This window comes from Garra rufa, chromosome 5, assembly GCF_049309525.1.
Source record: "Garra rufa chromosome 5, GarRuf1.0, whole genome shotgun sequence".
Classification (NCBI taxonomy): domain Eukaryota; kingdom Metazoa; phylum Chordata; class Actinopteri; order Cypriniformes; family Cyprinidae; genus Garra; species Garra rufa.
In genome coordinates, this window is record NC_133365.1 from 34,331,862 (window position 1) to 34,392,867 (window position 61,006).

Genomic DNA, 61,006 nt, shown 5'->3' on the forward strand with positions numbered 1-61,006 from the left:
CTTTTTTCCGCCAAACAGCTTATACTATTACAGCCATTAAAATAGACCAGATTTGTATTTAATAGAAAGTTGATGTTTTTTTCGTTTCGTTTTTTTATCAGAATAATTTAGAGAAATGTTATGAGTATTTTTGTTTGTTTTTTAAATGTAAGTTTTAGTTTTTTAAGTGACATCAATATCCAAGTGGTATGTGGTCCACAGAGTTTACTCAATTTAACCCATATATCAAATCAACACTTGACTAATCTACAATACAATCCACAGATATAAAACAAACATCAATATTTCACAATGTTAGATTTAAAGTTTATTATCACCATCTCAGAACAAAGGCATTTCGCACAAAAATAGAGTGCAGGGCAGGCACAAAACCGCTATTCATGCAAAGACGCCATGGTAAAGTAAACGAATAATGAACAAATATATAAAGAATAAATAATAATATAGAAAACTTCAAAAACACAACTTTAGCACTGAAAATGGCTTTCACCATTTTAAGTTCGCCATTGGCAATTTTTCTCTTTATGTTCTCCATTGCACGTGGCTGGAAATCTCTATGCACGAGTTACGCCGGTTTCACACTGGAAGCGCAAGCAGAGCAGAGGCAGAAGCAGCGCTTATGCAGAGCGGGAACAGCGCGCGCCCATTGTGCTTTCACACTGGCAGCGTTTGTCACGCGCAGCTGAACCGCGGATTGTGTACTTCAATTACATACGAGTATCGTTCATTCAGTTGCGAATTTCAGGTGTTCTCCAACAATTATCGGTCATGTGCTTTTATTTATGATATGGGCAGCATGCTGTGATGCGGACGTGTTCCCCTCTGTCCCACATACACAAGCTAACATGCTGTATAGTTTACAAGATATATCTTTTTATGTTGTAGATTTAAGTAACAAATGAGAAACGCTAAGTTATTTAATAAATTTTCAGACAAAGGTCGTCCTAATGATTCCCAGTTTGGTTTAAGATAATTAAAGCAACCGTTTTTCAATAACGAAAAGAATATGTAAAAGTATGGTATTTGGGGTAAAAGTCGCCCCTGCTGTTGGGGCTAAAGACACAATAATTTACAAGATAATTAATAGATGACTGACTTTTCAATTAGTTGACATGACATAGTTTGATTCAGATAGTAAATATCATATTTTATTATGGTGGTTGTCCACCAAAGATAATCATCAGGTTTATAATGAAACTATTATATTTAAAAACATAAGACATATCATATACAAATATAATTTGTTGTTACTACTGTAAATCTATATTAAATTATTATAGGATATCCTTCAGTACTTTCAGAAATTTCACTTTTAAAAATGATTGTCTTTCTATATTTTAAATTACGTTTTATATTAACATTTTAATGACAGTAGCCTATATTTATTTATTTTTTGATTCTTGTATTTATCAAAATAAGCAGAAAATAGTACAAACCTTGCTAACGTGATTGTTTTGAACAATATAACTACGACATTATTTATAAAACCCCACAAAAACATTATTTTGTGCTGGTGAGTCTTTTAAGCCGTGATTGTGGTGCATATGATTCACGATTTTATGGTGAAATTGTTGTTTTTAAGTTAATCAGGTCAATTCTGGTGAAGAACAATGCACTGTGGCTTTAATCCTGCGTAAGCGGCACAGCAAAAATAGACTCGGTGCCGCGATCGTTTCGGCGCTGACGCTTCTGCTCTGCTCCTGCTACGTGCTGCCGTGCCGCCTCTGTGTGCGGTGTGAATGCCCTAATCTGTTAACATGGGCGCCGAAAAAAACACTGCTTACGTCCTGCTTACGCGTGCTGAGTGAAACCGGCGTTAGATCAATAAACTTTTTTTTTCTAAAGCAGGCCCGAAGCCCGATATGCGTGCGAGCTATGACGTGAAAATTGGCCTGAAGCCCGGCCCTAGGGGTATAAAAAAGTCGGCCCCAACGAGCTCGGGCTCAAATGCAGGGCTCTACACTCCATACACCATAATAATGACAAAGCAAAAATCAGATTTGCAAATTTTACAAATTTATTAAAAATAAAACACTGAAATACGTACATTGCATAAGTATTCATACCCTTAAATCAGTACATAGTTGAAGCACCTTTACAGCCTCAAGTCTTTTTGGGTATGATGTGACAAGCTTTGCACATCTGCATTTGGCAATTATCTGCCATTCTTTGCCTCATCTTTTCACCTCTCAAGCTCTGTCAGCTTGGATGGGGGCTGGCAGACATTTTCTAGAGTCCTAGTTGTTCCAATCGTTTTCCATTGTGGATAATGGAGGCTACATGCTTCTGTGAACCTTCAATGCAGCAGATGTTTTTCTGAATTCTTCCCTAGATCATTGCCTTAACGCAAGTCTGTCACTGAGCTCTACAGGCAGTTATCTTGACCTCAGGACTTGGTTTTGCTCTGATATGCATTTTCAGCTGTTAGACCTTTTCTGAGAGATGTGTGCAGGGCTCGAAATTAACTTTTTTACTTGGTAGCACTGGTGCTCCCAACTTCAAAAAGTTAGGAGCACCTAAATTTTTAGTGATGCGCCGATCTTGATTCTTCGCAATTTGGCTGATTCTGAAAGACTTGTTAAGGAAGGGACAAGAATTAATGAAAATATGAGTACATGAACAAGATGTTTATTTTCAATACTGCCATTTAAATTAGAAGCAACCACTGCATTTTTAAACAATCTACAGTATAAATAATAAAAAATAAACGAGTCGTGTAAATATTAGTCGTGTAGACAATAAATGCAGTCAAAGGCTACTCTTTCAATATTCAAAGTGCAAATAGAGACCGATTTTTTTTTCAAGCATGATACAGAGACAACTACACAACTTATAATAGCCCACATACTAATAACAGCCTAGATATTTTATGTAGCCTAATTTGCGCGCATTAGGGATTCGCACTCTAAACTTTGGGTATTAAAATTGGCGATCCCGCGAACTCTCTGCAGCGCTTAGCGTGCATTCTACAATACAAGAGATTACTTTAACAAAACCATTTGAAAGTGGGTGAACACAAACAAGATTTTGAAAAGTGTGTCCCCAGTGGAAATTACGCCCCTGCGTGAGTGGAACTCTGCAAGTTATCATTTGATGTGAATGTATGGAACGTTGTACAGTATGTTGAGATGGAGGCGCCAGAATTGTATCTGACAGAATATGCGGTTTAGCACGAAATATAGTATATTTCTTCAAAAGCAGATTGTGGAGACATTTTATTGTCCACAATCAAAAATCGTAATATCACACACCCCAACTGCAATGCATAATTGTGCAAATTCGGAACAGAGGTTGGTTGAGAGAAAAAAACAAACGGCCGGTTCCTAGTTCAGCGGAGCGCAGTGTCAGTGACAGGGAGTGATTGACAGCTAATATATCAAATCTGCATAAAAGGTAATAATGTAAAGATGGAGTTTAAATGGTTATGTAATGTTGGAAAGAATGGCGAACGTGTCGCTGTATCAGCTCACAGCAGTCTGTACAGTAGTTAGGCCAGCGAAAGTTTTGTTAAGAAATGACACCAAGTCCCACCACAACAATTTCTCGCACTCGCACTAATGCTTCCAAATATAATTTGTGGTCGCGCAGATTAAATTTTGGGAGCATATGTGACCAAAACGGTCGCAATTTCGAGCCCTGGTGTGCCTTTCTAAATCATACTCATTCAAATGAATTTGCCATAGTTTAACTCCACTCGAAGTGTAGTAACATCTAGAAGCAATATGAATGCTCCTGAGCTAAATTACGAGTGTCCCAGAAAAGGGTATGAATACTTATGCAACGGGATCTTTTCCATTTTTCATAAATTTGCAAAGTTGTTACAAACCTTTTTTTGTGCTTTGTCATTATGGTGTATGAGATGTAGATTGATGTGGAAAAAAAGTAATTTAAAGCAGTTTAACATAATGCTGCAACAAAACAAAATGTGAAAAAAAATGAAGGGGTATGAATACTTTTGCAAGGCACTGTAAGTGTTAATGTCGCAAAATTAATTATTTCCGATACAGCTGTAGCTTTTAAGCAACTGTAGTGTCGATGGTTACAATCATTTCATTCAGCTCAGCTTAGTTCGGTGTTGATTCAATTCCGTTTTTTCCAGCTATCTCCAATTTTACAACTAGTTCAAGTGACCCCATAAACACCATAACACTAAAAATGTTTGAAACTGAACAGTTCAATATGGTTGACCTTGTATATTTTTCTTTTTAAGGAAAAGGAAAGACTGTCTGCCCTGGAGAAGAGATACCAGAGCCTAACTGGTGGAAGGACTTTCTCCAAGCCTGCCAGCCAAAAGGAGGTAAGAGCATTCAACAGCCTTGGGCAACTGACCTGTTTTTGGTTGGCAAACTTAAACTACTTTTTAACTCTAAGCTGGTAAACAGACTATATACAGAAGCCCTGTGATCTAAACTCATTGAATCATTATAATTCATGAGATATCTGTGCTGTTTCTGAGTATTTAGTACATTGGTTTATTCCAAACGTATCGTTGTGTACGTCCTGATGGTGGTGGTGTCCGTGGGGATACACTTGACTCCCGTTTAGCAGTGTTGAGCACATTTTTTTCTGGGTTATCGCCATCGGCTATAAGCTTCATGTCGATGCCTCTTTGATCAGCCATAAAATATGTAGAGGGAATCTAAAGTAGTTTGATGAGACAAATAATTGTATAAAAATGTTCTTTGGCACAGTTTGTGCAACACTGTCTGTGTAGTGATGTCTCACTTCACTGTTTATATTCAAATTAGGAGGTGCTTTACATCAATGAACCTGACCTTTTAGATGAACTCTCTACCCAGAATTCTCTGCTCCCCTCATCTTGTTGTCAAAGATCCACCCCTCAGATATATTCTAACAGGCCACAGGAGGTAAAAGCATGACCCCAGGACAGCTGTGAGGGATTTACAAACTAACAAAACCATTATGTCGTTCACACTGACACGCTTGTGCAGTTCAGTCATTTCACCCTTCATAAGGAACATGTGTCTGTGTGGCTCATGAGTAGAGATGGGAATTGTGAAGAATTTAATGATTACGGTTTCTTAATGGTCCCACTAACGATTTTGTTCGTACTAAAAGAAATGCAGTTTCATTAACACATAATAGGATGGTTTCCACTCACATGCATGTGTAAGAACCATTAGTGGAACCTTATGACCTCATTTTTTTTTTTATATCTAACCCACTAAATAAGAATCATTTCTTGGTTCCCAACTCTACTGATGTGTATAAACACGATAACCTGCATTATCTTATATTACTTATATTACCAAAAGTTTGGGGTTGGTAAAAGTATTTGAACTTTTTGACCAACGTGTGATTGCGCTAGTCAATACTACTAAAGACAATTGTCAAACAACAGCACAGATGGCGTAGATAGTAAAGTGTGTGCTGTAGTCTTTTTTTTTTTTTTTTTTGATGCAATCAACCCAAGTTCAAATCTGCCTTTTGCTGATTTTTTTCCCCCTTTTCAAATCTCGTCACATCAGAAAGGTTTTATTTTCAATGAAAATGAAGGAAATAATCGAAAAGTTGAAAATAAAGTATTGGGTACAGTTAGGGGTAGGTGTAGGAAGGGCTTTATTGTCCCAATAAGGCGGCATACATTTAATAATTTGAGTTAAAATGATAATGTACCCGCAATACATTATTATTGCTTACTGTTTTATAATGTACTACAATCCTGATGTGCAGATAATTGCCACTATTTGCAATCAGTAGTATAAATATCAGAAAATCCTGCTATTTTAACATAGTGTAAATAGAATCTATATCTATTTGTACTTAGTGTAAATAGTATATCGCTAAGAAAATACTAGGGCTGCCCTCGACTAAAGATTTTTCTGGTCGACTAGTAGTCGTTTATTTTAAGCCTTAGTCGACTATTAATCACATGTTTATTAATAAACCATATAATTCATAATAATTAGCGTTTAATTACCTACTTAGCCCGATAAGCGCTCAAGTGCATGCAAAAAAAGGCTTGCCACAGCGCGCCGACAGATATAATAATTATCAAGAAGACTGCATTAACGTTTTAATAAATCAATTGATAAACTAGTGTTTTTTTGGTTTTCAGCTAAAGAGATGAAGCCGGCGACATTGACTCGTCATCTCTGTGTTTTATACGGATTACAAAATCTGAGAATATTTGTTTTCTATTTGAATTGGTTCAATTAAAAATAGATGTTTCACTCTATAAATATATTTTTTTCATGTCTGTGAGGCAAGTATACAGAATTTCAAAGTTTCACGCTCAAGTTGTCTTTTTTTTTTTTTTTTTTTTTTTTCTGCGACTGATAAAATTTTGGTCAACCAAGCCTCTTTTCATCATCTGACGGTTAGTTGACTATTAGGGGGCAGCCCCAGAAAAGTATTCTATTTTTGCTTAGTGTAAATAGTGCTATCACTTGGAAAAGTATGCTATTTTCACTCAGTGTAAATAGCCTCTATCATTATTGAACTAGCCGCTGCCATATTTGAATGTTTTTGAGTCACCAAGTTGCAGCATTCATTTTAAAAAAATACAGTAAAACAGTGATATTGTGAAATAGTATAATTCAAAATAACCAATATTTCTCCAGTCTTTTGCATCACATGATCTTTCAGAAATTTTTCTAACATGCTAATTTGGTTCTCAAGAAAGATTTCTTATTGACAAAACAACAGCATTTATTTTATGGTAATGTAAATGTATTGACTGCCACTTTGGATAAATTTAAGGCATTTCTTGATTAAATGTTCTTTTTCTTACTTAATTTTGTTCCGTTCAAAATCTTACTGACCCCAATCTTTTCAATGTTAGTGTAAATAGACAAATGGATGGTGTAGTATCAGACCTGGAATGTTTGCAGATGTTATTTGAGTTGTTGGGTACTTGCAATGTTTGTATTTTGAGCATTCATTATTTGCACTGGCCACAGTTGCAGTGTTACAAACAGTGTTTCATTTCGTGTGAGACTTCAGTATGCACATATTGTGAGTGTTGTTTGCCTCTAGCATGACGTCTGTTGTGTTCAGGCCATATATCATAGTACTGGCATATGGTGGACATTGACATTCTGTATCACACATGCTGCATGTGTGTACTTTGGAGATTTTGTGCGTGGCACGTTTGATGTGTTGGGCATGAAGATTTCAGGTGCAGTTGTTCACGTGTCGTTTTGAGATATGAACTGATATCTTTGGTGGATGTGTTTGCGGATGGATGAATGTGTGTGCTCAGGAGTACCTCAAACTCTCTGATGTATATAAGATGTATGGGAACGGATGTGTCCCCGCCCAGACTGCCTTCCCTAACGCTCTTTGTCTACCGCTGGCTGTAACATCAGACGCACCTCGTGAGGTATGACTCCTCCACTCACTCTTTCATCCATGACAGAATCTTTTTCCTTGCCTCACCACCTCCTGTTTCCCGTTCCAATGCCATTTATTCCTAGTTTGTGGCTTTTCTTTTTATGATGCTGTCAGAGTAACCCACTAGCTGTCTACTCTTGTTTTTCATTTCTTCCCATCTCTTTCTCTTTCCAGCTGTCTTAGTTGTTGTTGTATCCTCTGCCTTTGCTATGCCAGCTTTATGCTTTCGTATACCTAAAATGCCCTCATTACATTTTGTGTTTGTGTGTGATGGTGTGATTGTGTAAAGGAGTATGTGACAGTCAGTCAGTTAAACCAGCTGTTCGGGATGCCCAAAGTTGAACCCTCCCCCACATCTTCAGTCCAATCATTCCAAGCTATTGTCGCTGACCCTGTCCACTCCAGCCACACATCCCAGTGTGGCTTCTCCCAGTCACTTCCTGTTGAGGTGTGTGTTATTTACTGGTGTTGATGTGTTTAGAATTGTATTTACCATAGCTTGTGTCAATCTGGCTTGTTCTTGTTGAATAAGGTGGGATTTCAAGCTTTTATGAGACATACTTTTAATTTTCTAATCTAAATACCACTCCATACTTTCAATGCATGTATCTCTTCTTTCCTTGCTGTACCAATTTCCCATCCATCCTCCCTTTATCTGGACTGCTCTTCAGACCCAGCCTGCATGGAGTAGGCCTTCAATCCCCAGGCTAGATTCAGAACGCTGGTACCAGGAAATTATGGCAGCTGGGGAGCCCAGTCATGCATGTCCTCCCCCTCTGCCAGCTAAGTGTATCTCCTCACGCAAACCTATGCAGGTAAACTCTCTACATTTGTCTGTCTTCTCTTCTGCTTGAATCCTTTCTCCTTTATCTATCCTAAAATTCCCTGTCCTAGTTTTGAATCTCACCAAAAATACCTCCTGCACACTATTTTTTTTTTTAAATATAAAATTACATAATGCATTACACGTAAAGTGCTTACGGTTCGTTCTTCATTGCCGGGTGTGGTGGCTTTGGTGTGGTCTTCTTCCTTGCTGTGGTTGCAAGCTGCCATAGTTGTCATGTTGGATGGATAAGGTGATTTAAATGAGGGATGAATAACACTTGAGATGTTTTGTTGTCAGATCTATAAGCAGGACGGAGAACTGGGACAGACCAACGGCACCTTTACACCCCCGCCTTCCAGCACAACCACATCAGGCAGAAACACACCCACCAAAGTAAGACTGTCAAAACTCTTTTTTTGTTATTTTGTTAGGAGTTTTGTTAAAGAGGCCTCAATATGCAGTCTGCAATTTAAGTATAACATGCAAAGATGCATGTCCTTTTTCAACAGCCTTGTTTCCAAAATGATTACACCTCCATATGTTTCGCTTTCCAGACATAACGAGCTTGCATACAAGTGGACTTAGGATGTAGAATCCTTGGGTACGAATCCCGTGAAAACCATGACTCACAATGAAAGCGCTGAAAAATGAGAGATCGTAAAATCAAGCTAATACGGCATGCTTGTGATTTGCGTTTTTGTCACATTCGCTTTTGTTCATACTATGGTATGGTAGGTATGAGGTTATTTTACAACATCACAGAGCATTATAGAGTTACAGTGATATTTAACGGATATTTCAAGTCAGAACTGCGGTGACTCATACAAAACCAATGTCACATAAAACACAGTGGACATTTGACATTGAATATGTCATGAAATGTACATAGCGGTACATTTTTTGTCTTGCGAAAAAGTTCCCACGGATACGTTTTCGTCATGAGATCAGGTTGTAATTTACACCCTTACAGAGCTTAATTTGAGGCCAAAAACTATTTGGACAAAATCAAAGGTTCAACACTGCAATTAACAGATTTCATGAGGGCAAATAACTACAGTCCCATGATAGATACAGTTTTCAGATTTACACGTCCTGAAAGTAGACAAAGAAAACCCAATCAAACAAATGAGGCAAAATATTTCTTGTTGCTTATTTATTGAGAAACATGATCTGGTGTTACATATCTGTGAGTGGCAAAAGTATATGAACCCCCAGTATCAGGTGTAACCCCCTTGTTTCTTTTTACTGCTGATCAGTCCTGCACAATGACTTGTAGGAATTTTACCCATTCCTCAGTACAGAACCACTTAGTCTCTGTAATGTTGGTGGCTTTCCTCCATTGAATTGTTTGCTTCAGGTCCTTCCACAACATTTCAATTGGATTAAGGTACAGACTTTGACTCAGCCATTCCAAAACATTAACTTTGTTCTTCTTTAACCATTTTTTGGTAGAACGACTTGTGTGCTTGGGGTCATTGTCTTGCTGCTCGACCCATTTTCTCTTGTGATTCAATTCACAAGACAGATATCCTGACATTTTCCTTTAGTATGTGCAAGTATAGTTCAGAATTCATTGTTCCATCACTTATGGCACACTGTCCTGAACCAGATGCAGTAAAACAAGCCCAAACCATGATACTACAACCACCATGTTTCACAGATGAGATAAGTTTTTTATGCTGAAATGCAATGTGTTCTTTTCTCCAAACATAATGCTGCTTATTTAAACCAACATATTCTATTGTGGTCTTATCTGTCAACAACAAAAAATTCTCCAATAGTCCTCTGGCTGCAGACAGGCTAATCCTAGAGATTCACATACTTTTGCCATTTACTTTCGCCACTTTTCTCAATGAATAAATGACAAAAAATATATTTTTGTCTCATTTGTTTGATTGAGTTCTCTTTGTCTACTTTCAGGACAAAGAGTCTCTTTTCTAAAGAGTCCCAAAAACTTTCAAGTAGCACGATAGATAGATAGATCAGATATACAGTAGGTCTGTCTTTATAGGTTTGCAAGTTACCTTTAAAAGTCAATTATTTCATGGGGAAAATGAATGGGATTTTTAATTCCAGACCTTGTCTGTTGCACTGTTCTTACTTATTAATGGTATTAGTATTTTATGCTTACTATTAGATCATTAGGTTTCCATTCAATTTAAAAGTCTGATTTCTGTTGAACTACCACAATAATTCATATCACTTCAAAGGCAAAGCTGATGTGTAATGTGTGTTTAATCCTTCAAATATTAGTTTGCGCAATGCGTCTTGTACTTGGCCAGACAAAAGCCCCACTGTTGTTCCATTATAAGTGTAAATGTTTTCAAATGTGTCACTTTTTATCTTCAGAGTCTCCCAGATCTGTCTCCTGCTTATTTGGACTTGGACTCCAAGAGACAGTTGGATCTACAGGGCAGAGGTAGCCTGTCACTCACTATTATTAGTTTGTAAACGGTGTGTGTTGAATAATTCAAGCTGCAGCACCATGTAACCTAAAGGTGGATATAGACATACTGTACAGTTCAGTGTTTTATTGATCTGCTCTGGATGTCTTTTTCCAGGGCTCTACACCTGTGATGATTCCAGAATCAGGCCTACGGATCCTAAACTGAGCCACTGGGGGGCACCACAGGGCTCTCACTCCCCTTTCCCACCTTCAGGTGCTCCCATGGTACACCACTCCATTCTGCACCACCAAGCACCCCCAGCTGGAGAGTCAACGTATGACACTCTGAGTTTGGAGAGCTCTGATAGCGTGGAGACCAGCGTATCTACCGGCAACAACTCCGCCTGTTCACCTGAAAGGTGAGACACAGTTGTCAAGGGAACCCTTCGTTCTGCCTCCAATCCCCTGACAACGGGTCACGCTGCCCAATTTCCCCATAAGTGTTTTTTTCATCCTTTTCCCAGAATAGTTCCTGGGTTGTTTCCATGACAACACATACATCCACACAAAGAGACACGCTATTCTTCTCGTCTTCAAAGTTCGGTCTTGTCCCGAGGCAGAACGAGCACAGAATGTCATTTTAAAGTATGTGCTCCTTGGAGCCAGGGAGGCTTCAGGTGTTTCGTCAGATGTTGAAGTCATGAAAAGGCATTCTCTTGATCTTGCCCTACTTTTTAGCATCGATAGTCTGGACAAGCATCTTTGACCACGCGTTCGTACATTTCGGTTAGATGTTTCAGCAGTTTTAAACTCCTGCAGCCCTCCTCACCCTCGATCAACCTTTTCCTTTGAGCTGGTAAAGGAGGCCCATCAAAAAAGCATGTAGGTCCTCACTTAAAAGTGAAATGGAAAAAAAAAATCACATACTCCTGACCCAGCAGGAAGGAGCATGATGCACATGATTTTTTATTTTATTTTATTTTTCTACCAGTGGCAAAAACTTGCCTAGGGCTTAGCAAAGACAAGACGTCACTGGGAGTGGAAAGAAAAGTAAAAACAAAGCATTTTTAACATTGTGCTATTTTGTAGGTGTAGTTTTTTTTTTTTTTTTTTTACCAAATGCAATTTATACAAACTGTGCTACATTATTAAAAATACACTGCTGTTCAAAAATGACAGTAAACACTTTTAAATAGTTTTAAATAATCTAAAAAATGCTGTTCTTCTGTACTTCATCATAAAAAAATGTAGCACAATTTCTACAAAAATATTAGGAATCACTGTTTTATACATTTATAATAATAACATATCTTACATCAAATCACCAAATCAGCATATTGGAAAAGAGGATCATGGGACACTGAATACTGGAGTAATGACTTAACTTCACAAGAATAAATTACATTTGAAAATATCCTACCCCTCTATTGTATTGTTTGTAGTGTATTTAAAATATACATTACCAGTCAAAAGTTTTTGAACAGTAAGATTTTTAATAAGTCTCTTCTGTTCACCAAGCCTGCATTGATTTGATCCAAAGTACAGCAAAGACAGTCACATTTTGAAATATTTTTACTATTTAAAATAACTGTTCTCTATTTGAATATATTTGTAATTTATTCCTATGATTTCAAAGCTAGTTTTTTAGCATCATTATTCCAGTCATATGATCCTTAGGAAATCATTCTAATATTCAGATTTGCTGCTCAAAAAACATTTATTATAATTATGTTGAGAAGATTTTTTTCAGGTTTCTTAGAATAGAAAGTTTAGAAAAAAACTTTTGTAACATTATAAATGTCTTTATCATCACTTTTGATAAATTTAAAGCATCCTAATCATTTCTATAGTTTATTTTTTTTCTCAGAAAAAAAAAATACTGACTTCAAGCTTTTGAATGGTATAGTGTATAATGTTACAAAGCTTTTTATTTCAGATAAATGCTCATCTTTGGATCTTTCTATTCATCAAAGAATACTAAAATGTACTCAACTGTTTTAAATATCGATAATAATCATAATAAAAATGTTTCTTGAACAGAAAATCAGCATATTAGACTGATTTCTGAATGTGACACTGAAGACTGGAGTAATGATGCTGAAAATTTAGCTTTGATCACAGGAAATTATAAATTAAAAATATTTTACAATATTCCTGTTTTTGCTGTATTTTGGATCCAATAATTGCAGGCTTGGTGAGCAGATGAGAATTCTTTAAAAAAAACATTAAAAATCTTACTGTTCAAAAACTTTTGACTGGTAAATAGGAAATGTAAATAGGACACAAATATTTTATATCATTATGCTGTTACACAAATACTGTTTTACTGTATTTTTAATCAAATAAATGCAGCCTTGGTGAGCATAAGAGAGTTTTATAAGAATAAAAAGTACCAACCCCAAAAGTTTAAATGGTATAATACTTAACAATTATATATTAAAAATAGTATAATAGTATAACCATTTAATAATAATATTTTCACAGTGTATGTGTTAGATAATTGAAATAATATTCATTATATTATTATTGACTTTTTATGACAACTCTGTGAGTAGAATTTCAATGAAGGCAGCCATAATCTGTCTAGAGTGAGCACTCAGGTCCAATGTCGTCTTCTGCCACTGGAAGCAGCACAGCAACAGTAACTGTGTGTTTCTCCCTTGGCAGCAATGGGCTGGCAGGACTGAGGCTGGAGGAGATGGAGAAGATGTTGAAGGAGGCCCAGCAGGAGAAAGCCAGACTGGTGGAGAGTCGAGTGAGTACCATTAATCTTTAATTGTCTGTGAAATATAATCTATCCCACTCCCTGTCTCTCATATAAAAGAGATCTTTTTCATGAATTTAAAAAGGAAGCCCTCGGTCCCTTTGGCATAACTGCATTAAAGATTGTTTCTTACCTACAAAGAGTGATAGACATGAAAGGCTGGATCTTAACAAGCTCTCCGACAGTAATACTCACTCAGACAATCTCTTGCTGAATTATTTTTTCATGCATCCCCAGTCACCCCGCACTGTGTATTTTATGTATTTGTATGTATTTTTTTCCCTATTGCCTATTAAATCTTCTCACAGTAGATTTGAAGCCCCTCTGTGTCTTAATCTGTCTGTCTGTTTTTTCGCCAGGAGAGGGAAGTCCAGGCACGAAAGCAGCTGCTGGAGGCTGAGAGGAGGCGGCGAGAGGAGGTGGAGAGGAGGCTGCAGGATGAGACTGCGCACAGGCAGAGACTTGTGGAGGAAGAGGTCAAGCTGAGAGAGAAACAGTGTTCCCAGGTCAGTACCTCTGCTGAACCTCAATGATCTGGTAGTCACCCAGTCTTTTATCAGGCGGACATAAAATTCTCACATTACCCAGTGAGATAAAAGGGGACAGTACATAAGGCTAGCATTAATAAGTAACTAATAAATATTAATATTTATAATCATAATGCTTTATAGATCAATAGTTCATGTACATTCATATGTATATATGAATGAATGTATATTTGAGTCAGTGATGTGGCACTAAGGCTATTCAATATTCAATACATCAAAAATATAATTAAAACTAATTACTTCAATGCACCTATTGTGATTTTTTTTAATTAATATTTAATTTACGTTGTTATTTAATATAATCTTTAAAAAATGAGTCTATGTGTAGCATTTGTAAAAAAAAAAAAAAAAAAAAAAAATAGGATCATTAAAAGGCTTCTTGAAAAGAAAATCTTTATAATCATAAAAAATAAGCAATGAAGCAGTTTAGAATTTTGATATAGTAGTATTTATAGGGCAGTATGAAATCCATTTTATTTTTTCCCAAATTCTGTTTTTTTCCATTTTAATTTTTGCAGATTGTTTTTTTATTTATTTATTTATTTATTTTTTTGTGTAATTTTTCTAGATTGTTTGAATGATTAAATTACAAAATATCAATAAAAAAGCATGTCTAATTAATTAAAGTAATGAAACTTACACAATTTAATAGCAATTTATTAAAAATTTATTTAACAAACACTACATTATATGGCCCTATGAAATACATTTTATTTTTTTACCAAATTCTGTGTTTCCCATTCATTTTCTGGATTCCATTTTAATGGTTTCATTAAACTTTAATAATCAAAAGCATCTCTAATTCGTTGATTTGATTTAAAAAGTTAATTTATTATTATTTTACTTCTGTTTTGTCTGTTATGTATTTACATTTTTCTTGAAAAATTTAATGTAAAGTCAGTAACACCAATGCTGTTTCATTTTTTTTTTTCTGTTCCATTTAAATTTTTGCGGATTCTGTTTTTTTATGTAATTTTTCTAGATTGTTTGAATGATTAAATTACAAAATATCAGTAAAAAAGCATGTCTAATTAATTAAAGTAATGGAACTTACACAGTTGAACAGCAATTTATTAAAAATATAACAAACACTACATGGCCCTATGAAATACACTTAATTTTTTTTACCAAATTCTGTGTTTCCCATTTATTTTCTGGATTCCATTTTAATGGTTTCATTAAACTTTAATAATCAAAAGTATCTCTAATTAGTTGATTTTATAAAAAAAATAATTTATTATTATTTTACTTCTTTTTTGTGTGTTATGTATTTACATTTTTCTACAAAAATTAAATGTAAAGTCAGTAACACCAATGCTAACACCAAAAAACTTTCGCATAGCAATCACTTTACATTTAATTTTTGAGATTTACACCCATTTGAGATTGTTGTGCATGCTTTTGTTTGCATTCTTTAATTTTTTTTCTGGTAAATAAATTCTAGTAAATATTTTTTCTTAAAAATAATGTTGGAATATTATTAGTAGTAGTAGTAGTTGTAGCTACCGTTACATTAAGTAATATATTTCTGTCACAGTTTCTTCAAGTTAAACCAAACTTTTATTTTGACGGGTTGCTGTGAAGACCTTTACGTTTTTGTTTGTATATGATATGACAATAGTTTTTCTCAAATGAAATGGTAAAATGCTCATGAAGTGACTCTCAGAACAGTTCTAGAGATTGTTAATGTGTTCCAGTATTTATATATTGAGGCGGCAAAAACTGAAAACACAGCGAGCCTCATGCGTGCTTCAGTATGTGTGTAGTAAACGAAACCGCATGTCTGCGCCATTCATTCACACACATATATACAGAATATGCAGGATTCATATTTAAATGGTATTTTTGCAGCTTAATATTCACAGACAGTAGTTCAGACTTTTGATTTATTCATCCAACAATTGCCAAATTTCACTACATACCGCATTATACAGTAAATTCCATTTATATGACTGGATTCAATGAATTCATTCATGTTTTACATATCATGGAAATTATAATATAATTATTATATTATAGGGCTCTATGTTTAAAGAACTTCCTGTCAAATCAAAATCGGTGTGGCATAAACTTGTTGAATAAGCATTAACTAAAATGTTTAGCATAATATAATGTGCATATAAAATGTAACACAGTGTTAGTGTTAAAAATAGCAGTGTTGAAACACACAGCAGAGTAGCGCCTACACAGACTCGAACAGGCAGTCACACTGTCTGCGTACAACTCTGAACACAGCAGTGCGCTTCGCTGGTGCCGCTCTGAGGTCAGTGAATGTTTTGAGTTGCTCTTTAAAAGTCTTTATGAGGTCACTGGCTCAGCTTGACTGGGCCAGACGGGAGGCATGAATGCACAGAGAGCAGCTCCGCACAGCAGGTGGATGAGTGGAGACACGCAGACAGATGGTGAGAGGGAGACAGCAGAAAGAAGATAAGATGGGAGGAAGAGGAGGGGTGTAAGACAGAGGCAAGGAAGGGCAGGGCAGTTGGACACCCATGTTTTAAACACCGTTAAGTGACATAAGCAAAACAATGAAATCAGCCTGTGATTTTCACTACTGTACTGTATTTCTCTTCTTAGATGTAGTGATCACAACATTAAATGATGTTACATTTCCATGAGATATACTGTTATTATGTGTACCTGAACAAGGAAATATTTGAGACAGTAGCTAATCTAAGCTCTGCCCTCCTCAGGCTCGGCCAATGACGCGCTACCTGCCTATTCGGAAAGAGGAGTTTGACCTGCGTTCTCATGTGGAGTCGTCAGGCCACTGCGTGGACACATGTGCATATGTCATTGTTACAGAGAAAATGTGCAAGGGCCATCTTGTGAAGATGGGCGGCAAGATCAAATCCTGGAAAAAACGCTGGTTTGTCTTTGATCGACTTAAAAGGACCTTCTCTTATTACGTAGGTAAGATAATTGTTGTATTTATTCCTCATTAAATTGTCAGCAGTATTGGGAAGGTATTTTTTAGAAATAACTGATTACATTTGATTACTCTTTGATTACTTTAAAAAATTTCTAATGAGTGTTTTCAATTGTTAATCATTTTAAAACATTTAAAGCAGGCAGGGTTAACCTTACATAGTACTCAACACTGATTACTAGGGATGTAACAATATCAAAATCTCATGATACGATAATTTCGCGATACAATATGATATTTATTGTGATATTTAAAAAAAATGGAATTGGAACATTTTTGTACATTTTAAAGTTAAATTCTTCTATCTATTGCACTTTGAGAGTTCAAAATTAAGAGCTTCAACCCTTGTTCTTAAAGGTTGTATCAGCGATTTCAAGCCTGAAACATAAAGTGTCAAATTCAGCTGACCTTTCTTCACGATCTGCTCGCTGCCTGCCAACATAAATCGACTGTAAAAAAAAAAAAAAAAAGGCGTCTCTCTGGTCAGCCTAGGGTCCGAGATATGCCAAAAAAACAATCGGTGCTACCAACCTTTCCACAGAAAAACAAACAGTGTTCCATCTAGGGCTGGACAATATATCGAACAATATTGTGAGGCGCGTTTAGTCAATGAAGCCGGTGCTTTGATTAGTAGTAGATCTCCATCACGTGCGTTCCGCTCAGGTTCCGCTGGAGCGGCAATTAATACACAGAGACGTAAATCTCTGACAAGCTACGCCATATCGAGCTTAATAGCGAATGCGATATTGAGCTCGATATGGCGTAGCTTGTCATTGACTAAGACTAAATGAAGCACCGGCTTCATTGACTAAACGCACCTCACAATATCGTTCGATATATTGTCCAGCCCTAGTTCCAACCAATCTGCGTCAGGGGGTTGGTGTTATGGACTTTCCTACTGGTGCAGGGTTGTGAGGGAGGCGGAGCGAAAGTCCACAACACCAAACCCCTGACGGTGATTGGTTGGAACACTGTTTGTTTTTCTGTGGAATAGTTGATAGCACCGATTGTTTTTTTTGGCATATCTCGGACCCTAGGCTGACCAGAGAGACGCGTTTTTTTTACAGTCGATTTATGGGGCAGGCAGCGAGCGGATCATGAAGAAAGGTCAGCTGAATTTGACACTTTATGTTTCAGGCTTGAAATCGCTGATACAACCTTTAACTAAGAAAACTTAAAGGTGCAATGTGTAATATTTAAGATGATCTCTAGACAGAAATGCAATATAGTATACATAACTATGTTTTCAGGGGTGTATAAAGACCTTACTTAATGAACCATTGTTTTTATTACCTTAGAATTATCAGTTTATATCTACATACACCGCGGGTCCCCTCACATGGAAGTCGCCGTATTGTTTCTACAGTAGCCCTAAACGGACAAACTGCTCTACAGATCGCGTTTCATCACTGTTGTTCTAGCGGAAAAACACTGACACAATGATGAACATGTAACTGTAATATTCACAATAACACTGTTTTATTGAATTATTAAGTAAATATAATTCCTTAATTTACATTTTAAAAGAAACCTAATTACTCTTTGCTGTCTAAAATGACGACATCTTAATCCCGTGTGGGCCACCACAGAGCCATATAAAAAGAGAGTTGCGACACTCCCATAGGCTTCCATAGGAACTGAGGAATGCAGAAGTAAAGCGTGTCATGGAGTGGTCAATAGTTCCAAACAACCAATAGCTCCTCCATTGAAGCCCATTCATTTCAGCGCTTCTCAAGCACAGTCGCAAGTATATTGAAGAAATTACTGCATTTCTTTACATTTTAACGCATCAGTTGACCTCTCGGAAAACTGGCCAATAGTGGTGTTTTATGAAGCGTGTTATAGTTAATGTTTATCGTTAAAAAATAAACAGTTAAACTGTAAATGCAGCTGGATAACGTGAGAAACACCGTAATAGCGACCATAACCAGATACTAGTTGTCATATTTTTATGTTTTTAGTCTTTCTGCAATCTTTCTCTCACTGTAGGAGGTTGAATGAGTTTCAGTAAAGACTGCATTCAAGAAACACGATAAAAATGTATGCTGAATGCAATTCGTTGCCTTGTGTTTTTTAAACATTATTTTCATCTTTTCTATTATGTTAAATGCCATTTTTGCTTGCCTTTTATAATATTCACTTATGTTGTATATTTGAATATCATAAAACAAGAGTAAATTACTTTTTTTTTATTTAACATTAAATCGTTAAATCGAAACATACTGTATAAAAAAAAGTGTTTGATCATGTCCAAATACACATGCAGATGTATTTAACCTTAAATATTACACTAACTGTAATCTAAATACTATATTAGAAAATGTTATCTTTTAAATGGTCAGGATCATTATTGCACATATTAAGTACAAAAAAAAACCCTCCTCAAAATATTTACTAAATAGAACTTAACTATATATATTACAGTTATTTAATTGAATAAAAGTTACACTTAAGGTGTTTGGTCACATTTGACTGCCAAAGAGTATGAGAACATATTAATTATGTCTCTTTGTCACTCCCCAGAATAAAATGCGATTGTAAAGCGTATTCAGAGAAGTTATCAATACACAATCAATGCACATTATGTGTTAATAATTACTCGAAATTGCTGCAAATATAGTAAAACTGCTGTCTATCCTATTTAACTCCATTCAAACACATTGACAGCGCGGAGCTGTTTGGAACTATTGAGAGCTCCATGAACCACGTGACCGTGCGGCGGCGAGATCAAAGCGTGTCGCAACTCTCTTTTAAGGGGCCGTTCACATGTCGCGCCTAAAAACGCGTGGAAAACGCTAGGCGCGCCGCTTTCTTCCTTATCAACAAAGCGCTCGGGCGCTTGCGCTCCGGAAGCGTCTGCCGTTTCTAAGCAACCATCAGCTGCGCTCTAGCTCCAAGCCTATGCGTCTCCATGCATTGTTTCTTCTATTAGCGTCAAAATAATGGGGGCTTGACAAATCATAAAGTTCAGGAAATCCCTGGACCACATTGATGAGCTGCTCCTCCATGTTTCTGCTGAGGTTTCAATGTAACGGAAAAACGTGAGGAAGCTGATTGGTTAGTTCATGTCACATGACCTGCGGTGCGCTTGCGACATTCTGAAAAGTTGAGATATTTTTAAATCGATGCGGCGCGGACGCGCCTGGAAAAAACGAGCGCGTCGCACCGCGTGCGCGTCGCGACCGCGTCGCTTCCAATATGCGCGCGCAAGCCGCGCGTCTCCATTTGAAATAACGAACTTGCGCGCGCAAAAGACGCTTCATGTGAACGGCCCCTTATATGGCTCTGGGCCACCATAGCTTCTGTAAAGGGAGGGGTGAGCGGTGGATGGGAGCCGTTGGTTGGAATTCACAACCTCACCACTAGATGCCGCAAAAATCTACACACTGCACCTTTAAGTCAGAAAAAGTCAGTAAACTGACTTGTACCTGAATTGTAAAGGGGAATTGACCATTGTTTTTATTTGTGTTAAACTGTCTCAGTCTACATTACATGCATACTGGTGTTTTTGGAAGCCAAACAAATTAGAATGTAATAATAATAACAATTTTATATTATTGTTATTCCTATGTCAGTAATAGCCATATATTGTAAATCAATAGCATGTAAATACTGTAAATGAAAATGATTATTTCATAGGCATATTATTTTTGCTTTACACTACAATAGGGAAATTACAACAATTATTTCCTAATTTCTACACTTGGAAGAGATGTATTAAATTTGGACTGCAGTAACGTTACCCATTTTAACCGTTAGCTGTCAGCAATTCATACTGCACTTTTAAGCTTTATTTAAACGTAAACAGCAGTAGAGCTTTTATTTTGAAGGAAAATCTCCAGCTTCAGTGAAACCAGGCTTACAAAAATGCGTCTCGCTACAAATCTAGTGAAATGCTGTAATCATCTGCCGCGAAAATAAGTCATAATAGGTGGCCGTTGCGTTCCCAAACATGCACTAAACTCATGGTATATTCAATACACAAAAACTGAGCCGTTTTGGGGTGTGGAAAACACCGGATCATGACCTGATTGTCTGAACGAAGTGCGCTCTTCGCTTTGATACGCGCAGTGAAAACAGACTTGATGAAGGGATTAAGCCATATTGTGTTTTCGGTTTTAGTTTGTTTGACAGATATTGTGCCAAAGCATAATGGCCCTAAAAAGACCTTTTTTGTTAGAATAAGATGTTTAAATATATTTTAAAAGCTACACTTTTTGCCCGGAAGACCTGTCGTTTCATATCATCATGTGACCCACAATAATATAGAGACAGTTTTGCTATTGTGATATCACAATATTGATAAAATCGTTACATCCTTACTGATTACTGTCAGACTATCAAAATCATTCATCACTTGAATTAAGATTTAAAAAAAATATATTTTTTAAGCACAGCCACCATAAAATCAGACTTTATCACCTCTTTTTACTTTGAGATTACTCTAAGGTTAAATACTGATTTAAAATCATAACATAAGATATAGTTTCATAGCTATGATACTGTTTTTGAAATTAAATCTTTGCATGGCTATGACAGAAAACACTGGCATGTAACAATACTTTGGGGAAAACAGTTAAAAAAAAATAAAGCATATACATAAACCCAAGTAGGAAATAAGAGTTATGTCCTATTCTGTCAAAAACTCCTGAAACATTGGTGTCTCATATTTTAAAGAAGTCAATGCAATTTGAGAAAGAAAGCAGTTAAATCTGTATGTGTGAAAATATTCAGGTGTAACCCCCTTTGTAATTGTTAACATTTTTATAAGTAACTTTAACTTAATTACAATTGTCTCAGAAACTGTAACATATTACAGTTACATTTATTTTGTAAATAAATTACATAATTTCATTATTACTGCCCAACACTGATTGTCAGCAAATAGTTGTAATTGATTTGTTTTACATTTTTGTGACTTTTTAAGGATTGTAATGCATCTTTTTTAAATTATACAGTCGAACCAAGACACCAGATATCATTTTTTGTTCTGACACAGTTGAACTCTTGGTTCTGGTCATATTTTATTACCATTTTCTAAACTATAGCAAATAAGCTGTGATAATGTGAGAAATTTTGAAAGGTGTCTGAATAAATGTAGGTTTGACTGTATGTACTGGTAAAACTGTAAAACTTCTGACAAATTGGTCTGAATACATTTTGGTTTGACTCTTAATTCATTTTAATTATCAAGATGAATTGGTTCTGACACAGTTTAACTCTGAGTTCTTTTCATATTTTATTACCATTTTCGAAACTATCGCGAATAAACTAATAATGTGAAAAATGTGTCTGAATAAATTTAGGTTTGATTGTATGTACCGGTAATTATAAAACTTCAGACAAATTGATAGTGTATCCAAGTCTGAAAGAAAGCACATTTTTCAGTTTTTTCTTTGTATAATTCAAAATACACATGGTGAAAAAAGAAAAAGAGAAGAAATAAGAAGGTTAAACACAAACAAACAAACAAAAACAAATCCGACGGCATTGACAAAGTGGCAAGTTCTGTTGAAATGCTTTATCTGGGTTCGCTCGATTTCCGATCATCCTGTCTTTTTTCTTTCAGATGTTCTCTCTCTTTTCACACACATGTGCTTTGCTCATGTGTGTAGCCTTTTCACCCCCTCACTCCCCATGTTAGTAGTGATGATGATGATGGTGATGATGATGATGATGAAATAAACTGCAATACTTTCTCCAGCCCAGCGTTTGTGAGGGATGGGGGTGTAGATTTACCCCTGGCTCAGTTCTGAGTAACAATACTGCACTTACAACTCTTCAAAAACATGAAACAAAAACAATTAATCCCATTACTAAGCACATTTGTGTAACGAATAGCGGCGAGCCAAAAAAAAAGAAAACCCTTCGAAAGGGAAAGTAATAAATCTTAAGCGTCGACAGGTGCGAGGAGGCTCACCAGAGACTGACAAACCTAAAACAGTGGTTGCAAATCATATACAAGATAGAATCGATCTGAAGAGAGGTGTTAATTTGCGCTAAGTAGCGAAAAGGGAAGTCTGTCAGAGAAGCTGCAGTGGGTGGCAGACAGTGTTAAATTGAGACAGACAATGCTTTTAGGTGAATCGCTCTGTGCGCTAGAATTCACTACTACGTGCCTCCCTTGCGGAAAGGCTTTGAAAAAAGTTATAAAAGATATTATTGAAATGATCTGCTAATGGAAACTAGCTCTTCCTAATGAATAATAAAGCGGATCCATACAATACAATTCTATTAACAGAATGTTATTTCTCTCTTCAGATAAACATGAGACCAAACTGAAGGGTGTCATCTACTTCCAAGCCATAGAAGAGGTATATTACGATCACCTGCGCAGCGCCACTAAGGTAATAAGTAAACTAATGTGCTTTTTCAACACCTCCTGTTTACCGTCAACAACAAACAAATCAAGCTCCATAGCAACTTTGGCGAGCACACAGTGAAAGTTTAAACAGACAGGCGTCTTTTTATAAAGAGAATTTCTTACAGCAGAAGGCAAAAGAGATCAAAGGCGGCTTCATGTTCATGTACATTTCGTCATGCTTTCTTTTTTTCCACTTCAGCGACATGCCTTTTTTTCCTGCCCTGCTGTTCTCTGTCTTCTCGCACTTTAACGCACACTTTGTCTTGTTTTTTTTTTCTCTCTCCTTACAGAGTCCGAATCCTTCGCTAACCTTTTGCGTGAAGACTCACGATCGACTTTATTTCATGGTGGCTCCGTCCCCAGAGGCCATGCGCATTTGGATGGACGTTATAGTAACGGGTGCCGAGGGCTACACGCAGTTTATGACCTGAGGGAGAGAGATGCAATTGTGCCTGCGGTGATCTGAGAGACAGGCAGAACTCATTTAAGAGGACATGTAACATATGCAAAATTATGTTTCAGAAACTTCAGCCAGCGCTGACTGATTTCTTTGTCATCGTGACTAGAGAAGAACTGGATGCAGGCTGGCCTGATGACGACGTGTTATTGTGCAACCGATGGTCAGATTTTATGTTACTAAAAACAACTGAATATATATATATATATTATATATAAATGGAAAGAGTGAGAGTGAACGAGAGAATGTTTGTCTCTGTGTTGTTATAATACAGAAACAAGAGAGTTACAGAGCTTACAGTATCTTACAGCATTTCAAATCAATCATGTGCTTAGTACTTTTTTTTATATATATATATATTTTATAGTTTTTATGGTGCCAAGTCTTCAGGTGTATATACATCAATATATTACCAACACTTATCTTTACTTTGAGTTAAACTTAATAGTACGTAATAGCAGTCATAATCTCTTTAGGTGCAAAAGCATTCGCATTTTGACTTTGAAAGACATTTTACTGCATTTCATGTGCTGTCTGTGTCATATACGTTTTACATATAGGCAGAGATTATTAAACTTGGCTCAGGTGCTCGGACATGTAACTAAAAGCTGTATGCCTGCTACCTGATTTGTAACTTTATCATACGAGATTTTTTGGTAGGGGACCATTGCAGTAAATATTTTGTTTTTGAGATCTTGGTACTTTTTGTACCGACAGGTTTCGTCTTGCCAAAGCTTCACCCGTGTTGATATGTGTACTCTGACTTGCACATCTTTTTTTTCAGGGTTTTAAAAAAAAAATGTGTGGATGTGCCACTATGGTTTATAATCAGATATTTTGTGTATTGTGCTATTCAGATTATTGGTGTCCTCTTTAATGAGACGAACTGTGTGAACTTTTGATAATTCAGTGTTATAACACTAACAATGTATTTCTAAATATTAACTTTTTCATTTGACAAACAAGTAGCATATACTCAGAGGCAAATAAAAAAAGTCTAACAAAATGGTTTTGTTGTGCTCGTATTTGGGGAGAGCTGAGCTAGTTGTCACGTTTTACTGTAGTGAGTGTTTCTTAGGTTTGGTTTAGTTTTTTTTTTACAGACAGACACGAATGTCTTGACTGCAAAAAAGGCCATTTTCACCATTATTGCTCAGGTAAAAAAAAAAAAATTAGCAATGGGACAAGACTTACAAACTAAAACAGTAGCACTTTACAATAAGGTGTTGTTTGTTAACATTAGTTGATGTATTAACTAATATGAATGAGCAATGAACAATGCATTCATTAATCTTTGTTAATGTTAGTTCCTTATCGGTGCATTAACTAATGTTAACAAGCACAACTTGTGATTTTAATAATGCATGAGTAAATGCTGAAATTAACATTAAGATTAATAAATGCTGTAGAAGTATTGTTCATTTTTAGTTTGTGTTCACTAATGAACCTTATTGTGAAGTGTTACCATTAAAACAATTGTTACTATTTATGAAAATGCAGAAGGGAAACGTAAAATGCAAAAAAAGAAAAGAATGGAAAAATGTATGTATTTTTAAACAAACACGTGACCCTGGACCACAAAACCAGTTGTAAGTAGCACAGGTATATTTGTAGCAATAGCCAACAATATATTGTATGGGTCAAAATTATCATTTTTTTTTTATGGCAGAAATCATTAGGATGTTAGGAAAGATCATGTTCCATGAAGATATTTTGTAAATTTTTTACCGTAAATATATCAAAACCTAATTTTTGATTAATATACATTGCTAAGAACTCGATTTGGACTTTAAAGGTCATTTTCTTAATATTTAGACTTTTTTGCACCCTCAGATTCACTGAAAAAAAAAGATTAATTGGTAAGTGGTTGCAATCAATTTATTATAGCTACATTTAAATAAATTTTGTTGACTAACTTCAACATTTTTTTACTTAAATGCAGCTAAAATAAATTGATTGCAACCACTTACTTAAAAAAAAAAAAAGAAGTAAATTCAATTAATCATTTTTTTCAGTGTTCCAGATTTTCAAATAGTTGCATTTTGGCCAAATATTGTTCTAACAAACCATACATCAATGGAAAGCTTATTTATTCAGTTTTCAGATGATGTATAAATCTCAGTTTCGAAAAAAAATTACCCTTATGACTGGTTTTGTGGTCCAGGGTCACATATTATAATTAAATTGTATACGTGTATAAAACAATGTTTAACAGTTGACTTTTATCTGAAAGTACCTCATAGATTTATTTTGTTCAGTTTTTGATCAAACAGATGCATATAAATATGATTCCTAACATTTAAAAATTTTGTTGGGAAGAGAAATAGTTCATCAGCACTTTCTAACTGCATACTTGAAGCATTCATTGTAAAAAAAAAAAAAAAAAAAAAAAAAAACCTACATAAACTATATTCTATTGAAGTACTGAAATTTGTTTAGTACCTTTGTTATGCACTGATAACCTCCAAAAGGTGATCAGACAGTCACATGATGAACCAAAGCTCATCACAAGCATGTTTTTAACAAACTGAGGAAGAAAATACAAATTATATAAGGTGCATAGTGTCATTCACAGAAACACTAAACACCATCATGGTAACACACACGATACTGAAATAATGCAATAAGCATTATTGTAACAACATTCGAACATAATGAACATAGCTGGTAAGAAATAACTAGGAAGAAACGGTTATTTCAACATAAAAACGTCAAATGTGAAATGTGACTAAATGTTCATATCATTCACTCTGCACAAGCCATTATTCCATAGCCAGTGCTTGCCTAACAGACAAAACATAACTGGCAAATCATATTTATGACACCAGGGGGTCAGTTCCGCATGCATGTACTGTCAGGTAATGTGAAGGTTCAGTTAACTTCTAAATGTAACCGCAGAACAGACTTCTTAAGCCAGACATCAGTTACAACTGTGTCTGTTAATGGACAGGGAATTTCCCAAGACAGTGTAAACAAAGTTTAAAAAAAAAAAACAAGAAAGGTAAGTTTTTTTTCAAGGTTGACAAATAAACAATTTCAGTTTTAAACACTTCTTGTATTTTTCTATTTAACGGGCAATGTTCAGATAATAAACCGTGCGCTGGCTCGGTGAAGCGGTTGTTTTTCTCCGTGTGCCCGGTAGAGGGCGCAGCTCGTCACGTCTCGCCGGTTCGGCGCGTGTTTTCATGCTCCAGATGCGAGGGCTGGATCTGCGTTTCGCTCTGTGTTCTGCTGAGGCCCCGGGGCCCTGAGCTTGTTTTCTTCTTTTGCCTCGCACCCAGTCATTACCATAACAGTTAAATGCAACTACAAATGTCATCAGCGTTATAATGATGCCATCTGTCTCCACCAGCAGAGGCTCACCAATTAATTTATCACTTGATGCTAATTCATCTCACTTTAAAATTAAGCAACATAAAAGCAAAAGGAACCAACCTAGCAAAGATAATAAATGCAAAGAGCGGCAGGCTAATTTTTAACAAATTGAAACAAGAACCTTGCTTTTAGTTCAAAAACGCAACGTGTAAACAAACAACAAAGACGCTAATTAAACCTATAAGATCTTGGAGTTTCAAAGAGCAGCTGAAGTCTCATAATATCAAAGCAAGAGGGGAAGGTTTGTGCCTTAAAATCACAAGGGATTGAGTTGACATGATCAACGGTTGAGCCGGTGGTGAAGATCAACTCGGAGACATTTGAGGGGAGCCACTGGGGAATCGAGAGCCCTCCACTTTGAAGCCGTGATCAACCGACCTAATCCAACCATGAGAACCAGCGAGCATCTTCACACAGAAGCTGCGCTGCCGCTCGTTCAGAACACACTCGGTGTTTACAAATGTAAATTCACATAAACGTAAATAATAACCGTTCAGAACAAAATACTAATACACAAGGGGTGGGGAAAATACCAACTCCTTGAGTTTGTCCTTGAGTGTCTCGTGTTTTAGTTAGAGATGCGAGACGCACCCCAAACACAGCGGCGTCCCGCGGGAAGCGCCAGACAAATGCACTTTCTCAAAATCAAACAACTTTAACGCTGCCTTGCGCTCCCGAAGGAACAGTCAGTGAAAGTGAAATGACTGCGGTTAGTTCGCGCCATGCAACACGGGTTATTAGTCACATTATCTTGCAAGTTTGTTATTCTAAATGGGGCGAGTTCGGGGGAGGGGATCGTCAAACCTCTTGAAACCTGTTGAAAGGTTATCCCGATTCCCACGATACGGCGCTTCAGTGGGAAATAAGCGTCATTTTGCTGAGATTTCTACTAGGTGATTCCTGCTGGATGTTATAAAACTAAAAAAAAAAGTTACAGCAAGTAATCGAAACTTGAAACGATTTGATCGCTCGTGGAAGGGAATGAAAAAAAGACAACAATGAATTCAGAAGGAGATGATGATGAAATTGTGATGTAACTGTTACTAATGTGTGCTATACATGAACTTGGCATGGTGCGTTTGCTCTCTCACCCACTCCTTACTTATTTTCTCACTAACATACAGAGTGCCAGAGAGGGCTTTTTTTAAAACAAAAACAAAAAGGCCAAAAGAAAGTAAATTAACCCTTTAACTGTCACTGTCTGTACTTGGCACTCTTATTTGTTGTCTTTTTTCCCTATCACATTTAGTAATCATTATTAATTGTAGCCTATATCATTTGAAAGCCTAAAACCTCAAACTTCATCATGTGAAAACCATTTTGAAGTTGGACATTGCCTTACCATAGAAATGGTACTTGAAAATATTTTAGCGGGCTCCTCCCCCTTAGTGGGCGTTGTCAAGTGTCATATTACAAAATGTATTAAGTATTTTGTAGGGGTGTAAAGATACACCTATTTGTATTGAACCGTTTGGTAAGAGGCTTTCGGTTTGGTATGCATTACAAATGGAATGATTTGTTGGACTAATCCTATTACGTTTTGAAAATAAAAGGGCTTAATGTGTGTGAAATACGTTCTTAGTGCCACTGTGCTCCACAAGGTAGCCCAAACGACATAACAGGCTCTTCCCCTCTTACAACCAAAGAAAAACACACTACTCCAGTAGTGTGTGACAGTTTGGTAGAGTTTCCCTGCTTTTCCTCACTTTTAAATAGCTTGTAAAAGCCTGTGAGCATTTTACTTTCACTTTCAAATTAGCAGCAATTCGGCGTCAATTGACCTTATGCACGGAATACTTCCTTGTTTAGTCAAGCCAGCTCAGTCATTTCCGGTCAACTGTACTGTGCCGTAATATGAGCGTACTTTGTTCGTTTTCTCTACATAATACATTCACAATCGAAGAAAAGTGTTGTTAGTTTATCTAACGAACGTCCATATATACCGTTTCAAGAATGACAAATGCCAATTTAAAAAAATTTGCGAGTAAATCGGCTAAATATGCGCGAGTCATTGCTATGATTGACAGTAATAACCGGACAAACATCTGACAATCTGATGTCAAAAAAAGAGCTTAAATGATTCAGATTAAATACAGAGTAACAAAACTACAGCAGTAACAAGTATGTGCTGGTTAAATATAGGCTATTTAATAGATTTTACAGTTCAAGATAAAACTCAAAAGATAAAAAGATTACTAAAAAGATTACATTTTTAAAAGATTCAATTTTATAAAGTATTTCAAATTCCTATCGATTCATATTGAGTGCATTGTTCAATTATTATCCCATAAACATTTAACATATTTGTAGTGAACTATATTAGTATTTAAATAATTCACCCTTATAGGCTGTTTGTGTGTGAGCTTAATGACTTTCTGCACTTGCTATACTATATACTTAAGGGCGGTAAAAGTACTACAATTTATTATACTAGTAATTTTATAATAAATCGAAAAGCAAGACGTCTTGAAAATAGAGGGTGTTTGAAAGGCAGTAATAATAAATAATCCTCTGCTGCTATCTATTGGTTATAAGCGGTAATTCCACTTTATTTTAGCCAAAAAAATACGTTTTCCGTGAAGTCATTTTTTCCGATGCCGTTTTTATGAATGAAAAGTGAGTCCTTGAAGTACATTTTATTTCACAGCTGTAGAGTTAGAAAATAATAAAGGCTTTAAAATATTGCAAGATTTTAAAAATGTGTTCATGACTATGAAGGCAAGTTAGTGATTATCAAAAATATGATTAAGATGTCCTTGAAGAGAAATATTGCTAGCTAGCTAACGTTAGCATAAACACATTATGATGGTGTTTAGCTGTCAGCATTTAAATGTAACTATGCAGATACGGAGATTACGGGATTGCCAGGCTCCACATTTAAATTATTTAGCTATTTAAATTATGTTGTTAAATAATATGAAACTGAATGTTCATGCCGCTAACATTGTTTATAATGTTGCAATTATATTTTTTCTCAGTTTCTGATAAGAACGAGGCAGTAGATGAGTCTCACGTGTGTCCACCTAATATATAACACATATAAAATGAGCTTCAGCGGAAGTTTATGAGCTGGCTTATCTTTATGCAGAAGTTCTAAAGAACGCTCCGTGCATAAGGTCAATTGATTGAATTGACAACAACAAAACCATGACATCACTGTGTCGTATCGAACCGATCCGTGAATTTTGTGAACCTTACACCTCTAGTATTTTGTAATCAAAACTTTTTATAATCTTGCCAAAATATATATAGTTGGAAAGTCTCAGGATTCCATTTTTTGGTGGTTATTTTGTGATAGAAGTAATACTGACAGAAAAAATAGACATTTGTGACTAAAATGCATCAAAAAAATTCTGTTTGGATGGCACCCGGTGGCTGTTTGTGGTTTAACACTTTAAATAAAATCTCACAGGAACCCCAATTTTTTTTTATACCAACTTCAAATTTGGACCAAAATTCAAAGTAAAAATTATTCAGACACCAGATATAATTTTTGATAGTTAATTTATGTGAGGATAGCAAAATAAAGTAAACTGTGACATAGTATAAAATTCTTCATACAGTGGACTACCAGTACAATTAATAAAAATATGGGACCAAAAATTATTCAGAATCTTTTGACCATGTTTTGCTTAAGTGTTTTTTTTTTTCTTTATTTGCTAATGTGACCTTTTTACCCCACAGACTGAACTAAAGTAATTGGTCAACAATGATTGATAGTTGTGTAAATAACAGATTTTTTTGGTGGATCGCAATCCAAAGATATCTGACATTATCAAGATGATTTTTTTCTGACACAGTTTAACTCTGAGTTCTTGTCATATTTTATTACCTTTTTCTAAACTATAAGCGAATAAACTGTGATAATGGGAGAAATGTTGAAGGTGTCTAAATACATTTTGGTTTGACTGTAACTTATTTAGACATAAGGTTTTAGTTTTATAGCAATTTTAGAGTAAAACCTGTTATGTAAAATATTTATTTTATATATAAAAAATACTTCTATAACTTTTTAATACTTTATTATTTGTGGACCCTGGACCACAAAACCAGTCATTTTTTTTACACTGAGATTTATGCATCATCTAAAATCTGAATAAATAAGCTTTCCACTGATAGTTTGTTAGGATAGAACAATATTTGGCCGAGATATCTGAACGAACTATCTGAAAATCTGGAATCCATAGGGTGCAAAAAAATCAAAACAATGAGGAAATTAAAGTTGTCCAAATGAAGTTCTTAGCAATGCATATTACTAATCAAAAATTAAGTTTTGATATATTTTCGGTGTGAACATGCTCATGGAACATGCTCTTTACTTAATATCCTAATGACTTTTGGCATAAAAGAAAAATGGATCATTTTTTTGACCCAACAGTGGATTTTGGCTATTGCTACAAATATACCTGGAGGGTGATAGTTAAAGGGATAAAAAAAATAAACATTAAATCATAAGATTTGCCTTTAATATTATTTATCGATTTAGACATGCACCCAAAAACTGCTTGTTTGAATGTGCATAGTTTAATTGTTTCAGATATGGACAGCTGGATTTATGAAGGGGAACAGATTTATCACTCCAAGCAGCGTTTTTAATCCTCAAAAGCTGTGATTAATTAACGCCACGGCCTGGACCTACATCTCTATTTGCAACATCAGCTATTTAAGGTGGAAAAATCTCAATACAAACAGAAACTCAAGTATGATGGCCCAACAGCACTGGAGCAGTCTGTGGCTGAGGTGCCCGTGTGTGTGTACTGCTGACTTTCTCTCACGCTTTGCGCAAACAGGGCGCCCCCACGGACCAATTAAGACACGGCGAGTTGGGAGAGTCAGCGCTTTCCTGGGAGAGATCCCACACTTCAACAACCATTATTATCTCAGTCTCTTCAACGTTACGACTGCGGTCACGAAGATTGCATCAGGCCTCACTTCTACAACTGCGAGGCTGAGCCGACTCACAAGAGGAATTACAGTATCACAGTACCTTCAGAAGCCCCTCTTTGATCCCGTCGCTCTCTGACTGCTCCTCGAGAAAGAAGGTGTCATCTTGGTTCACGCACGGCTATTAAGTGTAAATAAAATCAATTTCTCTTCAGTCAAGGAAGACGTTAGCTTCGGCGAAAAGCTGCGGAATATCTGACAGTTTTACACTGACAGTTTCTCCGCCTGTTGGCTCTTTCCGTGTTTTTGTAAGATGTTTAGGATGTTCTCAATTTCATTACACATCCCCTCATAAAACCAAAAAGTTTTACAATAAAAAAGCCATTTGTGACGATTCAACTCAACTGGTTTATGTGAGGACAGTCCATTGACTGTAAAGGGCGTGTCGTCCAAAGTAATTTCAATAAAACGGATTAATAAAAGACACTTGTTGCAGTTACGTTTGTTTAAGTCTAAAGTAACTTTTCAGGGAATGTCGTTTAAATTCAACAGAGACAAAACTGGAAAACACGGGCCGAAAGAGGGAGCGAGAGCGCTCGTTGCAAATCCCATGGCAACAGCAACCAGAAAACATGTCTAAAATAGGGGGCAGTGTTCGCTATTACTATAGCAACAGGAAGACATAGCTCCTTCAATCAGCTTTAGGATTTGCTGAGGGGGGAAAACAAAGCTTGATTCTTTGAAAAACCGTTATTAACGGGAATTAAACGAGATGTACTGTGAGTTTGAGGGTAATTTGTCTCGTCTCACTGTGACCGCGCATGACTTGAATAGCTCAGCATAATGTAGCGCCGCGGTCCTTCTGAAGTTCAGATGGAATGATCAAAATACAGCATACAATGGATAAAAGACGATCTCTTTCTTTCTCCCGCTGGATAGTGTTTGTGTTTTGCTCGTTTGCAGAATTTAGCATCCGCTTCTCCCAAGAGCAGTGAAAAGCTGATGCTGAAGTGGAAATAATGACGTTAAAGACGCCACCTGTTACACGCACTACATTAGAATATACTATTTATGTAAACAGAGTTCATTTAAACTATTTGAGGCTTTTACGTCTCTTCTGAGTATCTGCAGTGTCGGTTAATTAGGGGAACATGTAAACATGTAAATAATCTTTATTACATAAAATAATAATAAATCCAAGCCTAAGTCTATCTATCAATTTTAAACGTGTTATATCAAAATGCAGATTACAAAACTATAACTTAAATAAAAACGAGATATTTGCAGAACTTAGTAGAGCTCAAATGAACTGCTAAGTACAGCGTTTTAAGAGGGAAACTCCAAAACGCATATCAGCAAATGCCACAACTAGTGTTACAATGTTTTGTCAGTAAAGTTCCGTAAACTGCTCTTCCGCGACATGAAAGTTTAACCACTTTCAGAATTTGCTCTCGGGATGTTTACGTGAAACATGTGCACGGAGAGTGGAAAACCGAAGACCACTGGGAAGCAACGTCTCTCCGGCGGCAGCCAATGAGAGAACACAACAGTTCGTCTCTAGCCAATGGCTGCACGACAGGTTCGGTCCGGCCAGCGAATTGGCTAGCAGCTTGAAGCGCTGATGCAACTAACCTGCAACAACAGCCACGTATCTCCTGGGTAGCAGAAAGTGTTCTTCCTCGCAAGAAGAAATCAAGTAGTCCCTGTGAAACAATACATATTTGAACGGGAGTGTATGCTATGAGTGTTACGATATGAATATTTTATGTATAACCAGATACTGCAACTGTATGATAATCATCCAAACTCTGGCGAACAGCCGGTTTCATTACACATTCTTCTCTCAGAGCCTCAAAACCATGGTGTTTTTAAGCTAAGGGACTTGCCGGCGGGATTTTGCGTTTTCTCGGAAGTCGTTGAGAAAGTCCTAATTCTTGTGGGCGTTTTCGCCGGCCCGAAGTGTGAAATTTATCTCAACCAATACATCCATAGGGCGGAGGAATCTATAGCACTGGGGGCTGACCGAGTGACGCAGCTGGTTGCTAGGTGTGGGTGACCTGATGCATTGACTCAATTAGCCGATTCTCAGTCATCAACTCCATCACAACAAAGCAAGACCAACAGCACTTCAGTCCTAGACACTCCGAAGGAGACATGGCTTTTTAATTCAGTAGATTCTTCGATCCTAAAGAAACGCCGTGCTTTGCTCTTGCAACGCACCCCAAGCCCAAAACATTTAAGCAAGAATGGAGTAAGTACAACTTGACTTTCTGTTCTTTTGTTCAGGCTTTTGTTGTCTTGTCTTTGGGCTTTGTACTTTTTAGGTGTATTGCTTTTGTTTAAGTGCTGTTAAGAGTGTTGTCACTTGTAACAGTGCTTCAGGCTATGTTTTAGACACACTGCTGTCTTATTGGAAAAAGTTTCAGAAACTACTTTCAGCTCTTTTAATCCTTGCTGCACAGTTTTGCAACTTTAGATATGATTCCAGAATAATCAGTATGAGCTAGTTAATAAGCATTTTCACATGTTAAATTAATTTTGACACACATTCTGTTCTTTTACGCACTTTAAAGTGAGTTTTTTATTTAACAGCTTTTATAAAGTGATTATCTAAACAGATTAAACATATGCATTGCCTGTCTATTTAAACAATGGTGCTGAGGCTACACAGCTTCTCAGCAAAGGTTTTTCTTTTGTCTATTTTTACATCCACATTAATGTATAGTTGCATGCTGCATGTAGCGGATGTTGTATGTGCTTCTAAAATTGCCACTTTGCGAAAAAGCATGTGTCGTTTTTAAAGCTTCCACGAAAAATTGCTGTCTTTGGTTTGGCATTACGTCATAGATTGTAACCCACGTGCTGGCCAAGTTTAGACAGCCAGTTCAGAGACGTCTGCACCGTACGCACCTGCCATACTGCTAGAAATGACTTGGAATGCTTGATTGTAAAAGAAAATAGAGGGAGAAACCTTTGTTTTTGCTCTTTCCCTTTTTTCAAAGTCGTCTCTGATGACTCTGTCAGCAAAAAATGTTGTCCAGTGTCTGACCTTAGATTGTAAACAAACTGGACATCACTTAGGTGCAAAGGTTATTAGAGCATTTGGAAGCACCTTAGGTTGCATCATACAAACAAAAAATAGTCCAGGTAACTTGTTGAAATCAGCACTGAATATATTAAAATAAAAAAGAACAATTTTAAAAGTTCTTGTGATTTATTATTGGCATGCTCCAAAATATGATCCGAAGAAGCTTTACATTTGTGTGTGTCTTGTATATTTAGGCTGCTAATAAATTTCCCACAAGTAGAGCATTCGCCTGGTTCTCTAGGATCTCAGTAGAACTCCCCTAAGTGGGCACAAGGGACTTTGATGGATGGAAGAGTGGTAGTTTTCTAAATTGGTCCCTCGCTAATCACCAGTGTGTCTCAGATGATGCTGTAGCGAAATGGGGGGTTATAGTTATTTTACTCTGTTTGCACTGTATTGTGAACACTCTGAAAATATAGATTTATGGTCAGTTGGAGATATTTTGGGAGAGTCAGGATAAGTTTAGAATGGAAAGTCCCACCAACTAGGACATAATGGTTTTTTCCCCCTCCTTTCCTCCATCCTACTTTAGCAACTGAAGAATCACGTTTGGTGTGATAGTGTCGTCTCGATACCAGATACACCGAAACCTCCATAGGCAATGCGTTTCAACACATCGTCCCTCATCACATTTTCCCTCTCTCTTTTTTTTTTTTAGGTTTCATAATGCGCACCAAGCCCTGTTTTCTGTGGCTCAACTCTCAAACTTCACTATCGTGCACTGTAAGCTAGGACGTTTGAATCGTAGGACCAACGGACAGGATGATGACAATGTCAGCACCCATTTGGAAGACTCTACTCGTCTGCCCGGCAGACCCCCTCACTCTCTCTCACCCACAGGCTAACCACAGCCAATCGGAGGGGCGCAGAGGGGAGGGGCCAGAGGAGAACCAGCACTTAATTGGTGAGTTGCAGTGAATACAGTTTTTTATTTTTCCCAGTTTCAGGTGGGCACCGCACTGCAGCACATTTCGTTCTCCTTGAACAGTGAGTAAAACTACCAACGTGGATCTATTTTCTATTATTTGGTGATAACATGCTCGCTTAATGCTAGCTTTCGCATTTTGGATTTAGTAAGCACGCTGAGATGCGATCTGTATTTTTTAACGTTTTGTTAAAATGATGCTGGAATAGTTGTTTATTTGGTTAAAGTGATTGTGCTACATTGGGTCTCCAGGCCAATGATTAACATGTTGACCTCTGTTTTCCCCATAGGTGATGGTCTTAGTGACTGGATGACGGAAGAAGTAGATTTCTCCTCTTACCTCCCAACCCCTCACTCCTCTCCCTCCCCCAATGCATCCCTTCCCCCCTCGCCCCTCCAGCATGACATCCAGGTGCCCTCAGATTTGGAGGTCATGACCTCTCTGCTGCAAGAGGAGCTTGCTCAGCTGGAGGATTACTTCCTGTCTGACCCACTACCAGAAAAAGCCTCCAAACTGGGCAAATGCGACAAGGGTCCAACGGCAGTTGGTCCACCGTCGTATTACCAGTTGCCCTACGCATCATACTCTACTTCCAACCAATCCGAATCCAGCCCTCTACTTGTTACCCTGGCAACTGGGGAACTTGACTTGCTGAGCTTTTGTGGGGGTCCCATTGGCCGTACCAAGATTCCCAGACATGCCCCTTACAGTTGCAGCCGCCCCAACAGCAGCGTCTGCAGCCGCAAGAGAGCTTCCGATGGGGTGAGGGTGGGTGACAGCTACGAGAGTAGCATCTGGAGTTCCAAAGGAAATTCCTCAGGTAACTCAGCTGTTGCACCTGGTGGGAGCTACAGCTGTGCTGAAGATGAACGGGTGGTTGGCAAAGGCTACTGCCTAGGCAGTGCGGTGGAGATCAGGAGGTGTGCCATTTTACCCAAAGAGGAGAAGAACTGCCGCTACACGGAAGAGGCCGTTGGCGCGAACAAGGCCGGCGGCGGCGGAAGCGGGGGCTACAACTTTAGCGGATCCGTTCAAATTCCCCACAAGAAAGACGAAATGATGATGTACGGTGTCCGAGAAGTCAATTTAAGTGGCATAGGAGGAAGTGCGGAGATGGAGATGATGAGCGAAGCCAAGAACGGTGCTAGCGATGTGAAGGCCAACAACCACTGGAAGAGCGAACCCAACGAAAGCTGTTTCCTCCAAAGTGCATCCCAAGAAGAGGCCTACCACAGCTTCCTCGGGGCCATCAATGACCCAGTGAAGGCAGAGAGCGCCGAGATCCACCGGCAACATAACTTCCACTGTGGCTTTCTCGAAGGCCAAAGCCCCGACTGCCTGAACGATGACCGCCACGGATCTGAAATGGGCTCCCCGTGTGGCAGAGGAGTCTGTGTGCTAAAAGAAGACCCCTGCATTGTGAAACCAGACCTTGAGGAGCCACTAATCGAAGGGCACCAGGGTGAACGCAAACAGAAGAAGAGAGACCAGAACAAGACTGCAGCTCACAGGTAGAGTATTTTCAAAATCACAGTGGTGTCAGTTGTATTCTAGATAAATGGGCATAGAAAATTTTGTTACACTTAGTCATGAAATTACAAAGTAGCTGCTTGTAGTATTCAAACGACCACACCTTCTGGAAGTAAAACAGACTTTTTTTTTAACAGGTATCGCCAAAGGAAGCGAGCAGAGTTGGACTCGTTGGAGGAACAGCTTCACGGTCTGGAGGGTAGAAACCGCGAGTTACGGGATAAGGCGGAATCGGTGGAGCGGGAGATCCAGTACGTGAAAGACCTCCTGATTGAGGTGTACAAGGCCCGTAGCCAACGCCTCAAACAGGAAACCAGCGCCTGACCAAAAGCTCGACCACCTGACAATGGTCCTGCAAGTAGAATTGTTAGCAGTCTGAAAGGCAATGGAGCTTTGAGTTGGAATGTTTTCTGACTGAATGTGTTCTTTTTTTAGGATGTGGTGGAGGTTGTACTATTGCACGTTACTCAATCATTTCATTTTCGTTACAAACTGACAAAGTCCATCAACAGCTGCAGCACAGACATCCACTTTCTCAGAAATAATTCCAAATCAGTCAATATGCACTGTGATTATGTCTTCGACTGTAACGACAGCCGTTTCTTATTGTTTTCTCTATTGTTTCTCAAGAGTGGCTAGACGGCTCATCTTCTTGTTGCCATTAATGAGCTTTAACAACAGAGCGTTTACTGTTCTGGATGGACAGAAATCAACACCGAATAACGCAAGATCGAATCAAACGCATCTTCATTTATTTAGAAAAGGCTGTAAGGTAATATCACAAGTTCCGCATATGACCTGCACTGATTTTAATTTATACAGAGGCTGTGTTTTTTTTTCTTTTTAATTTATTTATTAGCCGTTTTAACATTTATGGTACTTATGCTAATGATGTACAACATTGGTAGTTCCTTTTTTTTCCTTCCATATATTAATTAAGGAATGAGCACTGATATTAAAAGCAATCTGTTTCTTATATATTGAGTTTCAGGGGAAGCACTTCTCAAAATAAATTTCCCTCAGGAATAATGAACCTGATGACGTGTTTTTTGAATCCCCAATTTTAGATTAGTCCTGCAGCTCAGGTATACGATTTATGTCCAAAGTCATGGAGGTATGTCAGTTTGTAACTCAATGCTGAAGATATGGCACTGCCTAATAATGTTATGTGTGTTGATTCCCTGTATTTTTGTTCTTGCATGCAGATTTCATGGCTCTTTATAAAGAATGTCTGTTTTTCTTTCGTCTGAATGACATGTTACTGCAAAAGTCTTTCTTGCTTCAGAAGTCCTATTTTATATTCTCTTGGCTAACACGTTTCATTAGAGGTGAATGAGTGGCATTTGATTCACAAACTACTGTTTGGCCTAATGTCTCTGCTGTTATTGCGACTACAATCAGGGTTTGTGATTTTATAAAGCTTGTTTGCTCTAATGTACAAGTGTGTGTTGGGGGACAGAAAGTAAAATCTTTGTAGTGATATGGCTTTTTTAATAATCACTGAAATGATTGTGGTGGCTTTAGAATTGCAGACTTCCCAGCTTCTTAGCAATATTTCATCAACAATGTAAATGACACAAGTTCTGATTTATTTATTTATTTTGCATTTGCGATCATGCACAATCCTTGACAAATGTTATGATTTTCCTGTTTACAGTTTAGTCAATTTCAGGAGTTTATTCTGGTTACCTGTCTAGTGACTGATTTTTTACTTGCTCGAATAGGAGACATGCATTCATTACACACACAAAAAAATCAACTGCTAATCAGGCTTGGATTAGTTCCTTTTCATTCTTCCTATTTATTCCTTTTATGGCATTTTTTTACCGAAGTGTCGTGTGTACCTTACTACGTAGCAATATTACAAATATCATTTAACTCCTCTAAATAAGCAGCCTAGATACTGAGAGAGCTTAGCATATCGATTTAAAATATGCTTTCCTTGGCGGTATACAATCATGTTTATGAAATATAGCTAATTATGCGCTGTGTTGTACGGTCATTTTGTGAAGTTGAGAATTTTCCTTTATTTTTTTTAACAACCCAAAACGAAGGCACACGATTTCCAAGAGTTTACACCAGCTATAATACTAAGACTAGTCATTTTGTACGAGGCATTTTGATGTATCGTCTCCGATTACTTACTTTGTGTTTCCTGTTATTCCATTGAATTCCAATAAAGTGATTTGTGTCAGCAGCAGTGCATTTTGGCGATGATGGCTTCATGTGAGGTTTTTAGAGCTTAATCGGTAGACCTTGAGTTTAACGGATGAACGAAGTTTATCCCTTGTTTGGCCGGGAAATTGTTTACAGCTTTGAAAGCCAAATATATGCAGCAGAGCTATTCCCTATCCTCACTAACGCACGATGTGGAGGAAAAGGAAACTCCACAGACTGTCAGTTACGTCCGTGTGTGTGTGTGTGTGTGTGTGTGAGGGAGAAAAAAACGAATAAAAAAAGAATAGCCTAATACGATTATACCAATGTAGAATGTCGAAATATATATTTTTTAGACGTTTGTATTTTATTATTAACTGTAGTTTTACTCCTGCCTTTTGTGTTATGATAGTCGTTTTGGATTATAGTAAACATTCACGTTTTTATTTAATAAAAAAGAACCAAATGTACAGAAAATAAGAAAAAGAAATGTCTTATTTCTGTGTAGCGGACTAGCGGTTGATTCATTCATATTTATGTCGAGGCCATTTTAACGGGTCCGGTTATTTATAGTTTCTGAACACCGATCAGCTCTGGTTGTTGTTCAATACTTATCTTACTTTTTACCAAACAGTATTTAAACGTGGTTTTCCTGTTCGTCTTTTTCATACACACACTGAGGCAGAAACATACGATCATAAATCAGTCACACTTAAAATATAACCATTAAATATATCTGTGTTTTTGTGTTAGAAAGAACAAGCGAGTGACATTTTTACAGGGCATATTTGAATGATCATAGCCTATAAAAGCAATTAATTAGTTTTATTAATAAAAAAAAAACGTACTAATCTTAAAGTATCTATAAAATTACGCATTTAAGGGTTTTTACAACAGTGGGTTAATAAAGCAAATCGTCGCCTAAACTTTGCGCTATATGATTTACACTAACAGTGTTCGTTTGGTAAGTTTCACGTGTCAAATAATCAGATTTTTTTCACTGGTAAGTTTATATAATATGTGTCTGAAATAATATATAATTTAGATAAAATCATTCTTCATAAAAACAAACGTTAAATTAAGGTTGCGCACTTCGGACACGTCAAAATGCTTTTCTTGTGAAAAACACGTTGGAAAAGTAAAACGTTTGGGTGTTTTACGTAGTGCAATCTCATATAAAATAGCCATCTTTAAAACAAAACAAACTGACAGGGTCAAGACAAAAAAGCGAAACTAAAAATCAGACGTGAGACAGACAAGGCAGAAACGTTTAATGCAATTCTATTTATTTATGTATTTAAAGATTTGTATAATGGAAACAACAAAATAAGAATGTGCACTGAAAACCGGATTTCACATATATTTCCCCCAGTAAAACTCACATTTACGCCATTACAATAAATCATTAGGAAACACTTCACCGAATTTTTCGATACACAGATCTAGGCAAAAATCATTTCAAGTAATAAATACAAACATTTGAGGCTGCAAAATATTCACATCGTAAAATTACAAGTGCAGTTTTATTATTATATACAGGAAAAAAAAGAGCAAACACAACTTCAACAGTCTTAAATACAACGTGTGTGAATCAAAAATCCAAACATTTGCTGAGGTTGAATTAAAAAAAACCTTACATTTGATATACATCAAAATGTATTTTTTGTAAAGATGTTTTTGAGTTGCTGGCATTTTCTCAAAATACACAGATTCAATTTCAGTCAAACTCTTTTGATCACAGATCAAATAAATACAGACAAAAAGCAAGCATTCCTAGCCACAGAAGCAGCCAGCATTCCACATTTAAATAATGGGAAATTACATCCTTTCTCTCACACACAAACTATGAGGCTGATGTTTATGTTTTCCTTTCAACCGACCCGTCCAACTTGCTGACAAGCCATTGATAATCCCTCTGAAATAAAGAGCTTTGGGATGTGTGACAGAGTTTTCTTCCTGCATCTAGAGACCTCAGAGCCTTGAGAAAAGGAAGGGGAAAAAAGTGAAAATGACAGTAAGGATTTTTTTAACCAGCTTTGTCTGTCTTTCAGTTTTTTTGCACAATTGTCAAAATGATGCAATACAGCACCAAATCAGCTCTATATTCATTTTCCTTCAGTGTTTAAATACAATTCACCAAGAACTGCACTCTGTGCACAACTATATATTTTACGGGTGTGTAATGTACACCACGACTATACACACACTGCTCTTACCTGCAGTAATGTGTTTTGTTGGCTAAACACACGCAGAGTGGCCACAGCCGCCCGTCGCACTGCATGATGGGAATCATTACAGGCAGTTTGGAGAATCAAGCCTGGAGCATCTGCATTGAGAAGTGCTCCATCCCCTCCGCCTAAAGCAGCCAGGTTACCCAAGGCCCCACAGCAGTGCTGTCGAATGACATTATCAGCATCTGACAGCAGAGACACGAGGGGACGGGCAGCTCCTATGGCGAGCTCCATCCATACGTCTCTCTCATTATGTCTGACGCCTTCCATTGCTGGTGTCCTCCTCAATTTGTCTTGTACCGACAAGGAATTAATGTCAGTTGTATTCTTGAAACCTTTACTGGAAATAGTTAGATCAGAATTTCCCATTACACTCAGCCAGTTTCCCACCGCTTTGCAGGCTGCCCTACGAACGGATGGAGCAGGATCGCACAAGCAACCTAACAGAACTTGGAATAAGTCAAACTTCACAGATAATGATTCACAGATAACCTGTCTGACACCTGAGCCCAGGTGGCCCAGCAAGCCACAGCAGGCCGCACGGATTCCATCATCTCGGTGACGCAACGCAAACTGCAGTTGGGTGGTTTCGACGGGAAGAAAGAAGGAAGACTGATGGATGAGATGACGTGTTATGTGGGAGAGAAGGATAAGGAGTTCCACTGTGCACCCACTGAGAAGTTCACTTTGTAGCAGAAGGGCCAACAAAGAACCTGCCGTTCTGACCTCTTCTGGTGAGGATCGAATTTTAGCCGTGGAGACCTTGGGGTGATCACCACTTCTTAATTCCTCCAGACTGTCTATAAGCCAGCTGATGTTGCCCCCTTGCTGAGGTGGGAGATCTTGAAGACGTCCTGCAGAGCTGCCATAGATCTCCAAACTGTCTATGAGCTCCTCTATATAACCACTCTGCGGCTTTATTTTATCTCTTAGGTGGTCTACGGTCTTCTGTGGATGTATTTTGCTTTTTGGTTGGACTTCTCTTATTGTTTTGTTCTTGGATGGCTGGTATTGAGTTTTTACAGAACCATTTTTATCCTTAGACGCATCTCCACTGCCTTTGAGACGATCTAACCTCTTCTTCGATTTGATGTCACCTTTGATATGATCTATCTTGGTTTTCTTTTCGATTCCATTGCTCTTAAATCGCTCCGCACCATTCCCGAAGTGGTTAAGTTGATTCTGAGTGTGGTCTGCTCCATTGTCTGAGCTTTCTGTGCTGTAAGGGAGGAAAGCAGAGGCCTGGGCTGCAGTGATAAGGCATGGAGCGGTGTGCTGTGGGTCAGATAGCAGTAGACGATTCAGAAGACATAGCGGAAGCTCCACCAGGGCAACAGGAAGAGTTTGAATCATCTGAACAAGAAGTCAGCAAAAAAATAAAAAATACAATAATTACATTTCCAATATTGCAATAGACCAACACATCAGCCGTCGGAAATACTTAGGGATTTCATAAAACCATACCTGAACTAGACCGGCCACAATATTTGAGCTTTGATACGATCGGAGAACAGAAAGAAGTTTTTCTAAGGGTAACTCCAGAGAGAAAGGGATGCAGAGAAGATGACAGCTCATCACTGATAGGCTGTTTATTTCTGAGTCACCCCAGAAAAGACCAAGTTCAAGCAATGCAGCGCTGCTGTGAGGTATAAAATGAGAAATACACTGTTAACCTCTTGATGCACTTCAAATATTAACTAATATGTGACCCTGGACCACAAAACCAGTCTTAAGTCGCTGGGGTATATTTGCAGCAATAGCCAAAAATACATTGTATGGGTCAAAATTATTGATTTTTCTTTTATGCCAAAAATCATTAGGAAATTAAGTAAAGATCATGTGCCATGAAGATTTTTTGTAAAATTCCTACTATAAATATATCAAAATGTAATTTTTTATTAGTAATATGCATTGTTAAGAACTTAATTTGGAGAACTTTAAAGGTGATTTTCTCAGTATTTTGATTTTTTTGCACCCTCAGATTCCAGATTTCAAATAGATGCATCTCGGCCAAATATTGTCCTATCCTGACAAACAATATATCAATAGAAAGCTTATTCATATGACGTATACACCTCTGTTTTGTAAAATTTAACTTTATGACTGGTTTTGTGGTCCTGGGTCACATACGTGACCCAGGACCACAAAACCAGTCTTAGGTAGTACGGGTATATTTGTTCAAATAGACAAAAATACATTGTATGGGTCAAAATTATTGATTTTTTCTTGTATGCCAAAAATCATTAGGATATTAAGTAAAGATCATGTTCCATGAACATAATTTGTAAATCTCCCGCCATAAATATATCAAAACGTAATTTTTGATTAGTAATATGCATTCCTAAAAACTTCATTTGGACAACTTTAAAGGAGATTTTCTTAGTATTTAGATTTTTTTTCCACCCTCAGATTTCAGATTTTCAAATAGTGGTATCTCATCCATACATAAATGGAAAGCTTATTTATTCAGCTTTCAGATGATGTATAAACTCAAACTGACCCTTATGACTGGTTTTGTGGTCCAGGGTCACATATAAAAACAAAGACTTGTTCGAGGCTCACCAACTTGTGGTGAGAAAGTGGCTGAGGGCAGAAGAGCAGTTTGTGGAGTTATCTGACAGGAGAGCAACACAGTTATGCGGATCACTAGAGAAAACCAATAAAGCAAGAGAGAGGAACACATATAAACCTGTAAGAAAAAACAGAGACAAATGTATGTTATTAAATTACTGGTATATTAAAGCAGCTGCAATAGAGAAATAAGTGAATGTTCTCATGATGTTCAGTACCGTTAGGAGAGAAATGGCAGCTCTGGGATGTTGTGTTTTCCAGTGTGGTGTTCACTTTAGCCCACAAGCAGGGCCAAAGCTCTGAGTCCTGAAAGTCGAGCAGTGAGCTGCTTTCACACTTTCATCAGTGAAGAGAGAAAAAAGGGTGGTAATTAGACAGCACATTAAAGTCAGCATAAAATAAAAATTCAACCTATACACTACCTGTCAAAAGTTTTTGAACAGTAAGATTTATTTTAAGAAGTCTTTTCTGCTCATCAGGCCTGCATTTATTTGATCCAAAACACAGCAAAAATAGTAACATTTTGAAATAATTTTACTATTTAAAATAACAGTTTTCTATTTGAATATATATTTTAAAATGTAATTTATTCCTGTGATTTTAAAGCTGAAGTTTAAGCATCATTACTCCAGTCACATGATCTTTAGATCCTGTTTTTTGCTGCTCAAAAAACATTTATTATTATTATGTAGTAAACATCTGAGTAAAATTTACCAAGTAGAATTAGAAATCTTCTGCAACAGTATAAATGTCTTTATCATGATCACTGGTGAATTTAAAGCATCCTTGCTAAATAAAAGTATTAATTTCTATAATTTCTTTCCTAAAAAAATATTATTCTGACTCCAAGCTTTTGAATGGCATAGTGTATACTGTTACAAAACTTTTTATTTCAGACAAATGCTGATCTTTGGATATTTCCATCAAAGAATCCTTAATATTTTATAATTGTAATAATATAAAATGTTTCTTGAACAGCAAATCAGCATTTTAGAATGATTTCTGAAGGATCATGTTACACTGGAGTAATGATGCTGAAAATGTAGCTTTGATCACAGGAATAAATTACATTTGAAAATATATATTCAAATAGATAACAGTTATTTTAAATAGTACAAATATTTCAAAAGGTTACTGTTTTTGCCGTAGTTTCGATCAAATAAATGCAGGCTTTGCAAGCAGAAGAGACTTCTTTAAAAACATTAATAATCTTCAGGTTCAAAAACTTTTGTCTGGGAGTGTATCTATTCTGTAAATGCATATTATTGATCTTATTGTGAAAGAATGATCCGTGCACGTGTCTTATTTTTATTTCTTTCAGTTTTAGTGCAACATCCACATCTAAAAATTCAATCAACAAGCAATAAATACAACAAAAGTCCCTTCCCCACACTTTTTCTGTCTCAATAAACCATTACACTGGGTGTACGGCACAATACAGAAAAAAAAGTTGTCCTTAATTTCATTTTATTGTGACTTTAACACTACAGATATGACCAACAGTTTTTTAGAGTGATACAGATTGTTTCATTTTTAATGTCCCATAAGCAATATGCCAAACTGATTTTAATTGCTAATTTATAAATGACTTAACTAAATAACTAATAACAATTAAATGATAATTCTATTACAACAATAAAAATATGAACATGCAATATTATTTTTTTATCAAAAATAATTACATTTTGTAATATATTTCTTTATAAATCATTGTTACACTCAACATTTTTTTAACATAAGAATGGACAGCTGTTATTTAAAAAAGTTAAGTAACACATTAGTTCCTTTATCTGTAAATACCATTGTTCAACGCTATTCACAGTTGAGACTTCAACTGTTGTCTGTAGTATTGAAAACCAATTAATCGGACAAACTGATTATCTGTTTCTCTAATTAACAAAGCACAGATTTTAGGAGAATTAATCTGAGAGGAATTACCTCAGATAGCCTGTGGAGAATCAGTGACAGAAGGCCATCACACATGCCCCAACCTGCAGGTAAGGGGTTATGTGCCTATACAAAACAGAGAGAGAGAGAAAGCAGACAGATGGTGGGAGGGGGAGAGGAAAAGAAAGAGGGAAAGAGAGTAGGGAATGACTACACTGGATTTCATCACATCAGTGACATTAATTACTCCAAACAGAGTTAACCCTTATTCACAGTATAAATAATGAAACTGTACCTCTGCTGTGTCTGTCAAAATATTCCCCAAAAAGGCTGTAAGCCTTTCCATACTGACATTCACAGATATACCACAGCGAGTGAACAAGGTTAAGACTGCTGTTGCCAAAAGCTGTAGGAGAGACCACAAAATCACAACTGTAATGCAAATGAAAGCAGACATCCAAGATTATTGTACTTCATTTTTCTAGTTTAAAAGTGCATTTGACGCAAACTAGAGAGAAAATCTTTCCGCTAGAGACACTTACCGCTGAACGCTTTGGGTCTCGACAGAGAAATACCGATATAAATAGCTGACAGAGATCCTCAGGTCTGATGAAAGAAATTTTTTTTTTCATAAAATAACACTAAGATTAAAATTTCACTAAAAGCCCAGCAGCAGTTGGGATAACAACAGCCGAACAAAGAGTTCTCTAATTAACACCAAATATTCTTACATAAAAAAAAAAAAAAGAACAATAGATTTACTGAAGTAATAAAAGTTAAACCATTTCAGTACAATTCATAAATCCATACCTGCTCCCCTTTATCTCCCAGCCTGGGCTCTTTTCCAGGTACATTATGAGCACATTCATCAGATCTCCCAATACTGTCTCACCCTGTGACTCCTTTAGCAAATAACAACCAGTTAGAACCATCAAGTATGAGCTCCCACAGATTAACTGACATTATTAAAAGAAAAACTCTCTCTTACATTTTACATTTTAATTCACAATTGATAATAAACTACTTCCATAAAATTAAATTAGGAAATGTTTTTTCAAAATATGTTTAAAATAAAACTAATATTAATAGAACATATATATTACATTTTTGTGACCTTTTAGTCTCCCTATGCCATCTATAGATATAAACCCTGACCACAAAACCACTCTTAAGTAGCACGGGTATATTTGCAGCAATAGCCATAAAAAACACTGTATGGGTCAAAATGATATATTTTTCTTAATGGCAAAAATCATTGGGATATTAAGTAAAGACCATGTTCCATTAAGATATTTAGTAAATTTCCTACCATAAATATATCAAAACTTATTTTTATTAGTAATATGTATTGCTAAGAACTTGATTTGGACAATAAAACTTGAACTTTAAAAGCGATTTTTTTTCTGCACCCTCAGATTCAAGATTTTCCAAATACTGTCATATCCTAACAAACCATACAACAATGGAAAGCTTATTTATTCAGCTTTATTTATTAATTTATTCCAAAAATTGACCCTTATGACTGGTTTTTGTGGTCCAGGGTCAGATATGTGTATCTGCCTTTTTCTGACCTGCATTAGATCTGGAATGTTCAGGATGTCTTCAATCAGGTTGAACAGTAGATGAGGCAGTTCCAACTCTTTTCCCAGTGTTTCAACATCACCAGACTGACAGCTCTGAACAATGTTCCTGAGGATCTTTAGTGGCTGTAGAACTGAATCGGCCTCTTCGCCCTTCCTGACCAATAGCTGGACAGATCAAATCTTTTAATACTAAAAATCACACTCACTTGAGTTCAAATGTCTTGTGACATTTAACAGAACCTTACCTGGTTTTTGGTTACAAGCAACCTTGTCTTTAACCTCCGAAGGATGGAAGTGTTTATAGGTCCCTGACCACTTGATTCAACCATTCGTTGCCACTCGTAATCACTGTCGATATCTTGTTCCTTGATGTTACATTTAATGGGAGAAACGAGTGACAGTTCTGATGTAAGCAGTTTGCTGCAATCAAATTCACCTTACATTTTTTTAATTATTACAATAACAACCTCACTGTCCATCCTGACAGAAGCCAGACTGGTCCTTGCATGTCCAGGTCGCTTCAGAACTTGCCGGGGTCCCACCTCAACCGAAGGGAACTCCCTTGCATAGTCTCTACTGATCTGGCCTTTATGTGGAGCTGAGCGCACTCTAAAAACAAAATTGATTATTGATTTTTCAAACTGGATCATTCTGAGATATATGTGACTAGTCTTAAGTAGCACGGGTATATTTGTAGCAACAGCCAAAAATACATTGTATGAGACAAAATTATCGATTTTTCTTTTATGGCAAAACTCATTAGGATATTAAGTAAAGATCATGTTCCATGAAGATATTTTGTAAATTTCCTACCATAAATATATTAAATCTTAATTTTTATTAGTAATATACATTGGTAAGAACAAAGATTTTTTTGCACCCTCAGTTTCCAGATTTTCAAATCTGTATCTCAACCAAATACTGTCCTCTACTAACAAACTATACATCAATTGAAAGCTTATTTATTCAGTTTTAGATCATGTATAAATCTTAATTTAAAAGAAAGTTTCCCTTATGATTGCTTTTGTGGTCCAGAGGTTTTATCACATATACTAGTGATAAAAATTCTAAAAGTTTTTCTGGTCAATCTTACAAAACAAAGAACATGGGGACCAGAGTCATTAAGAGTTATTTTATGTCAGCTAGTTCTATAGGATATATTTACATTTGATAATGCATTTGCACTGTGAAATAGAAATAAGATTCCTCACAATATTTTTTATTCTTGGTTTAAGCAGGTTTTTGACTATTTTACGTTCTTCACATTTGGTTTTATAATATATTCATTCCTCCACGCTGGTCAAAACATAATTTTCACTGTCACCGCAGCATTGTTAATATGCTCTTTTTTAAGTTGAGGCCCGCAGGTTTTCAAATTCAAATTCTAGATGGAAATACTACCTGGTAACACTGTTGTCATTTGCTTGATGCTGATTGGTTGCTGGCTGAGATGAATTTTGATACACTGAAAAGGTGCTGCCCAATGAGTGGCCAGTGGTGGGGGCTCCTCTAGCAGAAGCTGTCTTACAGCGCATCTGACTGGCGCGCACAGCACTTCCACTCGCAATCTCCTAGTAAAACAAGAACCAACACAATTTCATTATTTCACTTCCACAGAAATTGACACTTTCAATGCTCTTCTCAGGCGCTTGCACATTTTCTCCATACTCCGTAATATAGTAAATAGTCACATTTGCATAAATCTCACCAACAGCTGAATTCGGTTTCATTTACATAAAGTTAATTGTCTTGCAAAAATTAAGGAATCACACAGGGAAGACATCTAAAAACAGATCCACAAATGTTTAACACAGAAAGCTGACAAAGACAAACTTCTTTGTTTATGCATGCTGTTGTTCCCAGATGTAATGTGAGTTTACCCGTCTGTTAATCTTCTCTTTCTCCCGAAGCTCTCTAGCTTTGCGCAGCAGTTTGCCCTCTCCGCTGCGTGCCGTTGTCTTCTCTGCTGCTTGCTGGTGTTTCAGGGCCTGAAGGTCTGGGCTGGGTGGGACTGTCAGAGGGTTGCTTGAACCCTCATCTGACACCACTACCAGAGGACACAGCATGACAGGAGAAATTAAATTAATTCAAACTGGATCATTCTGAGATACATGTGACTAGTCTTAAGTAGCACGGGTATATTTGTAGCAATAGCCAAAAATACATTGTATGAGACAAAATTATCGATTTTTCTTTTATGCCAAAAATTATATTATAAGATATTAAGTAAAGATCATGTTCCATGAAGATATTTAGTACATTATATCAAAATGTTATTTTTTATTAGTAACATAAATTGCTAAGATCTTCATTTGGACAACTTTAAAGGTAATCTCATCAATATTTAGATTTTTTTTGCTCCCTCAGATTCAAAATTTTCAAATAGTTGTATCTCGGATAAATATTGTCCAATCAACTACACATCAATGGTAAGCTTATTGATTCAGCTTTCAGATGATGTATAAATCTCAAAATCTCTCAGGACTGTTGTAGATTATGTAAAATGTATGTAAAACTGTTTTAAATTGTGTAATATTTTACTAGTTTACGTTTTATTTAATTACTTTTTATTTAGTAGTTAACTAAAACTACTAAGAAATGTTGTTAATGAAAGAAAACTTTAAATAAAATAAAATAAAAATGTTAGATTAACAGCTGTATGAACGCCTTTAGTTAATTGAAAAATTTTTTTTAGTAAGTTCTCAAAGCAACATTTCTAATTTTTGATTTAGTGTAAGTTGAAGCACTAAAAGTGCTGGAAATAAAAATATAAAATAATAAATAGTAATATATAAAAAAATGTAAAATAACAAAAGCACACAACAAATTGAAGATTTAAACTAATAATGTAACTAAAATTAAAATGAATACTAAAAGTAAAATAACAAATTTACAATATCAATCAAAACTACAATAGTTTATAAATAATACTGGTAACACTTCACAAAAAAGTTTTTTAGTTAACATTAGTTAATTACAGGTAAATAAAAATTAACAATACTTCTAACGCATTTATTGATCTTAGTTATTTCCGCATTTACTGCATTATTAAAATCACAATTTGTGTTTGATAACATTAGTTAATGCACTGTGAACTAACATGAACAAACAATGAACAACTATATTTTTATTAACTAAGATTAATAGTGTAATGAATGTACTGTTCATTGTTCTTTCATGTTAGTTAATACATTAACCAAGGTTAACAAATGTCACCTTATTGTAAAGTGTTACCATAATACCACAATAACAATGACATAGATGTAGTAAAAAAATTATCTGTATTCAATTAAATATAAACAATACATAGGATGATAAAACACTAAAAACGTCCTCACTCAAAACTCCATCTGCAACAAAAGGGTGATGAAAAAGGTCAGGCCATGACAGCCTCTTCTCTGGGTCTTTCATCAGCAGTCCCTTCAGAAAACTCTACATTAAGAGAACCCAGACAGAACAATAAAAGGATTTAAATTCTCTTTTATATATTATACATAACTTTATGTTACCAAAACCAGCACATATTGCAATAAAGTAACACTTTTACTTTATTGGATCTCTGTGCCAATACAAAATCAGGCTAATTTGGTGTAAAGGGGGTTAATGTGGAAAGCAAACTCCTCCGTACCAAGCAGTCTTGGCTCATGTTTTCTGGCCATTTCACTGGATCTCTCACTATGAGCTGCACCAGCTGAAAGATGGAGTTGGTGTAGAACGGAGGCGCCCCCGTGTGGAGCTCATAGAGGATGCAGCCCAGGGACCAAAGGTCAGCTGAGTGGTCATAAGGTTTCTCTTCTACTAATTCCGGAGACATGTAGAGAGGCGTCCCCTTAATAGAGGTCAACACCAAGGTGGACACACTCATGGCACGAGCAAATCTGTGAAGAGTCAAGAGCATATAACACCACTATGCTATTAGAGATCACATTAAGATGAAAACTATGTATCCACCCTGCTTTAATTTCATAGATGCCCAAGATACGTTTCCTTGAAAACTAGCACTATAATTTTAGCTATCGGAAAATAAATAAACAAATATATATATATATAGCTACTAAAGTAGATTGAACTTGTATTTGCACCATTTGGCAACACCAACCCAAAGTCACAGAGCTTTACTACTCCTCCCTTTCCCAGCAGGATGTTTTGTGGTTTCATGTCACGGTGCAAAATGCGATGGGAGTGCAGATAATACAGGGCAGAAACAAGCTGGCAGGCTATTTCACGCACCTACACAAGATATAAAATAACAGGTTAGCAGGTGAGTGTGTCCCAGTTAGGAGGTCGGAGAAGCAAAAAAATCCAGCGTATCATCAAATCAAAGAAATAAGAGTGAAGAACTATATGCATTGTTCATAAATACATTTACTTTAGGCTAAATATTATGATAAATTTGTATGCATATTTAAAGTTTTATATGCATCAGTGATTATATTGTTAAAGTTTTTGCTGTACTTTGGATCAAATAAATGCAGGCTTGGTGAGCAGAAGAGACTTCTTTAAAAAACATTAAGGTTTTAGAGGTTATATACACCAGCTTATACAAAAAATTCATTATTTAGGAATGGTACAAATCTAATACGTTAAGCTGTCAGTTACTGTAAAACATTGACCACCGATGTACCTGATTCTCAGGTAAACTCCCATCATCCTCCAGGATCTGAAACAGCTCACCCTCTGCATACTCAGTCACCACCACCACCTGCCAGAGGAATACATGCTCTAATTATTCCTCTGACACAAATTCAGTTTTTTTTTTAATTGTTCTCACTGATATTTTTTCAGTTACACCTTTTATGGGGCGATCAAAGTCACAAGCTTATTGAATTTGTACCAATGCCAATATCCTAACGTCTAAACATAAACTACATTTTGCCAAAGAAAATTATTCCCTGAAGATTTGAATGTGAAAATTGTGAACCCTGGGAGCTATGTTTCATTTCAGCAAGCCGTTATACTGGAAGCACCGGGTTATGGAACAGAGATGCAACTGTGGAAAATGTAACATGACTTGGGAATAGGTCGTGACAATCATACCTCCCTCTCTGTCTCAAAGCTGTCTAAAAGCAGCACTATATTGGGATGCTTAAGCCCCCTCATGATGTCAATCTCTCTTTTCAGACTGCGCAGGTCCTTCTCTGAGCGGCCAACTTTGGGAATGAACTTCAGAGCCACGACCTAGAAAATAAAAAGGTTTGATGTTAATCAGACAGAGTGATTCTGTCATTAATAAATTTACTATTAAAAGTACTATAGAGGGTTTTGACGACACATCATTAATCGGCCATATTGAATGTAAACAGTGCCTCTAAACTGAAGGAAACTTGCATATTTTGCTGATTATTTCTGCTGAAAATGGTCAATTTTTGTCATGTTTTTGTCTGTACTAATCAGGCCAGGAAAAAACATATGGAGTACTATAGACTGTCAAAAGTTATAACAAATCAAGAAGAAGAGTGCAAAAACTGTCTTAGGAACAAAAGGCATCATGTTTGTACTTAATCATTTCCAGTCAGGTAGGTCTTTACCACCTATTAACTTTAGTTTGTCAAAATATTTTCTTGCTTACTAAGTCCTTCTCTCTATGATTTAGCAGCTTTCACACGTTTTTTTTCTGTGGTTTGGACAGCATAAATTAGCAGAACAATGTATTCAGTAGTACATCAACCAAGCAATCCATGCTGTTGTTTACATCCGAGTGTCTCCAATATGGCTGCGCATCCACGTAACTGACCAAACCGTGACATAAGTGCAAACCCTCTTTTTTAATGTTTTTAAATGTGTAGCTAATCAGAAATGCTTTTTTTTTTTAATTAAAGAAGAAAAATAGCCATAAATGTAGAGAATTTTGAATGTCCAGAAAACAACTACAAAAAAAAATCAACCGAAGTTAGAATGCTTGATTCTGATTGGCTAAACAGAAGTTCTAAGGCAATGAACACTGTTAGTGTTTTTCCCTTCTGTCCCAAATGAAATTTGATATATATGGAGGGAATGCTGTGCTGTTAGATATTTAGACAAAAACCACTTATTCAAAACTCAATTACAAGCGGCAAACAAACAAAGCTCATTTCTGACATCGTGGCGCACATGCAGTGCTCACCTGGCCGCTAAACTTCCTGCGGCCTTTGTACACTCGACCGAATGACCCTTCGCCGATAACCTCCAAAATATGATACTGATCCATTATCAGCGATGGAGCCTTGACCCTGAGACACAGTCCGGTGACTTTTAAGGTAAAAAGCTAGTACAAGTCAGTATAAAGTGGACACACGTAGGCATATCATTTAGGCAGTTTTCTCTCCATAGCTGAACAGTATAAGGACAACCTGAAGCGAAATGGACAAACTAGGCTAAGCTAGTGTATGCTTTTTTTTCCTCAGATCGACTTTATCATATCTTACGACATTTGCAAACAACATCTATTTAACGATTTATACTCGCGAAGCTAAAGTTGGCTATAGAGCTAGTATACGTAGCGTTCATCAAAAAACCTGTTGCTGAAAAGCAATACGATTAGTACATGTAAAACAAACTTCAGAAAGTTTGACGTGCGGGGCTGTCCAGACGAACAAAAACAAAAAGCGCCTAGCAACACTGTGGCTCACACATGAAAGCCCTTATAAAAGTTACTACTAAAGTAAATAACTTATTCTGACTTGAATGTTTTTAAACATACATTCATGTTTTGTTTATTAGCTGGACATTTTAATTGCTTGATAAATGTATAAGTCATAAGAGAAGTTGACTAAAGTGAGATACATTTGAACAGGCGATATGTTTGTGTCCTCATTCACTCCTGTCACAAAGGGGGCCTTAACCTAACAACGCAGTAGCGTCCTAACAACAGCGTTCGATCCAGAGGTTGGTTCCTTGGATTAGGACAGCTATTCCGTTATGTTCTATAAAGATAACACACTTTCTTCAAGCCAAAACAGGTTTATTTTATATATTGGCATTCTTGACAAACGTCTAACATGCTAGTAGTTTAAAAAAGTGTTCTTTGGTATTACTAGCGAGTTATACTCGTGGCCAATCTTTGAGGGTTTATGTTACAATTCACAATGTAAGAAAGGAAAAAACAGAGCATTTATTCTAATTCATTCTAGAATGCTTGGGCATGTAAAATGCATGATTAAACCATGAATTTACTAAACTATCAGCACATATGTTTGCTGTATCCTTAAACAATATGAACAGTTTAAAATTGCATATTGTGACAGTTTTCTTGAGGTCATCTTTATGATGAACCTATCCACCTTCTTCTTCCCGTAAGAGTAGGCACAGCTATTTGTAAAAACTATGGGTCTGGCTTCCGGTCTCATCCGCGCACAGCTATTTTTTAGCTGTACAAAACAGCTTGTTTTGCTGCTTGATATTGGAAATTGTCTTACCATATTATTTTAATGTATTATTTTAATTATGAGCATACTGCTTTGTAAGTGCAAACAGTTTTACCATTTACTGCACGTTGTTATTCTTCTCGTTTTTCCCTATAGCGGATAATGAACCGGAAGTCTCACCCATAGGCTTACTTCCGCTTTAAAAAAAAAAAGGTGGACATAATCTCCTTCTCTATAAGAATAACGAGGCTGTGTCATTGCAAATGATCAGTCCACAGTCTTTATATTGTCATTTAAGCCTCCTAAAAAGCCCTCCTAGTCTCATATGACAACCAGGAGCCAGTTCCGTCATCTTTAGCCCAGGATGTAGTGTCACTGAGAGACACCACTCCACCACTAGCCTCTTCTGAGGTGACGGGTGTCATTTTCACCACAGCCAGATCTCCAGGTGTTGTCATGTACGGTGGGCAGGAGTAGCTGGAAGCAGAGGTGTACGATGCTGCTGGGTACGGGACGTCTTCCAGGGGTTGTAGAGTATAAGTCTGAGAGCTGGAAGGGATGGAGCTCCCGCTGCGCCCCGAAGATAGACGGTATGGAGAGGAACTGCCAGAGTCGGGCCCTCCCAGGGATGGTGAGTCTGCCACGGGGGCTGGACCCTCAGGACATATGACTTCTGACTGACTGACCGGGTCCTCTGATGGCTGATCCCAAGGATCTCTCTGTAGTGTAGAGAAACACCATTGCTTATTAATCTTTTTATTAATATGGTCAAAAAATGTGATCAATGGTCAATTTTTTTTTATTCAAAAAGCTGAATAAATAAGCTTTCCATTGATGTATGGCTTGTTAGGACAAGAGGACAATATTTGGCCGAGATACAACTATTTGAAAATATAGAAACTGAGGGTGCATCCCCTTTAAAGTTGTCCAAATTACGTTCTTAGCAATGCATTTTACTAATCAAAAAGTTTTGATATATGTACAGTAGGAAATTTATAACATATCTTTATGGAACATGATCTTTACTTAATATCCTAATGATTTTTGGCATAAAAGAAAGATCGATAATTTTGACCCATATAATGTATTTTTGGCAATTGCTACAAATATACCCATGCTTCTTATTGTGTACTTTTGTGATCCAAGGTCACATATGTATAAAAAAGTGATCTAAAGAACTAAAGAAAAAAAAGCCTAATTAAATTCTCAAAAAAATAAATAAAATGTATCTAGTAGTTTGACATAATCTTTTGTTATTATTATTCTTTGGACAAAAAGAGGTAACAAATTTTGTGTTGATACTAAAAATAAATAAATACATTTTAAAAGTTTGAAAAAAAGCCTTTTTTTTTTGCTTACCAATGCAGTGTTTATCTGACCAAAATACAGCAGCAAAGATTGTGAAATATTATTACAATTTAAAATATATTTATATATTTAACATAATTATGTAAATGTAATTGATTTCTGTGATGCAAAGCTCAATTCTCAGCATCATAACTCCAGTCTTCAATGTCACATGATCCATCAGAAATCATTCTAATTTTCTGATTTGGTGCTCAAGAAACATTTCTTCTCATTATTAATGTTAAAAAAGGTTTTGCTTTTTAACATTTTTGTGATATATTTAACTGATATATTTTTCACTGATATATTTTTTTTCCAGAATTGTCTGATGAATAGAAAGTGAAAGGAACGGCATTTATTTGGAATTGAAGTCATTTGTAACATTATTAATTTCTTTAATGTCACCTTTATCAATTTAACGTGTTGTTAAAATAAAAGTATTAGAATAAAAGTATCGATTTCTGACTCCAAACTTTTGAATGGTAATGTAAATGTCATGTTGCGAAACCAAAACACATACGATATTCATGAATTATATTTGCAAATTAATTTCAAAATATATTTTCAAATGCGCTTGATAATAATGGTTAAGATGTGGACACATGCATATCCACCTTATTTTTGCCATAAGAGCTGGCGCGTCCATTTGTAAATTTTATAGGCCTGGCTTCCAGTCTCATCCGTGTCCAGCTATTTTTAGCTGTACAAAACAGCTTGTTTTGCTGTTTGATATTGCAAATTAGTGTGTTGTTGTGGTGTGACCATATTATTTTAATGTATTATCTTAATTATGAACACACTGGTTTGTAGTGCAAACGTTATTCTTCTATAGCGGAAAATGAACTAGAACTCTCGCCCATAGGCTTACTTCCGCAATTGAAGAGTAAGGTGAATTTTTAAGGTGTAAGGACTTTTTTCTTTTTTTATTTAGAGCTATTGAATTGAAACTTGGTTTTTCAAAACAGATGGGTTTTAGAGATTTTCCTTTTTCACAGAAACGTATACATCATTGACCAAAATAATATCAGTAGTAGGAAGTGTAAATACCAAGTGCAAGTGTGACGATGTCTCTCCAGCCAGACTTGGCAGTAGTGTTGGTAGTGAAGAAGGTGGAAACAGTGACCCTCCACCGGTGGTATAAGATGTTGGCCCTCTGTATTCTCCATAGGAATCAGGAGTGTAGTAGCTGTCAATGAAGGAAGGATAAGCGGAGGGGTGATCGTACGAGAAGGCCTTGCTTCCCAGAGCTGAAGAGTAAGTGTCTGGTGAGTACTGCTTCATGGGATGGCAGAGTTCAGAGTCTGGGAGAAAAGATCTTCGCATACTGTAGTAACCAGGAAGCACATGTGACCCTGCAAGAGGAAGCAGGAAATTCTGTTAACTCCCTGATTCAAGATGAATTAGCCTCTCACTGAGCGCACCTGTCTATCTAATTAGATCTAGGTGTGTGTAAACTTTACCAGACGGACTCACCGGGCATTGGCACAAAAGCTGGCTGAGAGGAACTGCTGCTCGTCTGAAAACCAAAAAGAGTCAGTTGTCAGTTTGAGAGTCAGTTGACACTGAGACCGCATGCATGTTTCTCATGAACTTGACTGTCAAAGAAGACAGCGTGTAATAAATCTTCCCACAACGTAAAGGTAAAGAGAAACACAGAACCCCGGTGGGCTGCTTTGTATTTTGCCTGACTTACAGCCAGTGAGAATATGGTGAAAAAGACAGGAAGGCGCAAGTTTTAGTGCTTGTTCTGTTGAAAGCCAGGCAAATCATGTGGGAGGATATTTGAATATGATTTGCCAGTGTCACAACAGCGCTCCCCCCCCCCCCCCCCCCTCGCACACTTCCCTCCGGTGGAGTGTGTACTCTTCTCATGAGATTTTGCCACAAGGATCTAAAGAAATCATTGGATGACTGGGAACATATCCCAGTTGACTCTGCGACATGCCGGGGAAGAACGAAGTGGAATTAAGTTAATTTGTTTAGTAGATATCATTCTTTGTTAGAGTCTCGCTGTCAATGCATGCCGCACATAGAAACCTTTTCATGGATATTCCATAAAGAGAATTCTTATAGTAGTTATCTATTTATTTCTCTTCTGAGCTAGTGGTTTTTATTTATCACGTAGAATACGTAACATGCATCTCTTTGCTAGCCTGTTGTTCACTTATATACTGAGGCCAACCACCACGTCTGAGGGATTTGCATGAACCGACTGGTCCATTAGTTTCAATAAGGACAGAAAACAAAACAAAAGCAGACGACAACTTGCAGCCAGAGTTCACTTGAGCACAACGACTGTCTGTTCTTTTGTATTTTGTAGCAAATCCCTCAGCGATAACCTCCGTTAAGGCTTGGGTTTAACCGTCTGCTGGTAACAATACCTGTCTGTCCCTTTTCAGGAAGGTAGATCTGATTTTGGCAGGTGTGCCTGATATTTATCTCTTAAAAGTAACAAGGACATGGATGCGCTAAACAGTGTCACTGTGTAAAATATCTTGTATTTGTACGTTGTGAATGTAATGTTCTTGGATTTAGATACTAAAAGATAGAGCAAAACACTTATCCATATGGAATTGTCAGATAAAAGGCCTATGTCAGAAAATCAGACCAGATGTTGAGAATGATGGCTAACTTACACTGAATCGGGGTGCATTTGTTTGTCGTAATCGCTTCTCTGCAAGTAGATCTTTGACTGTGTGTTTGACTCTGACTCCTTGGTAGACTCTCTTGGAATACTCTGTGGGGAAAAAAGAAATGTATTTACTTTTTTGAACCAATATCTGGCATTAAGAAACAAAGCAACAAAGCACTTAAAGATCAAAACCGCTGTGCACTGTTTATACAAAATAGTGCAAAGCAAAAATGCCATGCTTTCATAAACCTTATTGTTAATCTGGTTAACTATGATTAACCAAGAAAGAATGCACAACAAATGACTACGTATTTATATGAATACATAATAAAGGCATACAAAAAAATGCATTCCAAAAGCTTTCCAAGTCGATAATGACCTAACAGTTATATCACAATGGACATAAAAAAAGCAGCAAAAAAGGCTGAATATTAACTTCTGGTTTTATAGCCACAATGATAATGTAGGGTTTTTGCAGAATCCTTAAGAACTTTGTAACTATTCACTTAACACCATTCACAGACAGTCCTTGCTATTTTAATAATTGATCATTCATATTAAGTAGTTATTAGTTTTACATGTTATATTGTTTAAATCAGCGAGGAATCATAAATTGGTATATCTAAACCCGTGCAACTGGTTCTGTTTTAGTGAAGATTTTTAGTTTGTCTTAATTTTTATAATGTGCTTAAACATACTTAACATATATAGGATACCCCAGTAATTCTTTTCAGGGGATTTGAATTTGTGCTGACAAAAAACATGCAGAAACTATTTTTTGTTAGTAAAGAGCACAATTAAATACATTGCAAGAGGCAAGTAATAGATCGAATACAACTAAATTTTAATGTTTAAAGACTGAAATAGTATTTTTTTTTTATAAAACATACTCTAGTAATCTGTTTTATTTACAGCTTCAATACTTAAAAAAAAGAAAAAACTTAAATGTAATTACTCTTTATTCAAACCTTTTTTTATTTTAATTAAAACTTACAACAATTAAAAATTACAACAGAAGACTTTTAAAGAAGTCTTTGTGTGAATAAGTTCTATAAAATGTGTTAAATATAAAATTGAATATTTATTAGAAATGTGTATTGTTTAAAAAACAAGTCCCTACTTGTAATACCAGTCAAGAAATTGATTCATGGCCTTATGTTTTCCTTTGTTGATGAGATGCATGGTTTAGGGTGTAAACTGTGAGTGAAACAGCTGCAATGCACTGTAGGAGCTCTTGATTAAGTTATCCATAGTTCAATGATTTAAACAGAATATAATCATTATGTTAGACTTCATCTTCTACTTAGTGGAGATTCCATTCCTGCAGAGCAGTACAACTCTATTTAAACATTACCCACTCAATGGCCTAAATTCCAATAGGAAACAGCACAAGTAAAACTTTGCAGAAATGTACATCTCTAGATTGAGAACATCTACTGTACAGTAACTGAGAGCACATACTTAAACATGTTCCACACTCAAGCCTGAGGAAAAATCATTGCAAAACACTTAGTGTTAATCAAACTAAATAATATGCAGTATTGACATAGTTGTAGATCTTTAGGTTTCAAATTCAGATCCTTAGGCAGCTTTCAAGGATAGACTCATATATCTCATCTTGCTTTCTCTCTTTCTCAGTCACACACCTGTGGTTTAGGGTGTGCACACCCAGTCGTTTAGCCTGATGTTATAATCCACCCCTGTTAACAGCCATAAATGGCAGTAATTGACATATAGAAAGAGATGTGAGAGGGCTTGAAATGCTTACTGTTGTAGGTTTGATTGCAGAAAACGACATTTAGTTATATATTTACTACACACT

General features: G+C 36.6%; 4 protein-coding genes across 12 annotated transcripts in view; 2 read left to right on the forward strand and 2 right to left on the reverse strand.

Annotated features, from left to right (window-relative positions):
• Positions 1-24,636, forward strand: part of phldb1a (pleckstrin homology-like domain, family B, member 1a) — a 74,950-nt gene extending 50,314 nt beyond the window's left edge. For 6 of the 9 annotated variants that reach the window (XM_073839854.1, XM_073839859.1, XM_073839858.1 and 3 more), the window contains 13 exons: positions 4,211-4,297; positions 4,749-4,868; positions 7,226-7,345; positions 7,646-7,804; positions 8,028-8,171; positions 8,480-8,575; positions 10,532-10,601; positions 10,744-10,987; positions 13,236-13,323; positions 13,692-13,838; positions 16,574-16,793; positions 23,071-23,156; positions 23,464-24,636. In XM_073839854.1, coding sequence (XP_073695955.1) covers positions 4,211-4,297; positions 4,749-4,868; positions 7,226-7,345; positions 7,646-7,804; positions 8,028-8,171; positions 8,480-8,575; positions 10,532-10,601; positions 10,744-10,987; positions 13,236-13,323; positions 13,692-13,838; positions 16,574-16,793; positions 23,071-23,156; positions 23,464-23,604 — 1,722 coding nt within the window. In that variant the 3' untranslated portion in view covers positions 23,605-24,636. The remainder of the gene's footprint in view (positions 1-4,210; positions 4,298-4,748; positions 4,869-7,225; positions 7,346-7,645; positions 7,805-8,027; positions 8,172-8,479; positions 8,576-10,531; positions 10,602-10,743; positions 10,988-13,235; positions 13,324-13,691; positions 13,839-16,573; positions 16,794-23,070; positions 23,157-23,463) is intronic. The other 3 variants (XM_073839857.1, XM_073839861.1, XM_073839863.1) reach the window with 3 other exon arrangements.
• Positions 24,637-33,659: 9,023 nt separating this feature from the next.
• On the forward strand, positions 33,660-39,636 carry atf5a (activating transcription factor 5a). The gene is made up of 4 exons (XM_073840610.1): positions 33,660-34,140; positions 35,636-35,881; positions 36,193-37,414; positions 37,571-39,636. Exons 2-4 carry the CDS (start codon positions 35,740-35,742, stop codon positions 37,755-37,757), a joined length of 1,551 nt encoding a protein of 516 aa, XP_073696711.1. The 5' UTR covers positions 33,660-34,140; positions 35,636-35,739; the 3' UTR covers positions 37,758-39,636.
• A 1,219-nt stretch (positions 39,637-40,855) lies between these two features.
• On the reverse strand, positions 40,856-54,392 carry stk36 (serine/threonine kinase 36 (fused homolog, Drosophila)). The gene is made up of 20 exons (XM_073840680.1): positions 53,966-54,392; positions 52,900-53,040; positions 52,487-52,564; positions 51,962-52,092; positions 51,491-51,740; positions 51,201-51,294; positions 49,743-49,909; positions 49,264-49,433; positions 48,330-48,471; positions 48,108-48,227; positions 47,851-48,027; positions 47,090-47,181; positions 46,822-46,885; positions 46,575-46,685; positions 46,331-46,405; positions 44,611-44,728; positions 44,384-44,510; positions 43,286-43,460; positions 41,807-43,174; positions 40,856-41,568 (listed from the first exon to the last, which is right to left on the reverse strand). The coding sequence occupies exons 1-20, from the start codon at positions 54,047-54,049 to the stop codon at positions 41,449-41,451; spliced, it is 3,804 nt and encodes a 1,267-aa protein (XP_073696781.1). The 5' UTR covers positions 54,050-54,392; the 3' UTR covers positions 40,856-41,448.
• Positions 54,393-54,801: 409 nt separating this feature from the next.
• LOC141334834 (POU class 2 homeobox associating-factor 2) lies at positions 54,802-60,503 on the reverse strand. Its single transcript, XM_073840060.1, has 5 exons — positions 60,488-60,503; positions 59,189-59,289; positions 58,026-58,068; positions 57,600-57,904; positions 54,802-55,924 (listed from the first exon to the last, which is right to left on the reverse strand). Exons 1-5 carry the CDS (start codon positions 60,501-60,503, stop codon positions 55,508-55,510), a joined length of 882 nt encoding a protein of 293 aa, XP_073696161.1. The 3' UTR covers positions 54,802-55,507.
• Positions 60,504-61,006: the final 503 nt, after the last annotated feature.

Excerpts from the sequence above, each read along its gene's own strand:
- atf5a (XM_073840610.1), top strand. The coding sequence starts at position 35,740 with ATGATGACAATGTCAGCACCCATTTGGAAGACTCTACTCGTCTGCCCG. Across the intron at positions 35,882-36,192 it reads GGAGAACCAGCACTTAATTG|GTGATGGTCTTAGTGACTGG; the intron begins GTGAGTTGCAGT and ends TTTTCCCCATAG. Across the intron at positions 37,415-37,570 it reads AACAAGACTGCAGCTCACAG|GTATCGCCAAAGGAAGCGAG; the intron begins GTAGAGTATTTT and ends TTTTTTTAACAG.
- LOC141334834 (XM_073840060.1), bottom strand. Across the intron at positions 58,069-59,188 it reads CAAATGCACCCCGATTCAGT|ACGAGCAGCAGTTCCTCTCA; the intron begins GTAAGTTAGCCA and ends TTTGGTTTTCAG. Across the intron at positions 57,905-58,025 it reads AGCTTTTGTGCCAATGCCCG|GGTCACATGTGCTTCCTGGT; the intron begins GTGAGTCCGTCT and ends TTCCTCTTGCAG.
- stk36 (XM_073840680.1), bottom strand. The coding sequence starts at position 54,049 with ATGGATCAGTATCATATTTTGGAGGTTATCGGCGAAGGGTCATTCGGT. Across the intron at positions 48,028-48,107 it reads TGCTTGTAACCAAAAACCAG|CTATTGGTCAGGAAGGGCGA; the intron begins GTAAGGTTCTGT and ends TGATCTGTCCAG. Across the intron at positions 44,511-44,610 it reads CTGCCATTTCTCTCCTAACG|GTTTATATGTGTTCCTCTCT; the intron begins GTACTGAACATC and ends TTTTTCTTACAG.